At 37.0% G+C, this 57,028-nt stretch overlaps 3 protein-coding genes across 4 annotated transcripts; 1 reads left to right on the top strand and 2 right to left on the bottom strand.

The window, feature by feature from the left end:
* The first annotated feature begins 345 nt into the window (after positions 1–345).
* On the top strand, positions 346–26,512 carry LOC136824893 (transcription elongation factor SPT5-like). The gene is made up of 30 exons (XM_067080869.1): positions 346–478; positions 2,927–3,077; positions 3,801–3,866; positions 5,911–5,948; positions 6,301–6,329; positions 6,501–6,563; positions 9,832–9,909; positions 10,472–10,571; positions 11,032–11,118; positions 11,668–11,832; positions 12,096–12,125; positions 12,398–12,463; positions 12,660–12,727; positions 13,317–13,495; positions 14,095–14,249; positions 14,877–15,032; positions 15,673–15,770; positions 16,294–16,363; positions 16,854–16,925; positions 17,750–17,800; positions 18,893–19,018; positions 19,781–19,862; positions 20,188–20,328; positions 20,498–20,603; positions 21,651–21,793; positions 22,334–22,545; positions 23,064–23,286; positions 23,472–23,533; positions 24,772–24,906; positions 25,720–26,512. Exons 1-30 carry the CDS (start codon positions 425–427, stop codon positions 25,855–25,857), a joined length of 3,144 nt encoding a protein of 1,047 aa, XP_066936970.1. The 5' UTR covers positions 346–424; the 3' UTR covers positions 25,858–26,512.
* Positions 26,513–26,987: 475 nt separating this feature from the next.
* LOC136824894 (micronuclear linker histone polyprotein-like) lies at positions 26,988–36,298 on the bottom strand. Of its 2 annotated transcripts, XM_067080871.1 has the most exons (9): positions 36,048–36,298; positions 35,176–35,384; positions 34,401–34,519; positions 31,748–33,599; positions 31,076–31,264; positions 30,578–30,657; positions 29,903–30,059; positions 28,252–28,665; positions 26,988–27,288 (listed from the first exon to the last, which is right to left on the bottom strand). In XM_067080871.1, the coding sequence occupies exons 2-8, from the start codon at positions 35,381–35,383 to the stop codon at positions 28,265–28,267; spliced, it is 3,006 nt and encodes a 1,001-aa protein (XP_066936972.1). In that variant the 5' UTR covers position 35,384; positions 36,048–36,298; the 3' UTR covers positions 26,988–27,288; positions 28,252–28,264. The 2 variants fall into 2 exon arrangements, with proteins under 2 accessions (XP_066936972.1, XP_066936971.1); XM_067080870.1 differs by having other exon boundaries at positions 26,988–28,665.
* A 2,117-nt stretch (positions 36,299–38,415) lies between these two features.
* LOC136824948 (ecdysteroid-regulated 16 kDa protein-like) lies at positions 38,416–40,475 on the bottom strand. Its single transcript, XM_067080934.1, has 4 exons — positions 40,376–40,475; positions 39,727–39,888; positions 39,416–39,552; positions 38,416–38,502 (listed from the first exon to the last, which is right to left on the bottom strand). Exons 1-4 carry the CDS (start codon positions 40,473–40,475, stop codon positions 38,416–38,418), a joined length of 486 nt encoding a protein of 161 aa, XP_066937035.1.
* Between the last annotated feature and the right edge of the window lie 16,553 nt (positions 40,476–57,028).

Here is a 57,028-nt window from a genome sequence, read left to right as displayed (position 1 = left end):
ACCTATTGACCTAATTACTTAACTGAAAATTGCTAAAGCCAGACAGTTGAGCTAGAATATGTCAGTTGGTCTATCCCCTCAAAAATTTGGGCACTGGGGTCTTTAAAAAGGTTTGATTTGGCTGAAATTTTGCACACCTGATCTGTGGGTAAATCCCTGGGGGTGCTGCAGCCTTTCTAATTCAGATTAATCTGCGTGGGCAAAAAATTCTTGGTTCTATAGTACGGTAAGCACTTTTACGTGGGCAAAAGCCAAATTTACGTTGGCATTTGCGTCGACATTAGCCAAATGCCGACGCAAATTAGAATGACTGTGCTATTTTAATTTTTTTCAAAATTGGTCACCAGTTTTACCTTTTTTAATAGACTAGATTAACAGAGAAAAATATTTCTCAATTTAATCAAAAAAACAACAACAAATAAAAATGTCAAGCAGTGAAGATGAAGATTTTTCACCAGGTGAAGAAGAAGAGGGAAAGGTATGTGTTATTTTTTTTGTAATTTGAATCTGAAAATACACCTTTTAGTTTGTAGCTGCCAATTGCTGCGTGGTCATTTTTTGTCTGCTTTATCCCACTAAAACCATCTCTTTTTTCGCGCCTATAGACAATAGAAAATTTGTCAAAAAAGGATTGAATCAAGTTTAGGGGGATGATTGAATAATTAAGTGGCTCGCGCCTGACTGCGCGACTATCGTCGAAAAGGTGTATTATATAGACTCAATTGGAATAGGTCTTACATTTTTAACTGGTTATTAATGGCTTAGGGTCTTCTGTTATTCAGTCATTTATCATCTTCAGGTGTTAGTTAACTGTAAACAATCAGCTTAAAAGAATTTTTTAGTTGTCAGTTGCATCAGCATTATTAATAGCTGTTGGTGAACACCCTTTTTTATATTTTTCCCCTACTTTTTTACATAATTTTAATTCACTTTCTTTCCATAGGACAATGGTAGCAATGAAAAGTTTAGATATTATGATTCACCTTCTTTACATAGGAAAATGGTAGCATTGAAAAGTTTAGATATATAATTCACATAGGATTAGGACAATGGTAGCAGTGAAAAGTTTAGATTTTATGATTCACCATCTATAGGACAATGGTAGCAGTGAAAAGTTTAGATATATAATTCACTTTCTTCCCATAGGACAATGGTAGCGGTGAAAAGTTTAGATATTATAATTCACTTTCTTTCCATAGAACAACGGTATGAAAAGTTTAGCTCCATAGGACAATGGTAGCAGTGAAAGTTTAGATTTTATATTCACCAATTCATGGTACAAGTGAAAAGTTTAGATATACTTCTTCTTCCAAGGACAATGGTAGCGTGAAAAAGTTTTAGATTAAAATCACTTTCTTCCAATAGGACAATGGTAGCGTGAAAAGTTTAGATATTATAATTCACTTTCTTTCCATAGGACAATGGTAGCGGTGAAAAGTTTAGATATATAATTCACTTTCTTCCCATAGGACAATGGTAGCGTGAAAAGTTTAGATATTATAATTCACTTTCTTCCCATAGGACAATGGTAGCGTGAAAAAGTTTAGATATTATATTCACCTTCTTACATAGGACAATGGTAGCGGTGAAAAGTTTAGATATATACTTTCACTTTCTTTCCTTTACAAGGACAATGGTAGCAGTGAAAAGTTTAGATATTATAATTCACTTTCTTTCCCATATAGGACAATGGTAGCAGTGAAAAGTTTAGATCTAGATTCACTTTCTTCCCCAGGACAAATGGTAGCAGTGAAAGTTTTAGTTTAGCTAATGGTATAAATTCACTTTCTTCCCCAGGACAATGGTAGCGGTGAAAAGTTTAGATATTATAATTCACTTCTTCTTCCCATAGGACAATGTAGCTGAAAAGTTTAGATATTATCATTCCCTTTTTTCCCATAGGCAATGGTAGCGGTGAAAAGTTTAGATATTATATTCACTTTCTTCCCCTAGGACAATGGTAGCGGGAAAAGTTTAGATCTATATTCTTCTTCCCATAGGAAACCGTTTAGATATATAATGTAGAAGTTTAGATAATCACTTTTTCTTCCCATAGACAATGGTAGCGGTGAAAAGTTTAGATATATATTCACTTTCTTCCCATAGGACAATGGTAGCGGTGAAAGTTTAGATATATTCACTTTCTTCCCATAGGACAATGGTAGCGGTGAAAAGTTTAGATATATAATTCACTTTCTTCCCATAGGACAATGGTAGCGGTGAAAAGTTTAGATATATAATTCACTTTCTCCCATGGCAATGGTAGCAGTGAAAAGTTTAGATATTATAATTCACTTTCTTCCATAGGACAATGGTAGCGGTGAAAAGTTTAGATATATAATTCACTTTCACTTTCTTCCCATAGGACAATGGTAGCGGTGAAAAGTTTAGATATATAATTCACTTTCTTCCCATAGGACAATGGTAGCGGTGAAAAGTTTAGATATATAATTCACTTTCTTCCCATAGGACAATGGTAGCGGTGAAAAGTTTAGATATATAATTCACTTTCTTTCCCATAGACAATGGTAGTGAAAGTTTGATATATAATTCACTTTCTTCCCATAGGACAATGGTAGCGGTGAAAAGTTTAGATATATAATTCACTTTCTTCCCATAGAACAATGGTAGCGGTGAAAAGTTTAGATATTATAATTCACTTTCTTCCCATAGGACAATGGTAGCGGTGAAAAGTTTAGATATATAATTCACTTTCTTCCCATAGGACAATGGTAGCGGTGAAAAGTTTAGATATATTCACTTTCTTCCCCAATGGTAGCGGTGAAAAGTTTAGATATATAATTCACTTTCTTCCCATAGGACAATGGTAGCGGTGAAAAGTTTAGATATGATAGTTCACTTTCTTCCCATAGGACAATGGTAGCGGTGAAAAGTTTAGATATGATAGTTCACTTTCTTCCCATAGGACAATGGTAGCGGTGAAAGTAGCGAGGAGGTAGAAGATGAAGAAGATGATTTTGAAGAAGAGGAGGAATACGAACAAAGTGCTGGACGTAAAAACAAAAAGAAACGAAAACAAGCTCCTGCTCATGGTGGTTACATTATCGATGAGGCTGGTAAGTCAGTGTTTTGCAATTGCTCAACTGATAAACTTCGCCTTTGTATTGTTCAGTAATCACTGGAATTGAGCACAGCCCATAACTTTCTTTGATAAGACTTTTGACTATGGTTTTTTTATAGATAGAGTCCATATTTTACGTGGATAGCCCTGCAATCTAGGACTTTTAGACAATCTTTCAATTGTTTTCAAGTGGTCCTTGGCCAGCTGAATCGACTATCTCTGAACTGAACAGATCATTGAAAAGAACAAGAATTTGAACGGGGGAACCCCTGGTTTAAAGCACTAACACCGAAACCACTTTGTCATGGTTCCTGACGGAAAATACCAATGCATGTTAGATTTGGCTTTTTTATTATTCAGAAATCACTGAAATTAAGCCCAGCCCATTTCTTACTTTAATAAGACTCTTGGCTATGAATTTCTCTATCATTTTTCTTTACATCAACTTTAAAGAAAAGAAACATCATCTGCCACCAATGTTCCATTCAGATCATACTAGTAAGATAGTCGAGCCGCCTGACTGTGAACCCCTTAAAATTAATCTAAAGACCTCAAGACCTCAAAGTCCTGGGTTACTAGGCTATCTAAGTAAGATATTGACTCAATCTATCTAATTTGACCTCTGTACTGCTCACAAAATCACTTGAGTTTTAACCCATTCCATTTATTTCATTGATTAGAATTTTGGCTATGAATTTTTCTCTCTTCTTTCTTTCAGATGTTGATGATGATTACGAGGACGAAGAAGATGAAGGGGAATCAGGCTTTGTCGACAAATCACTTGGTAAGTAATATCTGCTTTTTGACCAAGCATCAGGCCTTTCATTCATCACTGTCCATGGTGTTGTAGGTCCATAGAATCAGGCTTTGTTGACAAATCACTTGGTAAGTAATATCTGCTTTTTGACCAAGCATCAGGCCTTTCATTCATCACTGTCCATGGTGTTATAGTCCATAGAATCAGGCGTGACAAATCACTTGGTAAGTAATATGCTTTTTGACCAGCATCAGCCTTTCATTCATCACTGTCCATGGTGTTTAGGTCCATAGAATCAGGCTTTGTTGACAAATCACTTGGTAAGTAATATCTGCTTTTTGACCAAGCATCAGGCTTTTCATTCATCACTGTCCATGGTGTTGTAGGTCCTTAGAATCAGGCTTTGTTGACAAATCACTTGGTAATAATATTTGCTTTTTGACCAAGCATCAGGCCTTTCATTCATCTCTGTCCATGGTGTTGTAGGTCCATAGAATCAGGCTTTGTTGACAAATCACTTGGTAAGTAATATCTGCTTTTTGACCAAGCATCGGGCCTTTCATTCATCACTGTCCATGGTGTTGTAGGTCCATAGAATCAGGCTTTGTTGACAAATCACTTGGTAAGTAATATCTGCTTTTTGACCAAGCATCAGGCTTTCATTCATCACTGTCCATTGTTAGGTCCTTAGAATCAGGCTTTGTTGACAAATCACTTGGTAATAATATTTGCTTTTTGACCAAGCATCAGGCCTTTCATTCATCACTGTCCATGGTGTTGTAGGTCCATAGAATCAGGCTTTGTTGACAAATCACTTGGTAAGTAATATCTGCTTTTTGACCAAGCATCAGGCCTTTCATTCATCACTGTCCATGGTGTTGTAGGTCCTTAGAATCAGGCTTTGTTGACAAATCACTTGGTAAGTATATCTGCTTTTTGACCAAGCATCGGGCCTTTCATTCATCACTGTCCATGGTGTTGTAGGTCCATAGAATCAGGCTTTGTTGACAAATCACTTGGTAAGTAATATCTGCTTTTTGACCAAGCATCAGGCCTTTCATTCATCACTGTCCATGGTGTTGTAGGTCCTTAGAATCAGGCTTTGTTGACAAATCACTTGGTAAGTAATATCTGCTTTTTGACCAAGCATCGGGCCTTTCATTCATCACTGTCCATGGTGTTGTAGGTCCATAGAATCAGGCTTTGTTGACAAATCACTTGGTAAGTAATATCTGCTTTTTGACCAAGCATGCCTTTCATTCATCATGTCCATGGTGTTGTAGTCCTTAGAATCAGGCTTTGTTGACAAATCACTTGGTAATAATATCTGCTTTTTGACCAAGCATCGGGCCTTTCATTCATCACTGTCCATGGTGTTGTAGGTCCATAGAATCAGGCTTTGTTGACAAATCACTTGGTAAATATCTGCTTTTTGACCAAGCATCGGGCCTTTCATTAGCATGTTGCTGTCCATGGTGATGTATGTACATGCCACTGTCTGCGGTACTGTATGTCCCCTTTTGAAGAATCAATGCTTTTTCAATTCAAGTTCGTTTCGGAAGAAACGCCCGTTGTACCTAATACAAACAAACAATCGACTATTGCTATGTTGCCAGTCCTTCATGCGATTCGGCTTCTTGTTATATTGTTAAGTTGTATAAACTTTCAACTTATCTGTTCGTACATCCTGCTGCTACTTAATCTGCCATTTAAAATGCTGTTTTCAAAATTCCACTCCGTTAATGGTAAAATTTTAAAGGTACAGGGCGTTTGTGTGTGTCCTCATATATTTTTTTGATTTTACTTGTGACCCTGCCCCCCCCCCTGAGATGTAATCATTGTACTAGTCATAACACTGTGCGTTTTAAAATGGCTTGATAATAAAAAAGAAGTATGCTATGCACAAGTAAAATGCAATGTTGCAACTCTTCCAGAAATCTGTCTCGTTGAGATTCTTCACTATGAGTTTGTCTTTGGAAGAAAAAATGTCTGATTTTATGGAAATTCTTTCTAGATTAACCAGAAATTGCTGCAACACTGAAAATAAACTTATTCTAATATTTTGTTTTAGTTAACGATGAAGCTAGCAACCATGCAGAAGACATGTCTGTAAGTCGATAATTTTTGATAATATGGTAGCAGAGCTATGGGACGAAAGAATTTATCTCTAAAAACTGGAATAGACAAATATTATGCATTTTTGAATTGTGCAGTAGGCTTCCCTCCCAGAGCTGTGACTACCACATTGAAACAGTTTTTCTAACAAAATGACTACCGTCAATGGCTACTAATCTACCCTTTTTTATCGAGATACTTAAGGGACTCCTGCATAAAAAATTAAACTTGATCCATGAATAGCTATGATGAAAAACATTTGAAAAATTCAAGCCAATGTTTGTTGTCAACAGTGATTCTATCTTGACCCTTTTGGATAATTCAAAGAAATTTTCTTCTTTTTTAGCGTGCAAGAAGCCTACATAATCTTTTTGGGTGAGTGGTAATTATTTTTAAAAAAATGAAGTAAAATCTTTTTTTCTTTTCAAGCGACAAAATGGTTATTTACTTTGAATACTTTCCATCTTTTACTGTTTTCAAAAGAAAGCAATAATCTGTAATAATTATATACGCTTTATAATTTTCGTTTCTTTTCTTTTTTCTCAGGAATGATACTTCAGCAGAAGAAATTGCGGATTATTACAAAAGGAAATATGCTGACTCTGAAAGGTATTTTCTACAAAACTTAATAACTGAAGGCCGGTCTCTTCAACTTCCTTCAACTTTTTTTTTGTTTGCGCGAAACTTTTTTATGACATAATCTTTTCTTCAGGCAAAAAAGGTTAAGAAAAAAACTGTCACCCATTTCGCGTGAAAGTTGAGACCGGCCTTGAAGTGGAACATATAGGAGAAGCGTGGATTTTTAATGAACTCGTTTGGTTTCTGATGGGGTCTCTTCAGACCACTAGGTTGTCTCTCCTCAAAATACTAGATAGTTTTGTACTAAGTAACCCTTGACTTTCTATAATTTGTATCTTTAAAAGCATAATGGGTATGGAGAATATTAGGGAGAATACAATTGAGTATCTATAACCCCGAACCTCTTCAAGTCGAATATCTCAAATAAGTTATGTGGCTTCTTTTGCTACCAAACCCTTGTAAAGAGACCCAATTGTATTATCACAGAATATTTGCGACTGCAGTCAAGTTTTCTTTTGCCCAGGGTAGAGTAAGGGACCACCCTTTTCCCTGGATTTCTCCACTTATCCTTGACCCATCTCTATAGTCGCTAAGCATTAAGCAGAGAGTCATCAACTATTAATTTGGGTTGAGGTTCTTGATACTCGCAACCTTGCGCATGGTAGCCGGATGCTCTAAGTAGTAAGTCTGCGACCCGAAGGCTTCTCTTTCGATAGCTATCTACCCAAAGGTAGGGGAGGGCGCCTCTCTTTTTTCCTGGATTTCTCCACTTACACCCATGATCCTTCTCTTAATTGCTGAGCATCAAGCAGCGAGGTATCAAGTACCATTTAGGAAATCTTTGGTATGACACGGCTGGGAGTTGAACCTACAACCTTGCGCACCGTAGCCGGGTGCTCTACCACTGCACTACGGTCGCTCTACCTTCCTGCCGCCCTTACGACGTATTGTTATACTTTTCTAACATGCAAATTTTTGGACCTACCTCCGGGTGCCCCGGTGGAGGTCCTATGAATTAACCTCTGTCTGTTCGTTCGTTCGTTCGTTCGTTCGTCTGTTACCAGCTTTTCTCGAGATTGGCTCATTAGTTTTTTCTGATTTTTTGCACAAAGATGCAAAATGGCAATGGCCAAAATGTGACGGAGCCCGATTTTCGAAAAAAAATCATTTCCGGCCGAAAATGCCGGAAATATGCCGGAAAAACCGGTTTTTTGGCATTTTGTCAAGATTTCATCATTAGTTTTTTCTGATTTTTTGCACAAAGATGCGTATTAGCAATGCCCAAAACTTGGCCGAGTCCGATTTTTGAGAAAAAATTTTTTCCGGCCGGAAATGCCGGAAATATGCCGGAAATCGCCGTTTTTCTGGATTTTCATTGGACTTTTTCCATACAATTGGTTGTTTTTTTCATTCAAAAACATTATTAATAGCAATGCCCACCATCAAGCATGTTTCAATTTTCAATAAAATAGATTTTTGAAGCCGGAACTTTCTAAAAATCGCCGGAACAGCCGATTTTCGCCGGAAAAACGGTATTTCTTGAATTTCTTGAGCTGTACTTTATATTCTTTCATGAAATTTTGCACAATGATGCAAAATGTCAATACCTAAATTGTGACGGAGCCCGATTTTCGAAAAACATCTTTATCCGGCCGAAAATGCCGGAAATATGCCGGAAAAACTGTCTCCAGAGGATTAAGGCGGGGTCAAAATGCTTGCAACGTTACAAATCATTTTCAGAAGCTCATTTTGGGCTCAAACAAAGCGTATGACTAAGTAGAATAGGATTCAGTCTAGGCAGATGTTTTTTCATTTTGAAATTTTGCGTAATTCGCAAAAATCCTCAATTTTGCGCTATTTTGATGACGTCATAAAAATTGAAATCCCAATAACTTTTGATACAATTATCAAAATAATTTCAAATTTTGACCAAAGATGCATATTATTAATGTTTTCAGAATTAAATAAAAAAAATTATAAAATTTGATGACGTCATCACTTTTAAGGCAAAAAACTAAAATCCTTAAAAAATGCTGACGTCATCAAGATTTTGAAAATTTTTGAAAGTTTTTTGAAAATTTGCATTGAAATGCATCTTTGGTGAAAGTTTGAAATTATTTTGATGATTCTATCAAAAGTTATTTGAATTTCAATTTTTATGACGTCATCAAAAAAGCGCAAAATTGAGGATTTTTGCGAATTACGCAAAATTTCAAAATGAAAAAACATCTGCCTAGACTGAATTTTATTCTAATCAGTTATTCGCTTCGTTTGAGCCCAAAACGAGCTTCTGAAAATGATTTGTAACGTTGCAAGAATTTTGACCTCCACGAACCCGCCTTATTCCCGTGGAGGTTTTTTTGGCATTTTCTCGAGATTTTATCATTAGTTTTTTCTGATTTTTTGCTCAAAGATGCGTATTAACAATGCTCAAAACATGGCCGAGTCCGATTTTTAAGAAAAAAATTTTTCCGGCGGAAAATGCCTGAAATATGCCGGAAATCGCCGTTTTTCTAGATTTTCATTGGACTTTTCCATATAATTGGTTGTTTTTTCATTCAAAAACATTATCAATAGTAATGCCCACCATCAAGCATGTTTCAATTTTCAATAAAATTGAGTTTTGAAGCCGGAACTATTGTAAATGTCGCCGGAACAACCTATTTTCGCCGGAAAGACAGTATTTCTTGAATTTCTCGAGCTGTACTTTATATATTTCTATGAAATTTTGCACACTGATGCAATATGACATTACCTAAAATGTGAAGGAGCCCGATTTTCGAAAAACATTTTTTTCCGGCCGAAAATGCCGGAAATATGCCGGAAAAACCGGTTTTTTGACTTTTTCTCGAACTTTCATTTTTAGTTTTTTCTGATTTTTTGCAGAAAGATGCGTATTCGCAATGCTCAAAAAATGGCCGAGTTTGATTTTGGAGAAACTAATTTTTCCGGTTGCCGGAAATCGCCGTTTTTGCAGATTTTCATTGGATTTTTTCCTTGTATTTCTATGTCTTTCACACAAAAACATTATTGATAACAATGCTCACCATCAAGCATGATTCAATTGTCAATAAAACTGATTTTGCGACCAGAACTTCCTATTTATTTTTTCCCTACAACCCTTCTCTCTCCCCCCATCAACTATCAATGATGAATTTATTGTGTTGTGTATTTTCGCTAAATGCTATATTTTCTGACTGATTTTTTTCATTTTTCTTTTTGCATTGCTATCAATGCTAACTAACTTTCATCATCAGGTAGGTCCATTCAGCATGTTGCTTGTTTATATTTTGTTTAGAGAATATGAAGGAGATTACTCTGGCGATTATGAAGCCCCTGCAGAAATCGAACAACAAAGTTTACTACCAGATGTCAAGTAAGTTTGTTGAGATAATAGATTTATAAAGCCCGAAGGGCTTGAAGTCGTGCTTTGGCTGAAAAGTGTGCCAAGGTTAGATAGGAAATCCTACCAAGGTCACGTGACATTACAATAGAATTTGAGCGCTTGACCAATCAGGCGATCTTGGGTTTTCGAAAACAATAGCAACAATATCTTTTCCGATATTAAATTTTTTTGTCTGCAATGGCTTAAAGCACGACATCGGAAGTCGGAATAACAGAGTTTTTTGCCAGATTCATGTCAAGTAAGTTTGCATTGCCTGCTGTAAGTTTTTAAAATGTAATGCTTGGTAAATCTGCAGTATATCAAGTTTGGGGTATAATGTGCTATAAGTTTGGAACGACAATTTTTTTATCAGATATCAAAAGCTCCCATTCTTGAGATGCCATTGTTCTAAGCTTCACCATTGGAACAAAGGATGTCAGCGATTTCTGTGCTCACTTCGTTTCTGATTTTCTGAAGTCTCGATACTGAAAGGTTGCTTTAGTAAGCTCTATCAATTCCTATAAAAATGATTTCATTTTTATTTTTGCCACAGAGACCCCAACTTGTGGATGGTCAGATGTCGTATGGGGGAAGAAAAACAAGTAGTGTTTATGTTGATGAGGAAATACATCTCCCTTTCATCAGGAGAAACTGTGAGTGATTACCATTTGACGCCACTCTGCCACCGCCAACGCCCCCAAAAAAACCTCTTCTTTTCATCCAGTATCCGATCACTATAATAAAGACTGGAATTCATGATATGCACCACTGGAATGACTTCACGAAATTATGCAACTTTTCTGTTTTTGTTCCACCCAATACGTCACTTTTTCTATTGTTTAAGTGAGGTATTGGGTGGAAAATTTTCAAAGTTCTCAGAAGACTCTCCAGTGGTGCATATATCATGAATTCTCATATTTTTAGTCAAGTCACGAGTAATTTACGGTTAATGCATCAGCACTTGTGCCCTGGGAACAAAGGGAATATTTTATCGACCACACCCTGTCTCGACTCGAGGAAAATTCTTTCCAATAAAAAATATCTACATTTTTCGATTTTGCCCCTTCATATAGGGATCACTATACTGATTTGATTCTTGCTCTAACCTTCTAGCCTTTACAAATCAAATCAGCGATTGCAGTTGAGGGGCTAAAAGGATACATTTATGTCGAAGCATTCAAACAGAGTCACGTCAAGCAGGTTTGGGAAATTTACTTGGCACTTACATTATTGGAACTAATTTTCGCGGAATTAATTTTAGCGTTTTTTAAACCGGCGAAAAACAATTTTTTTTCAATTTTATCGAAAAAATTGAAAAATCCCTTGAAAAATGAAAGAAACTTGTCCAAAAGAGGGCAAAACCGCGAAAATTAAAACCCGCAAAAATTAGTTCCAATAAGGTATTTTCATGCTTGAAAATGATTCTCTGGAATTTTTTTAGCCTTTGCTATTATCCCTACTATCCAACAGGAAATAGAATTGCTAAACAAACTCTTATTGATTAAAATGACCTAACATATTCATGATATGCACCATTGCAATGTCTTCTGACATTACATCATGGACCTAGCAGCAGATTGGTTGTAAGTGACGTAAAATTAATCAATACGTCACTTTCAACCAATCAGCTGTTGGGTCCGTGATGCATTTCATGAATTATCAGTAATTAGAGAATGATAATGATTTTAGAAGTTAATCAGTATGTGTTAATGTGGTGCTTATCACCCTCCGTTCTTTACTCTTCACCAGGCTATTGAAGGTTTCGGAGCACTTCGTATTGGTATTTGGACACAACAGATGGTACCCATCAACGAAATGCCAGATGTGTTGAAGGTCGTCAAAGATTTGGTGCAAATCAAAGCTAAAAGTTGGGTTCGCATCAAACGTGGTATTTATAAGGACGATATTGCTCAGGTATGAGAAAATGTTCTGTATAGGTATCACGGATATCTTATATAAAGATATATCCTATATTGTATATCTATATAAGACGATGTAGCTCCATCTAGTGTTTTCTTTATTATGTGCGATATTGTGCAGGGTCTAAAATTCTTAAGAGGCTTCCACCGAAAATATCTCAAACGTGGCCTGTAACTGCTATGAAAGACTACGCAATGGCTCTGTTAATAACTTTTCTTCTGAACTGTAATTAGAACATTTATTACATCTAATTCTAGGTTGACTATGTGAATACAGCAAGGAATCAGGTGAGAAACAGTCTTAGTAAAAATAAGCTCTCTAGCGTAAATCGAACGTTTGCTTCCATAATGGCGGAAGTTACGTAACTACTTAATAAAACCTGAAAACCTACATACGTCATATATCGGAAGCTTTTGTCTGTGCTTTTCTTTGTCTTGTCTGACTATGCACAATGATTTGATATGTATGATAGGACCTACTTGGAATCGGAAGACTCAGTATCATACTTGTCTATCCTTTATCAATTACCAAATATAACTATATTATTTCATGGTTTTAGGTGACGTTGAAAATCATCCCGAGGATAGACTACAGCATGATGCGTGGTGACATGCGCTCGCTCAGCGTAAGTATGGATTCCCACCTTCACCCCGCCCAAAAAAAAAAATCCAAAATAAAAAGCTTATGGTTGGTTGATTCATTTTTTCTAATTTTTTGTAAGCTCTTGAATGTGACAGACACCGATTTTCTTAAAAAGATTAGTCCCATTAAAACAAATTTCACTAGTTTCAAAATTAAGAAATTTTTCATTTTCTCTATAGGACGAAGCAGAAAAACGTAAACGAAAAAGAAGACCTCCACAAAAACTCTTCGACAGAGATGCTATCAAGTAATGAAATTTATTTTGGTGTAGTAATGTCATATATAAAGTCCATTCTCTTTAAGTATGTACCCTGCTAGCATGTGGAAACCACTCCGATGGAGAAAGTCTAATTACACTGCTATAGTTTCTACATTATGGCGGCGATAAAGCGAATGTAATAAAAGCGAAAAAATACCTTTACTTGTCCACGAAAAAGAAAAAAAACTTGTATGTATAGTATAGTCAAGTATTGTTCCCTATTAATCCCAGCTTCCTAAAAATGACTTAGCCTCAGGAAAAATTTTCACCCTGCGACAAGATTTTCGAAATGTAAAAGAAAGGACTGTGGTTTTGGATGGTAGCCTTGGGGGACACTCAAGGTAAATGACCTACCGTACGTGCAGTCCTTATGAGCTGCAGCTTCTCAAAGTGCACTGTAAGGGTCTAATTCAGCAAAGATGAGAAAGAGTGCACTCTAAGGGTGTGAAATTTCGAAAATCTGACCAAATAAGTGTTAAAAAATAGGTGGTTTCAAATCGTACATTGGAGATTCGACTCTAACTTCTGGCCAAACCTATTGTTCCAGACAATTGTATGTTTCATATTTTTTTAACAGGAATATCGGTGGAGATTTATCAATGGATGGTGACTTTTACCTCTTCGAATACAATCGATATCGCCAAGGATTTTTGTACAAAACCATGGTAATGTCAGCCATCATGTCGGAAGGTGTTAAACCAAGTCTCAGCGAATTGGAAAAATTTGAGACATCCATTGATGATGCTGAGCTTGAATGTGAGTTTATAGACCTTATCGGAGTTTTTGATTTTTCTAAAAAAGCGATGCATTGTGGGATTGTCTCGAGTGTATCACAATAGAATTCCCTCGAGGAACTCCTAAGAGATTTCTATTGTAATACACTCGAAACAATCCCACAATGCATCGCTTTTTTAGAAAAATCCAAAACTCTGATAAGATCTATTTTCGCTTATCTCCCCCCTTTATTTTAAACAGTGATCGAGGTCTTTCCGTCTAAATGAAATACTCTGGAGAACCTAATAAGCGCCCCCTCCTTCCTTCGTTAAAATTAATTTTTCGAAAATTTTCCACCCAGGACATTCTTATTCCAAGCCCCGCTTTTTTATCTCCCTAATATTTAATTATCTCCTTCACTGAAAATTGCCATCCTGAATGGCATGGAACTTTGAGTATGAAATTAAATTAAAACGTTTTCTTTACTCAAACTAGTAATTATCTCATTAATATTTTTTCCAGTGGAACGTGAACGAGGTCGCGAGGAGGCATCTTACTCATTTACGTCAGGAGGACAAATGACTACGAATTACATTTTTTATCTCCCTAATATCTAATTATCTCTTTAATATTTCTTCCAGTGGGACGTGAACGAGGTCGCGAGGAGGCCTCTCACTCCTTTGCAGCAGGAGACATGGTGAGAGTGTCCGAAGGTGAATTGATCAACCTCAAAGGGAAAGTCATGACCATTGATGGCAATACAATCCTCATCCTTCCAAAGCATGAAGACTTAAAGGTATGATGGTTTGGTGGAAGAGTTTTACTGGGCTACAGTATTCTATGAATTAACTCTTATTATTCACAATGTACAAAGTTCTTCTCAGACGGACTTCCGTCTCAATGAAGTATATATTTAAAGACTTTTCCGTCTCATATTCTGCATAATGCACCAAAATTTCAAGAATACGCGCCACTTTGTTGTTTAAAATCCATTGTTCGTCTTTGAGTACCTTGCTTTGAGTACTGTTGGAAAGTTTTTTCGTATTTTTCATTGTCTGAATTAACTCTATTTTTGATGACTGACTTTCTGTCCTACCTATTAAAGTTGTTAGAGTAGGCAAAAAACATGCAGAAGGTTGTCTGTTGAATTCTTTGCTTGGCAAAGAGATTGAATCAGTCATTCTTATAGGCTATTTCACAGTCGCAAAGCGTAATGGGTAATCAGGACCACTGCACGCTAAGACGACTTACTATTGTTATTGGTCCAAAGTTTTGAAAGATTTTGAAGATTTTTACGTCTAGCCAACAGAAAGCCGTTTTGGAGGTGCATTCAGTCCTAATTACCCATGACCCATTTCGACTGTAAAATGGCCTATTGGCATCAAAAGAGGGCAACGTATTGACTTATAATTCTCTTTTTTAGGATCCATTAGAGTTTCCAGCGCACGAGTTGGAGAAGTACTTCAAAGAAGGAGACCACGTTAAAGTCATCAAAGGAAAGTACGAAGGAGATACCGGATTGATCGTTCGAGTGGAAGAAAATGTCATCGTACTTTTTTCCGATCTCACCTTCCATGAGGTAGGGTATTTGGTTTTTTCATGCCCCCCCTCCTCAAATTTTCTCTAATTATGCGTGTTCGATAAGCGTATATTACTTAAGGATAATGACTTCATGGCGCTTACTAATTCAATGTGGTGGTAGAATCAACAATTACACTATGTTTTACCTGGATCGTAGTTTTCTTAAAGATCACTTTTCATATGTATGGAGGCATCCGGTTGTTTTCTTATAATCCTCTTCATAGGGTGCACCCCTCCCCCTCTGCATTGGGGATTGGGGATTCTTTTTTTGGGCATAAGTTCACAAGGTGGGGCCTTGAAATTCTTTGCTTTGAGGTAGGGTAGCAGGCATGGGTAGGACTAGAAAAGTTAAGGTTGGACATTAAGCCCCTCTGCGCACTATAATAGAATAATAAGAATCAGATACCGGCACTTAATCAACAACTTACATTCATAGTTTTTTGTTTCATAGTTTGAAAATGCTTTGCTAACGTTACCTGAGAGCAAGTTGAAATGAGAAAAGAAAAGACTATGGACAGAAATCTTTTTTTTAATAAAAATTTCATATCTAATCCCCCTATTGGGGATTGTGGTGGGACATGAAAGTTTGGGTGGAACCTTAAACGTCTCTACACACTATATTTCTCTCTTTCTTTCAGTTAAAAGTGAAGCCAGATGATTTGCAACTGTGCAGCGAGATGTCAACCGGTGTTGATTCGTTGGGTCAGCATCAATGGGGTGATCTCGTTTCTTTAGAGTAAGTCATAGACAAAACATTATGTTTTAATATTCGTGCCTTAGGATCATGGCGTTTATTTAGAACGCCATGCTTAGGACATTTTCTGGTGTTACATCTATATAAGACCTTTGAATTCCCGAAGGTGCTATAAGTATAAGATAACTATACGAAATCAATTTGAGATTTTTCATGTTGTGTTAAGTTACGTAATTTCAGCCATTATGGAAGCAAACGTTCGAATTTGTAGAGGCGATCCCTCACGCAAATCAAACGTTTGCTTCCATAATGGCGGAAGTAACAAAAAAAACTATGCTAGAGTGATGCAAAACCGTAACGTATAAACTTGGATTAAGTACCTTATCGGGGAAAACTTCGTCGTGGAAAAGTGACGAAACTTTGGCCAAGTGACGAATATTTTTCCCCGACGAAAATTTTTGCCCACGAATAATTTTCCCCGACGAAGTTTTCCCCGATTAATCTTGATATTCCGTCCACAATTCAACAACACTGATTAATGATCGCATTTGATGTTTTCTTTCAGTCCGCAGACGGTTGGTGTGATTGTGCGATTGGAACGCGAAACATTTTCTGTGCTCAACCAACATGGAAAGGTTTGGCACGTCCCTCTTGGCACACAACGTTAATCTAACGTTATTTGGACGTTGTGAACATTAGATAAACGTTGAAAAAACGTTGTGTGCCAGCTGGGGTTGTATTTCACTGGTGTTTTTTTTTAAGTTTTCCGTCTCAACGAAGTATATAAAATTAAAGGCTTTTATGTCTCAAAATTATGCATGACTTACCAAAAGCTCGTCAATTTGTGCTTAATTGCAGTTGAAATCTTTGTCTCAGGCAAAACACCTTGTAATATTCTCGAAATGCATATAATAATTGCGAACCTCGTTTTCAAAGCCTTGTTGCAGTTTTGTTTCAAAATTGAAAACGGCCTCTTGGGAAACATATTACAAGTGTAAATGTCGTTTGAAGTAATTATTTCATTTGAAGACGAGGCCCGCGATGCTGTTGATTTATCTCGACTTCACTGGCAGCGTCTGTTTTCAAAAAAAATGTCATTTTTCATATATTTTCTTCTCTAAACAGGTTGTACAAGTGAAGCCACAAGCTGTCAGCAAACGTAAAGGACGGACTGCAATTGCCCTCGACTCCGAACAGGTATGTTTAATGTCTACTTGCCATTAATAACCTTATTCATGATTTATTCATGACGTAATTTTTCATACGGAAACACCCGAAAAATATCGGGCGTTTGCCACCAATTTTGAATTCAAACAATGAAACATGATGGCAAACGCTCCGGTGTTTTTCGTGTTTTTCCCGTATAAAAGATAACGTCATGAATATCAAGAATTGAACGGAGGAGGCCTTTGTTGCTACCACGGACCAGCCAGTTTGGACGGGGAGACTTTTTGATAAAGCGAGAGACGTATGTGAGAAATATTGGGTTGGAACGCAATCAATGCAAAGGTAATGAAAACAAAAGAACTGATGGAACTTTCAAAGGTCCATCTACAATCAGTGCCGAAATATATTAACAATTCTGGATATTTTACCATCTTTCAGAATTTAAAGCTCGGGCGAGAATTGCTATTACAGTACTTCCACTTTGTTTCATTGAATTTTTCTATTTGGGAGGGGGTTCGATGGCTTCCAGACTATATTCTCAGCAATATTTTTGAGCTTTTACACCACTGAAATCCTAAGGTTCCAAATCTAAAGTTAAAACTCTACTTTCTAACCGTACTTTAAAGCACTTAATAATCACTTGCGGTTTTAAAGTTTTTAGGGAATTCCCCTTCTGTGCAAAATATTTTGGCGCCGATTGTAGATGGTACTTGGATTGGCAAGTGTTGGTTTTGCTCAGAAAGTGGAAAATTTAATCATTATTTTTAGGGAATGTTTTTGGCCATTTAAGGTTCGTCTTTATGTAGCTAATTTAATTTTCAGCCATACTAATGAACCATGGTTTTCTTTTGTAGAATCAAATTCAAGTTCGAGACATCGTCAAAGTCATTGACGGCCAATTTGAGGTATCTTTTCGTAGAAAACTGTCATTCAATTATGAATACACGCTTCTTCTTTTTTTTAAGAATACACTTTATAAGAATGTCCATGATGAAAATGGCCAAAAAATTAAGAATATGCTAAGAATATCACCATGGGAATTTAGCAACTGAACCTAAGAATGCCATTTTTAATGCATTTTAACCTGTAGATTGCCAATTTCGATCTTAACCTAAGAATAACTTAAGAATATTTTTGGATGATTTTCGCCAAAAAGTTAAGAATATCCATGATAAAATGAAAAAACACCATTCTTATAAAAAAAAGCGTGTATACTTTTTTATAAGCATAGGGTAAATTTCAATGAGCCTCTTAGCAAAATTTTTCTTTTGAGTCTAATGGTCATTTTTAGGTTAATTTTAACATTCAACATTCAGTTCCCTTGTCTACGTAGGCTAGAGTCTACTTCTGGCTGAACTTTGCTTTTCTTTGCTCTTTGATAGTTTTTTAAGACGCTGAGTCCTGTTAAGTAGACTAGGTTGGTTCGCTTGACGAGGTCGCCATTTTGAAAGAAAAACCAAAAGATACCGGTTGTCGCACAAAAAAAGTTCCCCCATTTCGAGTAAATTTATTCAAGTCCCAAAAGGCGTAACTGAGCCACTCATTTTCCATTTCAAGAAGGAAAGACGAACTTAAATTTAGATTTGTCATTGATTAAGTTTTTTTCATTAGATCTAAAGTTATACTCGATTGAATAAAAAAGTTACTTTCAGAAAATGTTCAAAAAAGCTTCAAACTACCAGCCCAAAGAAAGCATAATATTTTCATTCTATTTTTCTATCTTTGCTTTGGTAGTGCAGTGGTAGAGCATCCGGCTACGGTTCGCAAGGTTGTGGGTTCAACCCCTAGCCGGGTCATATCAAAGATTCCCAAAATGGTACTTAATGCCTCTCTGCTTAATGCTCAGCAATTAAGAAAAGGATCAAGGGTAAGTGGAGCAATCCAGGGAGAAAGAGTGGCACCCTCCCCTACCTTCGGGTAGATAGCTATCGAAAGAGGAACCTTCGGGTCGCCTCCGATTGCTGTCGCAGACTTATTTACTTTGGTTTCCTTCGTAGGGTAAACAAGGGGAAATCAAGCATCTTTACCGTGGCAATGCCTTCATCCAATCAAAAACCGTTTTGGAAAACGGTGGTATTTTTGTGGTTAAAAGCCGTTCGCTTCAATTAGCAGGTGGTGGAAAGGTAATGTTTTTGTTTATTTGCTCAAGAACCTTTGGTTTGATTATTACTAACTTTTGTATTTAAAAAAAGAAAGAAACTTGTTTCTATTAAAAATAAAGATTTTTGAATTAAAAAGTCGCGAAAGTTTCTTTTTTTCCGTGAATTATGTTCTTAAAGTAAAATTCACGAAACTTAAATCCGCGAAATTACGCGATTTTAAGGTCTCACGAAATTTTCTATTCGCGAATCCCCGCTTCTTCCATTGTTCTTATTCTGTTCCAACAAAATTTTCATTAGAATAGTTTTGGTACAAGACCTCAAGCTAAGCTTTGTTGATATTTTCGACACTTCTCGTCTAGATTATACAATTCCTGAATGATTAGTATTCATGAGTAGCCAGCAACTCATGAGAAAAGAGAAAAGCTGCCCAAAAACTTGCGCTCCAAACATTCGAAAAAGTCCCAAAGTGGAATAGACGTTAATTCCTTTGAAAAAAACGCGGGTCAAGTGTAGGCTCTATTCATGATATGCATGATGTAATATTTTCTACGGACACAACCTGTTTTGTTTTTGTTTTTTTACAGTAGTGGCAAATTTAAGCTAGAGAAAAGTTGTTTAAAAGTTGCCAATTCTGACAAAAACCGAGCTGTTTCCATAGAAAAAATTATGCCGTGGATGTTAGGAGTTTGTCAACACTTGGCATATCGTAGCAGTTATATCCAGCAAAGTGAATATTATGGTCACTGCTATTCTCATATTTTTTCCATCCTTGAAATATTCTAGAATGCATCAAATGTGATGTCAGGAGTCGGAGGTACAGGCTATATGTCACCAAGAATTAGCAGTCCTGCCAGAGACGGGCCAGGTGAGTTTTCCGGATCAATGTTGAAAGTTCTTTCGTATCAGACGAATTTCCATTGAAGTATATAAAGAGATGTCTCCGTCTCCGAATTCAACAAAATTTGAAGAATTTGTGCTAATTTGCTAAGCAGAATTATTTTTCCAACTCAGTAAATGAGTAGCTTAGATTTGGTAATCTGATCTAGGCGGTAAGTTACTGGGAGCTGAGAGTAGGTGTGGTGTTCCACCTCAGTATTCGATCTCCCAAGTCAAGCGTAAATAGAAAATGGTATCCCCAAATGAATATACTTACGTTACTTTACTACATCATTTTTTTGTTTTTAATGTAGGAGGTGGCGGTGGCGGTGGAACACCTAATCGAAGCCCGCGTGGTGGTGGTGGCGGTGGTGGAAGAGGGCGTGGCAGAGGCGGAGGTCGTGATCAAACGATCATTGGACAAACTGTTCGTATCGCTCAAGGACCCTTCAAAGGTACATTTGACTCTGTCTAATTTGATCTTAAGAATTTTCTTCGAATTAGCTTTTCAAGGCTATGTGGACTTAAAAAGTTTAAGATTAAGATGAAATAATGAAACGGATAAACACCATTCTTATAAAACACCATTCTTATAAAAAAGTTTTAAAAATTTTTCTCACCTAGGCTACATTGGCATCATCAAGGATGCAACGGACAGTCTTGCTCGTGTTGAACTGCACACCAATTGTAAAACCATTTCAGTGGATCGCTCACGATTGGCTCTTGTCTCGTAAGTTTCTACTTTTATCATAAGATTCCACTTCAGATTGGGCTCTTCCAGAAAATGTCCGCACATGGGGGGTGGAGAATATATTGTCCGGGGGGTCAACTGATGCTTGTCCCGGGGGTAAAACCCGTTGTCCGGAGGGCCAAAAGTCACTTTTTCCGGGGGTGAATCACTGAAAAAAATTTTATATCCACCACCCCCTCCATATTCAATTTTTTTCTGGAAAAGTCCATTCTACTCCCTATCTTTTCTATCGGAAAAAGACCAGGGATCTGTGTAGTTGTAAAAATGAGCTTCGGACAGTAAGGTATTTTTCTAAGTAGACACAAGATTTTCAATATATTTAGAGAAAACACTGTCCAGAAATCTCAAGAAAATTAGCGGAAATTTTCCGGAAAGGTCAGCGGATTCTTAGTCTGGAAGTGGAATTATATGCCAAACGATGGTTCCACTTTTAAGTTCTTTAATTTTTTTAAATAACTTCATTTCCTTTTCAAAGACAAAAGTTTGGTTCTTTACAATTTGACGATAAACCAGTTATCACACTATTACTCGTACAATAGTTTAGTCAATATACAGAATAAAAATATATAGGATATAATTTTCTCGTTCAGATTTTTCTATATTTTTGTCCCCTAAAGATTCGAAGTATGACAAAACTTGAGAACTCGAAAAATATATCCCATATATACCATGCTCGGTACTATACCGTGTGCTATAACTTTTACATATTGCTGCATGGTATTTGTAAAGAAAGCCATGGTAATGACGTAAATTTATGATATGCACCACTGCAATGACTTCACGAAATTATGTAACTTTTCTGTTTTTGTTCCACTCAATACGTCACTTTTTCTATTGTTTTTAAGTGGCGTATTGGGTGGAAAATTTTTAAAGTTCTCAGAAGACTCTCCAGTGGTGCATATCATTAATTGATGTTCGATCGCAATTGCATCCATGTTATTCTGAAAAAAACGTGTAGTTTCAAACAGGACTGTAGTTTCTCATGCTTAGTTTAAATTTTCATCGTTTATTTTTTTCCTTCTTCAGCGGGCAAAACAAGGGAGGCGGCGTCACAGCTTACGGACACACCCCAATGTACGGGAATGCGCAAACCCCTATGTACGGAAATCAAACACCGATGTATGGTTCACGAACCCCCATGTATGGAAATCAAACCCCTATGCACGATGGTAAGAGGTTTTATCGTTTCCCTATGGTAAAATTAATTCATCCCAGGTTGTACAGAAATCTCAAATGCCTATTTATAGAAACTCAACCTCCTTTTTCCTGACCAACCCATCCAACCCCCTAAATCTGACCTTGTTGCGCATATAGATATCTTTTATTAAAATTTAGTGTAGCCTTCAAGTCCATTTTAAACATGATAAAAGAGGAAATTTCTAACCAACTACTGTAATGTCCTCCTAGATTCACCAAAGGTATATATGACGTAATGTTTATACGGAAGCATTCAAAATAGTCCGGGCATTTGCCACTACAGTCGAGTTCTTTAAATCGAACCTCCATAACTCGAACAAGTTTTGTTGTTCCTTCAGTTAACAATGCCTTGAAACCTTACTTCATGATGACTCGCAATTTACTTAACTCGAACAAACGTGTGTTCCCCATGCGGGTTCAAGTTATGAAGACTCAACTGTATTTTGTTGTTTAAATTTAAAATTAATTGCAAACATCCGATTTTTTACCTTTAACTTTGTTTCATTTAACAGGAAATCGTACACCAAGCTACGGTGGAAACCGTACGCCGTCACACGATCCGTCGCGTACACCATCGCACGATGCATCACGTACGCCCTCTCATGATCCGTCGCGTACGCCTTCACATTCAGGACACGGTGGCGCTTGGGATCCCACCCAGCCGAACACGCCCGCTAGACCGTCGGATGAGTTTGAGAATTACTTCGATCCGGGGCCCTCTCCTGTAAGTAAAGCCCCTTTTTACCTTTTATAGTAGGGGGGAATTTGTAAAATCGCTCAATTTTTTAGTCAAAGCACTTGTTATACATTGTTGGAAAACTGAGGGGTAGGGGAATCAAAATAACTTGGGTGCCTTTTTTTCGGACACTTTGGTGTGATTTTCGGACAAATATGACGGTCTCAGGCAAAAATTATAGGGTCAAAAATTAATGAAAATTTTTCCAAAAATGTATAACAAGTGCTTTGACTAAAAAAATCGAGCGACCTCAAAAAAATGAGCAAATTCCCCCCTACTATTACTTTGAAGCAAACTTGTGAGCTTTAAACTTTGTAGGATAAATTCGCCTTATTGTCAAAATATTTTTCTACAAGCACACGTGCACGTCTGGTAATACCAAAGACAAAAAACTTTTAGAAATGTTATTTCTCTCAATAGCGCATTCAGCGAAGTTAATTTTCCAGGAGAACTAATACTTTTAAAGTAATTAGTTTCGATAAAGTCTCTTCATTTTCTGTTTCCAGGGATTCGGCACTACACCTAGCCCTGCCACGCCCTCACATGGCGGCTACAACGCCCCATTTACACCTGGTACGCCCATGTCGAATGTTTTTGGTGGAGATTCGGGATATTCTCCTATCCACACTCCCTCACCCATGCATGGTAACCCGCTCACACCGGGAGCGGGCTTGGGTCCGCTTTCGCCTGCTTACACACCACAAACTCCAATGGGACATTATGAGGATGGTAAGAAATACATTCTTCTTTTTTCTAAGCACAATTATTAAAGTTTGGCTGAGAAACGTTCATTCGTGATTTTCAGGCCCTTTAAATCAGTATTTTCTCAGTTATTTCTGAAATTTAAGGTTGAAATTTTCCTTAATTTGTCTTAATTAGTTTGTTTATCAATCTTTGAAATCTATTCAATTTAGACAACGAACCAGCACAACAGTTGACGATTGATATTGAAGTCAAGGTTCAGAATGATTACACTGTAAGTTTCCACATTGGAGTCTCTTTTTTTGGTTTCTAATATAATGTTATATCTTGACTTGTATTTCCTCGTTCCGTATAGTATTTCTCATTTAGTATTAAAATTGCTGAGCAAACCATTTCATAGGTTGCGCGTATACCCTCTGATATGTTTTGATATAGGGGATGCTAATCGTTTATAAAATTCCTGTCCTGTTTTAATTTTATAAAAAAGGTGTGGAAATCCCATTCAAATTTCTAATTCAATTTTAATGAAATTTAAAGATCTTTCATGTAAAACTTACTAATCAAGCTAATCGGGTTTCTAAAACTCCAATACACAAAGACAGGGGTAACTCTCCCCTTTATTAAAACATATCAGAAGGGATGCGTGCAGCCTAAGCATTTCAGAAAAAGCTTTAAAAGAGACATACGTCCAAGAGTTTTCGATTCAAAATATGGATAACATTTCTACTTCTCTCCGAGGAAGGAGAAAGCTTGCGTTTTTCAGATAGACTTATTCTGATTATCCTATCAGAAAGTTCCTTAAAACAGTGTACAAATTTCTTCCGTCACTGATGGATACCTTATCGGGGAAAAGTGACGAAATTTTGGACAAGTGACGAATATTTTCCCCGACGAAAATTTTCCCCGGCCTTAATGCGTTTACTAACTACCAGCAAGTGACGAATTTTTCCCCGACGAAAGGTACCCGTCTCGAATAAGAAGAGGCTTCTCTGTCTCTGAAATTCTGCGGAATTTGAAGAATCTTGCCTCGTTTGATGTTTATGTCTAAAGGCCGGTTTACACTTGCGCGCGCTACGATCGCACTTTTGGGCTTCAATCCTTTTTGCTTGGAAAAAAGATTACGTCATAAAAATGTAGCGCGCGCTTGAAAAAAAAGTTGAACACATTTCAACTTTTTTCAACCGTTACGTCAGTTCGCGCCAATGGAGTTGCTTTATTTTTCTTTTGACCAATAGCGTGGAAGCTTTGCTCGAAAAGACGCGATCGAAGCGCGCGCAAGTGGAGACCGGCCTTTAGTCAATTTCTGTTTTGTGAGGTCTGTTAGCACACAAAAACGTAAAAGCATGAAGTTTGGCACAGATGATCCTTAGAGGGTCTAAAAAAATTATAAAAACTTAATTTCTTCACCATCTGAAGTATTTTTGTGACAAAAGACCTCACTATCTGAGACAAAAGACTGCGAAAATAAAGACAGAGGACTAACTCTAAACACTTTTTTAATGATTTTTCCAGGAGCAAAGATACGCGAACAAAATGTGCGTCATTCGTTCTTTGAGCGGTGACTCGGCTACCGTGCAATTGGACGGTGAAAATGTGACCATCCGGACGTCCGCTCTTGAAGTGATGCCACCTGTTAAACACGATAAGGTAATATATCTTCTTTGTTCATTTTTTTGATGCAATGCTTTTATCCATCAATAGAGTGCTTGACCAACCAAAGTCAGAAGTGTGATATCATAGTTGAAGCAGTGAGAATTATTGAAACAATCTTCTTTATTACACAAAGTATATCTAGGCTCGGATATGGCAAAAATTTAAGCATGAGCTAAGCACTACGTTGAGCCTACGAAAAATGTATGTTACTGATTTGGGCTGATTTTGGATGAGATTTTACGGATTTTCGGTATTTCTTTAAAATTTTCCTTGCGATGTAAGCATCCTTATAAGCAGCATTTTTTAGCTTTGTCAAGCCCTAGAACTCAACATTTCCGATCCTGTTTTCAAAATTTTGTAAATTCTAAGGGCTTATAAATTTACTACTACTCGATACCAATTCTCTATAAAAGAAAAACCAGTCGTTATGCCCTAAGAGAAGATTGTATTATGTTTTTGGGTGAAGGGCACTAGAAGTGCTGTGGTGGTACTCTTAGGTCCCAAATAAACGGGGGGTTGGAAAATTTTCGAAATTTTAATAAACGGGGGGAGGGCTAATTGCCGGGGGGTTGGAAATTGTACTTCTGAAAACCCAAAAATAAGGTAAATATAGGCTAAAATCAAGCTTTTTTGGGCGAAATTTTGGGACTTCTTTTTGCCAACTGAAAATATTCTTAAAATTTAATAGACGGGGGGTCCTGATAAGGTCCGGGGGGTTGGAAAATTTTCGAAAAATTAACAAGCGGGGGGGGGGGGGCGTTTATTTGGCAAAATTTCTCAAAATCTGGAATTCTCCTCTTTCCCTAGATCAAATTCCTTGGAGGAAATCGTGTGGGCGAGATTGGAACGTTGGTCAATATTGATGGTCCTGATGGTGTCATTAAAGTCTCCGATGGAATCGATATGTTACAGATGTCATTATTGGCTAAACATGTTCCGGCGTAAAGAAAGTGTCAAAAATTATTCCTAATTTTCCGACTGCTACTAACCCTATAGGTAGTTTAAATTTGAGAAAATGTAGAGGTTTTTTTATGTTTTATTAAGTCACGTACTACCGCTTTTATGAAAGCAAACTTTCGAATTGCGTAAGGGATCTCCCTCTACAGATTCGAATGTTTACTTTCATAATGGCGGAAATTACGTAACTTAACACAACATGAAAACCTAAATACTTTCTCGAAATTCAAAGTACCTGTCATTGCAGATGACCCTACTTCTGGCTTGGTATCTTCTGCTCATAAATTGGAACCATCAAACAATGTTTTTACTTGGGAACCTTCAAACAGTTCAAATAAACTTCTTCAACATACAAAGGAAAACTCTCCTTTTTAAGTAAACGAAATTCTTGGTACAATTCTGAGACATTGAATATAGTATTCATGATTTTTGGATGAAGCTACTATCTCACTTTTGAACAGACATTTCAATAGCCAAGCAATGAAGGGACGTGTTTTAAACGGATCTGTTTTAGCATTTTAGGTAATTTTTCTTTATTAATTTTTGTTGGATTTTCAAACACATGTAACCAACTACCTTAAAGTCATTGTTAACAGTGTAGGAAGTAGGAGATCTATAAAAAAGACAAAATCTTGATTTAAAAGGTCACTACTATTTCTTGTAGCCTAAGCTCCAAACTTCTTTTTGTTATTTTGATGTTTTCATCTTGGTCCACCTAGAGGCTTGTAAATCAAGGCTCGGAAAAATTCTTAGCTTGTCACAATGGTCTCCTCCAGAAAAAATTATTTGTATGTGGGGGGTGGAGGATATAACAATTTTCAGTGATTTACCCCCCGGACAAACTGACTTTTGGCCTCCCCCGGACAAACCAAATTTCCCCCGGACAAACCAAATTACCCCCGAACAAGGCAAGTTTTGATGATTTTTCGCTACCCCCGGACAATATATCCTCCACCCCCCATGTACGGACATTTTCTGGAAGAGCCCAATATAAGAGTCTCTAGAAAAAAAATAAGTTAGCAAAGTACGCATACGCTGCTTTCTGATAATCGAATACAGATCACTATAGGAAGATTCAGCGGTACACCAATTCATCAAAAATTAAAAAAAGCTGTATATCCAGGCTAATATTGTTTATTCATGTTGGAATCGAGGCTATTATTGTTAATTAGTGTGGCTTGATGACAGTCTGGTATAAAAGAATATAATTAGTTTCGAAAAAATTTTCTAAAAAATGACAATGAACTATAAATATGAACTAAACAAACTAAATACACATGCAATGTTGTGGTAAAACCTACAGATTTTCAGTTTACCTTGAAGGGAACTCATAAATTACTTCAAATGCATCGACTTGCCTTTACTGTCTTCAATCTTTAGAATAGATTCAGTAAACTTCTTTTGAATACGTCTTGGAATCTGTTGATATAGCAATATTTTAAAAACAAGGTAAGCTTTGCTCGGAAATATTGGCGCATTCCAGAAATAGTCTGTATCCCCTATGTTGAAGAGATGTGACGTCTAGGGTGGTCTGGTGGTCAGTAAAATGAGGTTCAAAATTCAAGGTGGTCAGTAAAATGGGGTCGAAAGTCCAGGGTGGTCCAAAACAGTCCAAAAAAAATGAGAAAAAATACAAGAGGGTCCTGAAAATTTGGAAACATAATCAAGGTGAGCCAAAAAAGATCATCAACACAGGGGGGGACAAAACTTTTGGGAATAGCCCAATACATGGTTTTCCGATTAGCAGATTCATGTAACAAAGTCACGAATAAACGTTGAGTAAAGCTCTGATTGCCTAAGACATGCAAAGATTACTTTAGGCGTACAAACTTTCGCGAGCAGAAACTTTCGCGAGTTTTGGTCCTTTTTGCAAAAGTAAATGTCTTTAAAAATTCTAGGAAGGGCCATTCGCGAAAGTTTATGCTCGCGAAAAATTCTTGAAAAAATATAAAATCTGTAAAACTTCAAACTTTGAATAAAATGTAACTTTAATGGCACTTTATAGCCTGCTAAAAGACTAATAAGTCAAAGGACAAATGTTTCAAGCCAATACCAGAAGTATTCGTCCCTCTAAGCCATTTTTTCATGTGAAAATACCAGAAAAAACTCAATTTTACGTCTTGATTCGCGAAAGTTAATGCTCGCGAAAAATATTTTTCCGTTAAATTCGCGAAAGTAAATGTCGTGAATTTCGCAATTTTTCGTCCGCGCGAAAGTTTCTGCTCGCGAAAGTTTGTACGCCTAAAGTACCTCATACTTTGTATATTTAGATAAAAAAAATATGTTTATCTAAGCATCTTTCAGCCAATCAGAGCTTTACTCGACGTTTTTTCGTGACTTTTTTACAGGAATCTGCCAATAGGAAATAGGTGAATTTTTTACGGATTTATCTAGATTAATATAATTGATAGCTTCGCATCATCTTATTTTGTCTTTCCAAAAGGGCTTGCGTTTTCTCCCTTATTCTCGTGATGACGTCATCCGATCCTAAATACTCCCCTTCCTCTTCACGCGTTCGGCGAATCCGTCGGCGCCGACATTGACGACCGTGAAACGATCGTGCTTCGTTTATATACGCTCGTTCGGTTTCGGTCAACACGAGCGGTTTCAACGAGACGTCCGACGTCGTCATATCCGCCATTCCAGCACCGTATCTGATAGAGCTACTTTTTGCTGAATTGGAGTATCTCGAACCATAAGTTTCGGCTTCGGTGATATTGTAATCTTTCCCATATTTCGATTGACTTTCGTCCTGAACATAAATTTCTTCATTGGTGCTTCCTGTTTTAGGGATTCCTTGAACGAATAAGAAGAACAAAATCTAGATATTCAATTCAATTTTCATTGTGAAATTACTCTTAGGTGACGAATAAACGCCCCCCCCCCCCGCTTGTTATATTTTCTATTTTTTCTGGTAATTAGTAAATTAACCTGAGAGTAGATATTCATCGAGTAAGGGAGCTTATTGCATAGTAGAGCGTCAATTATGTGAGTTTCTTGTTGAAGGTGATTTTCCATATTATCGAATAATGGAGCATATCGATTAAAAGAGCGTCGAATTAGAGAGAGTCAGTCTTTAAGTTTTACGATTTTTAAAAATCAGATTCCGAGTGTGCCACAAAAACTTTTTCTCTCTTTGGATTTGAAATGAATTTTTGTGAGTTTTTTGCAATTTATTCTAAGGTTGAACGTGAGCGCATGAGCTAGGTAAGCATAGGAAGAAATTTTGTCGGCGGCAAGGGCTGAAAGCACTCTCTCACCAACTTTTGCTTGTAGTCTGGCCGAAATACAATAAAACAGGGGTGAACGTAGAAAGAAATTCCGGGTGAACTTTCTTGGTACTGTTGGAAGCGGAATTTTATGTAGATTGTCATACTCAGAGCCTCATGATGAGTGAGGCCCTTGGGGAAAACTTTTGGTAAAATCAAGTCTGAAGTGTACTTCTTTGCCCCAAAATAGATACGTTTTTGAGCAGTACACTGGTCATCAGCTATACTAAAAACCTATCAAAGCTATTCAAAGTCTTTGAAAGTCAGCGCTATCGCTATCGCTTTGCACTTGACCCATTTCATATGATGGATGACACTGTTTAATTGATTGTGGTTTCCAGAAATGTTTGTTGGGAAATCCCCCCCCAGATTTTTGAGACAGGGGTATACATTGAGTGTTTTAAAAGGCAGATACCATTGCAAGGATAGCACTTTTCAAGGTATTTTATATTCAAAATGGGTCTTTAATGTTTTCTTTCACCAATTTCTTTCCCCAAGGGCCTCGACGTGAGGCTCTGAGAATGTTTAACCTCATAAAATTCCGTTTCCAACGGTACCAAGAAAGTTTACGCGGAATTTTTTTCAAGGTCAACTTTTAATTCTGCCAGACTATTGTTCTCGTGAGCAGCTCCTATTTTAGCAAACGCCCGCCGCCTTTATGTTCCCGCCCTCTGACATGATTAATTAACAGACTAGTTTGCTAGTCAAACAAATGTTGAGCCTTTTGTTCTTCATAAAGATTGCGTTTATAAAATAATTTGTACCATTTTTTGATGAGACAAACTCCTCATCATCAGGTGTAGTGAAACCGCTGTCTTGTCGATGTAAATCCGAATCGGGTTTACTTTCTTCGTCGTCAAATGAAACCGATTTTTCCCGTTTTCGTTTCGGAACGATATCTTCTTTGAGGTTTTGTGTGTTCTGAAAGTTGAATGAGATGAGATATGTGAAAAATGGCAAATTTTGGAAACTTGTTTTTTATCATCTTTCCAACCCGCTGGTGTGGTGACTTCTGACCCATTTGTGAGCCGGTCATGAAGGTACGGTGTATCCAGCTACGGTGCGCAAGGTTGTGGGTTCGATTCCCAGCCGGGTTATACTAAATATTCCCAAAATGGTGCTTGATGCTCAGCAACTAACGAAACCGATCAAGGTTAGATGGAGAAATCCAGGGAAAGGGGTGAAGAAAAGGGAGCCTCCAGGTCACCATTACAAACTTACTCACTTGAAGAAACATTCAAAGTTTTCCCTTTCAAAAATGAGTAATTGCAGGATGAACGATTTTTTGCTCAGAAGAGGATTTACTTAATAAATTAGTCAGCGAATCAAAAATCATAACAGTGGTAAAAGTCTTTTCGATTAAATTCATTAAACTACCTGCGAGGCTAGCAAAGAAATGAGTTGTTTCCAAGTCCATAACATAACTTTAGAAAACCAACCTTTTGTTCAACTAAATCAACTGCAACATCATTCTTGATGTCTCCAACTTTTTGTTCGCTTCTTGAAGAGTATTCTGTTTCTAAAGTTTCAAAGAAATAAAAAACTTTGAGGTAGCTTTGACTTATCCATCTACTTTGAAAATCTTTTAACTAATATTCTTACGATATACGTACTCAAGAAAGTTTCGAGCAAGATAAATTTCGAAAACTTGTATACACTCTTTTTTCTTTTATAAGAAACAATGAGGCTCCAAATTCTCGAAAAATAAGGAAAAAATTTATGAAAAACGATGTACCTAGAATTACTCAATTTCAAGCAATTTAGGGGTCAAAGTAGTAAAAATTGGGTACAATTTAATTTCAGCCTATGAATAATAAGAACACCCAGCTGGCACACAACGTCGTTTCAACGTACATCTAACGTTATATGGACGTTGTGAACGTTAGATGAACGTTGAAACGACGTTGTGTGCCAGTTGGACAGAACTTTTAACTTACCTTCTTTCTGCGTTTCTCCTTCAGTTTTTATTGAAGCTTCCTTTGTCCCATCAAGCTTGTCGTTAAGTAGGTTTTCAGGTTTTACACTTTTCACCGTTTCAGTGGATTGAGTTTCAAACTTCTCTATGTTTGCATCTGTGTTTAGATTGTGTTCGTTGACTACGATTGTCTCGGTATCTTTTTTCGGCTCTGTAGCGGAATACAAAACAAATTAGTATAACTCTCAAAACCTAATGATAAATTCGGAATTTAAGCTGCACAGGGTTCGTGTAAACTCGGATAAAACTACTTTGGTTGTTCGAGCCCTAAAATATTCCAATTTGGATAAAAATCCCCGGTCAAAACCTTCAGAAACGTCTTATCTACTCAAAATTTGATTTGTATATGAATATTCGAGTTGCGTGACAGACTTTCTTTTTGATATTACATGCTTTTTTTATAAGAACAATTTTATAAAAGCTTAGCCAAAAGCTAAGAACAAATTAAGAACAATCTGAATCTCAGATTTCAGAGAGGGCCAAGACAGTGCTGATTTTAACAGATTCTATAACCATTTTAAGAGCATTTAAGTCTGAAAATTGCGAAAAATTAAGAACGACCCAACCTAAACCAAATTTTTTCGTTTCTTATAAAAAAAACGCGTATCCAAGTAAATAATCTAATTACTAGTACCTTCTTTATCTAAACTGATTTGCTTCTCAAACGACCATTGCTTGAAGGCCCCTTTCTTCGTCTGCCAATCTGGACTTGGACTTGGCGACTTCTGCAAATCAATACTGGTGTGTTTCTCAAAAGACCATTGTTTAAAGCCCTTTCGTTTTGTTTGCCAGTCTGGTGAAGTTGTAGGACTCTTTGATTTCCTTCCCTCAAAACTATTTTGTTTTTCGAAAGACCATTGTTTAAAACCATTGATCTTTTGGCTTTTGGCTGGAGGTTTCGAAGTAGCACTTTCAAGCGATTCTCGAGAATCTTTGCTAGGTCTGGAAGACATTTGAGAATTCCGGTTCAGGCTGGTAACATTTTCTGTATTCTCGGATACACTTGATTCTTGAATGTCTTCATCACCATTAATGTTGGTCTCGATATTGGATTGATTTATTTCTTCTGCTTTTTCGGATTCTTCTGGAGTTAATGGACTATCAGTATTGTCCTTATTGCCATCAACCGGGATTGAAGAGATTCCCAGTCCATCCAAACTTCCTTGTTTCTCTATTGAACCAAAATAGAACATTTGCTTTTCTGGAGATTGTAAGGTTTGGTTTGGTGATTTCAATTCATCAGTGCTCCTCTGCTTCTCAAAAGACGATTTCTTTTGTTTGAAATTATCATTCCTCTTGGTCGAGTCAGCCCTGGTTTCGTCGAAGCTTGCCTGTTTTTCAAAAGACGATTTCTTTTGCTTGAAACTATCATTCCTCTTGGTCGAGTCAGCCCTGGTTTCGTCGAAGCTTGCCTGTTTTTCAAAAGATGATTGCTTAAGTTTAAAGGCTTTTCTTTTCTGATTTGAAGCTAGCATCTCCTTATTTGAAAGCTTAGAGGGGCTTTTCAGAGAAGCTTCTTCAAAGCTACTCTGTTTCTCAAACGATGACTGCCTCAATTTGAACGTTTTGTTTTTGTTGTCCTCGCTTGGAGATTTTTCTCCTCTGCTTTGAGATGGACTGGTTGATTCATCGATACTTTTCTCGAAAGATGATAATTTTAATTTGAAGGCGTTTTTCTTATGGTTTTTGCTTTTGAGCTTTTCCTCTGAATCTTGAATGAAGCTTGAAGGCATTTTCTCTGAATCTTGAGTTGGACTAGAAGGCATTTTCTCTGAATCTTGGGTTGGACTAGAAGGCGTTTTCTCTGAATCTTGGGTTAGACTAGAAGGTGTTTTCTCTGTGTCTTCGATTGGAATAGAAGGAATTTTCTCTGTGTCTTGAGCGGGACTGGACGGTGCTTTCTCTGAGTCTTCCGTTGGACTAGAAGGCGTTTTCTCTGAATCTTGGGCTGGGCTAGAAGGCGTTTTCTCTGAGTCTTGGGTTGGACTAGAAGGCATTTTCTCTGTGTCTTGGGCTGGACTAAAAGATGTTTTCTCTGAATCTTGGGTTGGGGTCAAAAGTGTTTCCTCTTCGATTTCATTGGAACTGAAGAGCTTTTCTTCTAGATCTCTATTCAGGCTAAGCGACTTCTCTTTTGACTTTTGATTTTGGTTTGGGGTCAAGCTTGAAGATTTTTCTTCGAACTTTTGCACTGGACTTGAAGACTTTTCCTGGTCTTTTGTCGGACTCGGAAAGTTTTCATATGTACTCTGAGTTGTTGAACCTTGACTTGCTTCCTCTCGTTTCTGTTTCCTTGGATTTGAATTTATTTCCTTTTGATTGTCTTCGTCAAACGATTTTCCTTCTGTTTTGTTGTCTTCAATGTTTGAAATATTTGATTTCAAATCTTGAGAAATCACTGACTGCAGCTGATCAACGCAAGAACCATTTGTCTCAAGTGGTTGTTCATTCTCTGGGGACCCTCCTACCACGGTGCTTGGTGCTTCCTATAGATGGATAGAATCGATATTTTACCACAAATCTAAGACTTTCAGATAATCTTTTCATTCATTGTTTGCGCAGGTCCACGCTCAGACATCTCGGTTATCCAACTAAGAAATTCACGAAATCAGAAGGAATAGGGCTTGGAATAGTGAACTGCTCCTGGACTATCGTGCAGATGCCTTAAACCACTTGACTACTCTCTAGGTTCCGAATAAACGTCTCCCCCGCTGATTAATTTTCAAAAAATTGTCGTTCTTATTAGGTTGCCCACTCCTGTTTTATTAAATATCCTTACCAGCTGTCACAAGTTAAATTGCTCTAAATAGCCTAGCTTTAGCTTATAATTACCTTAAAGGAAGAAATTTTGGCGGGAATTTAATTTGGCGGATGGCCAAAAAAGTTTTTTCAGAGGGAATTTAATTTGGCGGATGGACGAAAAAACTAAATTTGGCGGGAATTTATTTTGGCGGTCGCTTAAAAATTTAACCTTAAGATGGCGTCAAAACAGCGAAAAAATAGCAACAACACCTTAAAAGAGATCATATTATTTTCAAAATGTTTAATTTGACGGGAATTTAATTTGGCGGATGGCGGAAAAAAGAAATTTTGGCGGGAACTTAATTTGCCGGATTTCAGTCAAATCCGCCAAATCCGCCAAAATTTTCTTTCCGCCAAAATTTCTTCCTTTAAGGTACCTTATTTTGAGGTTTTCTAGAGGTACAAATTCCAACCCCTTTTTATTTAAAACTTCCTACTATTAGAAACCTTAGAGTACTTAAGTAGAGTATTTAAATCTCTTTTACCTCTTCTCCATTAAAAGGCTGTTTTTCTGAAAATTCTGCTTCTTTGATCTGCTCTTGTAAATCTAGCGCTCGACTCAATGTTGATCTTCTCCTCTGGTCCGCAGCTGTACTCAGATATCCTGAAACGTGGTATTGCAAAAGGGTATTTTAGATTTTAAAAAACATTATGTAAAATTTTCCTATACCGTAAAAGTTGATAAAACCCAGCTGGCACACAACGCTGTTTCGACGTTGATAAAATGCAACTTAAAACTGAATTCTGTCGACTTTGGGTAATGCAGAGAAGGTCTGAGCCCAGCTGGCACACAACGTTCTTTCAACGTTTATCTAACGTTCACAACGTCCATATAACGTTAGATGAACGTTGAAACAACGTTGTGTGCCGGCTGGGAGAGGTTTGGGTTCGCTGGAAAGCTGTTTCAGAATCTTTTTTTCAGCGTGCCAGATTTTTAAATAAACTCTACAGTCAAATTCTATGCAATCAAAAAATATCCGCGAAATTTTATTGAACAAAACTCAAAAATGTCAGATAATTACTTTTAAAATAGTTTGGTATCAAAGAAGCGCTTTAATGCATATTTCAACAACCAGTACGCATAATTTGGCAGTAAAAAGACGAAAAATCATGAAAATATTGTCTCCTGATAATGCCATCCGCGAAATTAAGTCCGCACAAAATCTTAAAATTTCGCGGATGAGCTAAACCGCGAAATTTAATCCCGCAAAAATTTATCCCAATCAAGTAAGTAAATCTTGGTAGTGAACTAATATTTACCGGATATATCTTTTGAGACCTTCTTGCTGCATTGAAAAACCAAGACCAGCGTATCCTCTCTATCGCTTTTGTTCTGCTCAACGAATTCAAGGGGGAACATGGTCAGTAAATTACGTCCATTATGAAATGAGAGTTCTTTGAGAACCTTTTCTGATTTTCGTTTGTTGAGTTTTTGTTGTGAAGTGATGGATTCGATGTCGAAAGTCATTCTGAATTGAAAACATGAAGAAAGCAATACAGAGCTGTTAAAATGAAGGCCAAAAACCACCTTTATAAAAGAAAAAGTTTAACAACTGAACCCAAAACTAGCAAATCAATCCAAAAAATATATATATACGACAAAATCAATAGTAAAGATCATCGATGGAAATAGTTCAAAACAAATGCTCGAATACTACCACTATCCAAGCCTAGTGTAAAAGCTGCCACTTAGTACACATCCATCGCGACCCAATGCGGCACACCTGAATAACCATTTCCATCTGACATACACATGAAAAGACAAATCAAGCATACAGTAATCAATTTTTAATCACTTGTATCTATATAAAAATCTCAAGAATCTAGACCCATTTGCCACTTTTCCTACCAAAGGGGTATTTGTCTTTGCGGAACGTGCTGCTGGAGTTTGAAATATGAATCATGTCACCAGTAGTGTTTTCAGGGATAATTTGTGTAGGAGAGCACAATTTTGTTACGAAGTAATTACCTTTTAATGTTATAAATAAATAATTGCTTTGTCATAAAAATCATAAATTTTCCGACACCTCTGAGAGCGCTACTGCAGTTACTTGCCAATTTTTAGCAAAAATATAGAATCTAAAATTTCAACTCTTTAGTTTCAGCTGTATGCTCACTAAATCAAATCTTACCTTGAGTTTTTTTTTGAACAATATGCTAATGAATGTTCTAATTCCAAAAAAACTTCCGATTAGAAAAATCCAAACTCCTAATTCCACCAATAACAGTAATGGTGAACTGATCTCACGCTTTATTTGGTATTCAATATTTTAACAAATTCTTATCTCACACAACCTACCAAAATGGTCGCAAATTTATTTGCCTTTACAAGCGGTGAAAATATGATTTTTGACACACCGGCTGTTTCAAAGGTCAGCATGAAACGTTATAAAACAGGAAAAATAAATCGTTCCTTCCGTTTGATTTCCGTTTTAAACCCTGAACCCCTGTGAAGAAGTGTCCTCGATATCCTTATAAAGCATATTTTCTTAATAATTCACTCTTCATCACACTGCTCTTGTACAGAGATCAAAAATACAACAGCCTCTACTAGGGAGTGTTCGAGTTAACTTTATAAGGAATTTAAGGCTGAATTTTACTCTCCCTCTGAGGTGTTTTTTACCTTACTTTCCTTCTTAAGAACGGAAATCTCAACAGGTCACGCAAATGTTAGCTTTAAGAAGGAAGAGAGGACACGACAAGAGATTATCAAATTTTCCAAAGCGCACGCTATACTTTATGAGACACATAACCTAAAGTTCTCACTCTTTGTCCTAGTCTCATTAACTCATACATTTTATTTTATATATATAAGAACTAAGTATGTAAGAATAACGCTTCCAGGCCTAGCCTGGAATTCAGTCATATCATTATTATGGCATTTTATATTGCGCTATTAAGTGTAAATGGACGCCTTATCAAAATTAAAAAAAGCAAGTTTAATCAGTAGTTGTGAAATGCGGAGCCCGAAGATATTACCCATGCTTATCGACAGAGGAGTGTACTGCTAAAATTTCGAGAATTGGACCGTGGACCTGGAACTCGTTCTCGAAAATTTTGTGCAAAATTAATAAATGAGGGTATAATGTGTCCTTTCCCATAAGCTATATTCAGCCCAAAGTTCCAAAATACTTTTTCTTTATTTCCAAGTTATACAAGTTATTTTCGAACCTCCTATAAAGTGTTTCTTAGTATGTCCGTTTTCATCCGATTAAATAAATGTGTTAGTTTTGCGATGTTGTCTGAGATGTTGGCAAGTCACGCCTTCTTGAAGGTTAAACTTTTCAAAGTCTTGTCTGGAAAAAGACCGATATCGAAATTCATATCCGTAGATATAAAATAGAGATAAATGAAAGCAACAACATGTTGATTTTTTCTCAATCAATTTTTTTCAGACGTTTCGTCAGCCTTTCCAGTTAACACCCTCAGTGAAATAAAAAAGTTTTTCAATTTGCGAACTAAAAGAAAAATTCAAAAATGTTTTATACAATGGACAATTAAAAGACAGTAAAACTCAAATCCGTAGATATACAACACTACGTTACGTAAGTTAAGTTATACGTAAGGTATTCCAGTCCGAGTGACGTGACATGGTGACCACGTGTCCCAAAAAACTTTACGTCTTCAAATGCTAATATTATGACGTATTTTTGTTAAACACTTCGAAATTTTAAGGGTTTCTCAAAAATTCATATTTATATCTTTGTGCGAAATTTCAGGTAAATTTGATTTGTTGGTCGAGAAATAGGCTTAAAAGAGTAACAGGAGGTCTACAAGCAAATCTATGTTTGAAATTAGCGGCAATATACCAATATCCAAACTAAAGGCTTTCACTCCTGATCACTTGAGTTTATTAAAAGGGCATAAACCGAGAAGGTTTTGAATGAGTATCAAAATACCTTAGTGTAAAACCATCTTTTTAAGCTGCAAACAACCCTTTATGCCAGTTTGGAGTTTTTTGATTTCAAAAGAAAAAATTGAATATTTCCACATTTTTGTTGTTCATTTGTCAAAAAGGATAGACCGACTAGACGTCATTTATGCACACCCCCGGAGGGGGCACCTAGGTAAAATGTGCCGAGGGTATGTGTGAGCTACGAGGGTTCCTTTTTCACGCCATCGAGAGTCCATCAAAAGGACAAAGAGGTACAAAAATCATTGGAAAGCAAAAGTGAGTCTCTGTAAGGGCTACAAAATTACAAAAATAAAAAATTGACTCCCTCCAATTTTAGCTGAATTTTAGTGGAAATAGTCTCTGCTTTTAAGGGTGGTGAAAACGTCAAATAATGGACACAATTTTCGAGATTCAGATTCTTTAAGGCTTAATTTTCGAACTGTGGCTAGGAAATACCCGTCATCTCGCAAACCTAGTACCCCCCCTCCCGAGTACTAAATAAAGGCTTGGTCTAGGGCAGCGTACAGCGTCAAACGAAGAAAAACTCAATCGAACGGTTGTTTCATTAAATAAATCATATCTTTCGTTGGTTCTTGTGAGTAATTTTAAGAAAGTTTTACATTGAACGACAGACAAACGAGTGCTTCATTAGTCTTCGAATCTTTGAGTTGAATACCAACTCGCCCTTCGATCTGTAAAAAAAGGGGAAAAATAAATTATTGACCTAATAGTTAATCACATGCAGAGATGGCCTGAAACTCGTTATAGGAGTGAAGAAGAACCCCCTTCTCACAGACCCACTGGGACCCCTTCCCACTGGAAAAATTGGCCAAAATATCGTCCCCAGTTGAAAATTATACTCCAATTTTTGTCCACATTGAACATGAACAAGTAGACCAATCCACACTGCAAAATGTTTACTATTTTCCCATCCCCATTGAATTTTCTGATTTGAAAACAATGGGATTTATATCCCCAGCCCAATGAAAATATGAGAATAACAATCCCCATCGAGTTTCAGTTCGTAATTCTTACCCCCACTGGCTGAAAAAATCTATGAGAAGGGGGTGTAGAAGAAAGACCTGGGACCTATTATATGCTTAAATCCGGCCATCTTTTCTCCACACTGCAAGGGTCGATTTTCAAAACCCATTTTTTCACACATATGTTGTTTTCAAATCGACTGCTTTTAGAAAGTGTTTCGATTGTTTTAGACCATGTTCAGACGTTACGGTTCCGTTTCGCTCCGGTGTGATTTTCGTTACGGATCGAGAGTGTTCATATTAGTTTTGGAACGTTTCGGAGCAAGAAAAAGGAGCAGTTCCGTTCCAATGAAAATAGTGGAGCGAAACCGTTTTAATCTGTTTTGCTGTGTAACGTCTTCTTTTTTGACGTTTCGAATTTTGACGTTCGCACTTGTTTCGGAACCGTTTTGTTTCGGAGCGGAACAGAACAGTAACGTCTCAACATGGTCTTACGGGTTCCAGGATCAACTTGCTTCAGATATGTAAGCGCATGGAATATACGTAGAAGTGAAATTTGGACCTGGAATCATCGGTTTGTGGCGCTATCGCTTTAGACTCGCTCGGTCATCACTCAACTCACCTGAGGCCAATGCTTTTCTACATCGAACAGTAGCGTTAAATGTTGTTGTTTATTCGGAAGAAGTGGGCATGATACACCACACCCTTTTTGACATGCATCTCGACATCCAACTGAAGGTGCTGGCACTGTGATTTCACCTAAAGAAAAATTTTTTTAAGGAAAAATGCCTTGAAAAATAAAAATTTGTCGGCACAATAGCTTTCAAAATGAATCCAGTTTAGCCAAAAATCTGAAAAATTCAAACGCACGTTCCGCAAAAATTAGAAAATTTAGCAAAAAATATATCTATGCTAAAACATTTCAAAGCTTACCTAATATCGGACTTTGTACCATCCCATAAACTTCGGTGGTGATTTTTTCGTGTCTGGATGTAGGTGTAAAAGAAAGTTTAACAGAAACTTTTTGACCACCATTGAAAACACATTGTTTGGGATCTTCGCAAGGGTCGATGGAGATTTCATCGACTTTGGCAGCTGAAAGTGGGGAATATGTAACACTTAGTAAAGTAAGTTTGCGACCGTAGTCGAGGACGACCCGAAGGCTCCCATTACTTTAGCTGTCTAATCGAAGATTCTCCACCACTCCTTTCCCTACATTTCCCCACTTACTGTTAATTCATATTAATAGTTGCTGAGCATCAAGCAGAGAGGCATCAAGTGCCATTTTTGAAATTTAGTCGAGGAGGGCGCCACTCCTTTCCCTGCATTTCTCCACTTACCCTTGATCCGTAATTTTGTCGCTGAACATTGAGCAGAGAACCATCAAGTAAAATTTTTGAAATCTTTGGTATGACCTGATGGCTGGTGGTTAAACCTGCAGCATTGTGCACCGTTGCTGGGTGCTGTAACATCACCCAGGGGAGAAATAGAGAAATATGAAATAACGCAAATATCTGCTATCAACCAATCAAAACGCTGGTATTTTTTGGGTTGACAATACGAACCTAAATTTTCTACTTACTTCCTGCATTCTTATCTTTACACAACTCATACACTGGACTGACAGCATGGGAGGTTCCAGCTATCGTCAATACGACAAGAGTACACATCAAACAGTACATTTTGATACCAAAATATCAAATTTCTACCAAATATAATTCAATAATCCAAGCTATTCCAATTATAACGGAATTATCTACTATCTGTGGAATTCAAATACTTCAAAAACCAAATGCTGTTTCAACTATGAAGGAATTGTCGCTCTTATTCACTTTAAGCTTTGGTTAATTCTCCGCAAAATAAGATATGATTGATCAGACTATGTACATTCAACCTTTTATACGAAATCTGACTTGGAACAGAAACCACTGGTAATTAGCAGTAACCAAAGTTGGTACGCAACATTGTTTCAACGCTTATGTCATACTCAAAACGCCCATGTAACGCTAGATGAACTTTGCAACAAAGTTGAACACACTGGAAACTAGCAATAACCACAGCAGACAGCGCAACGTTTTTTCAACATTTATGTAATGTTCACCACCTCCATATAACCTTAGATAAACGATGATACAATGTTGAAATCTCTGGCAATTAGCGTAACCACAGCAAACACACAACGTTGTTTCAACGTTTATCTAATGTTCACAACGTCCATAGATGAACTTTGAGACTACGTTGAATTTGCTGGCAATTAGCAGCAAAAACCACAGTATTACATTAAGTGTGGTTTACAAAGGTCGTTTAAGAGCACTAATGGTGGTTGATGGAGGTGTATCAGAAAGGTGAAGACATGAACAAGTTGAAAAGACCAAAAGTTTAGAGTTTGATTGTCAAAATAACGTCATTCTTGTGTCAATTGTTTGCCAATTTTAAAATTTTTTAATCACAATAAATTTTCATGCACTCTTCAAGAAAGGTTCTCATGCACTCCAAGTTGTTAATGCGAATAATTTGAGGATGAGTTTGGTCGGATTAGGACAAAGTCCCACTGAGACCCTTCCAACTGGAAAAATTGGCCAAAATATCACCCCCGGTGGAAAATTATCCTCTAATTTTTGTCCCCATTGAAAATGATAAAATAAAACCAATCCTCACTGCAAAATATTTATTATTTTCCTATCCCTAATGAATTTTCTGACTTGAAAACAAAAGAATTGAAGTCCCCACTTTTTAAGAAAAATTGGAATATCAATTCCCATTGAGTTTCAATTCGTCATTTTTATCCCCACTCGCTGAAAAAAATCCTACAGGGTCTGTGAGAAAGGAATGTAGTGGGGGGGGGGGACTTCGAAACTTGCCTGAAAATGTCGTCCCACGACTACATAAGTTCGCTATCTTTACAATGTTCCGTTCAATTAAAAGATACGCCAAGCCGGGCGACATGGACCACTGTAAAACATTCAAAAGACTGTGTTAAACAGTCTTAGATTACTGGGTTATCAACGTAAAATTCATTAAGTTTAAAGCCCGAATGGTTAGAGTTGAATCTCCAACCTTTCCCAGGCAAGAAAAGTGAAGCCACTTATTCACATTCAGAACACGCCTAGAATACGCCGAAATCATGACGACGGATTGTATCTAGTGATTTTCACTTTCAATCCAGCGGTTGTGTAAAAACCACGCGCGGGTCTTCTGGATGGGACTCGGACTTGCAAGTCAATGGTAAAATTATTCGTGAAAATTGCTCATAAATTAGTGATATTAAGAACAATCTTAGACTTAGAACTCAAAGGGCTCATTCGAAGGTTTCAAATGTTTAAAGGATGTTCTTATAAAAAACGTGTTCCATTGATTAATCCATTTGGGAATAAATCAAATTATCTGATCATTATCAAGTAATATAAACTTTCTCTCCTCAGTTTTTCTTATAAGAAAGGTTAAAAACCCGAAATGATGCTTGCCAATAATATTAGGAGCCATGCATGTAAGATTATCTTTTTTAGAAATATATTTTTGAACTTTTTTATCGGTTTCAAAGTTAGGTCTTTCCATACAACAATAAACATAAAGTTTAGAAAACCCTGTCTTTTAGCTTAGTTGATACCAAGGCAGCCAAAACAGGGCAATACATTTAATCTGTTATTCTTATGAGATATAATTGATTTCGATGTTTTAATGTGTGTTTGATCGCTTGCTTTTGATTGCCGTGATTTCTAATATGTTTATTTCTGCGTTTTTAAACACTGTATGAATGTGTTTGATATACAAGAGGTAGAGAATTTGCTGAGATGGTGGTTCAGATGTTGGATGCTATGCCTTTTGTGGTTGTATTAACGTCTGATAAAGGATGGCCACAATTATTCTTACGTGCACGGTAAACTTTTTGAAAATTATGGCCTCTAAGGAAAATACCCAATCTACATACAGTTGACGCTCTCTAATTCGACCTTCAAGGTGATGGATTTTCATTGAATAAGGGAGCGTTGTTTATGAAAGTTTTTGTTGACGGGGACTTTAAATTTCACTGAACAAGGGGCCTATCAAATAGTAGAACGTCGTTTATGAGAGTTTCTTATTGACAGAGACTTTAAATTTCATCGAATAATGGAGCGCATCGGATAGTAGAAGATCGAATTAGAGCAGACCGCCATCTGTATAACAAAAATTTTCATTCGCATCCTTTTTATCTGTATAACAAAAATTTTCATTCGCATCCTTACAAAGGACGCCAAGCTTTGCATTTAGTGGCCAAGGAGCCATCTCGTTAGAACCGTCGTACACTGTAGTTTATACTGCCTGCTAGTTTGCGAGACACTGACACACAGTTTTTTTGGATCGAGTTTGTTAATTTGGCTTTAACAGCCAGGGAACAAGGCTAGCATATTCTTACTCATGTGGAGTCGATACTTAGCACAGGCAACCGACTACTTGAATTTCTGATTACCCCATTCTCCTCATATGACATTGGTTGGCCTGGGCGAAGGAAAATTTACTTGCTAAGTGAATCACAGCACCGACTGGAAAACAAACTCCAACCACCTGGACGGCAGACAATATTTTGACACTACACTAATACGCTGATATGTTTGACCCTATAAGTTTACTGACTCTCGCTCACTCAAATTCTATTTTTCGAATCTTTTTATAAATAGAACTTGCTTCCAGTCTCCGTCAGGGAGAAATCCTCTTAAAATACTTCCCAGCTGGCACACAACGTTGTTCCAACGTTCCTCTAACGTTATATGGACGTCGTGAACGTTAAATAAACATTGAAACAACGTTGTGTGCCAGCTGAGTTAGAATTAGTGACAGTCAACTCTATTAAAGCTTTTGAGCGTGGGGATTGGCTTTAAAGCAAAACAATCGCCTCAAAGCGATTGATGTAAACATTAGAATCCAGTTGTTTTCGCTCTAAGCTGCTGACATCCACTAACAGATTCGTGCTCTCTATACTACCTGCGCTTGTTTCAACGTTTATTTAACGTTCCCAACGTCCATATAACGTTAGATAAACGTTGAAATAACGTTGTGTGCCAGCTGGTATACTACCTGCACTTTTGTAAAGGTCAGCAATTTAGACTACTTTCGCTTTCGTTTTGGTTTTCAAGCCAAAGGTAACGCGGTTTCGGATATTTTAGGTCAGAGTAATACATTTTCAACATCCCTCTAGAGCAGAGCGTGGTATGCGCAGACGCCTCAAAATGTTCTTAACTTGTTCTTGATATTTCGTCCATCGAAGGCTTAGGTTTTTATATAGTTTGCTTACTATTTTATATTTTGTATTGTTCTTACAAAAAAAACGTGTATTTGCTCGATTGATCAACTTCTTCAGTATATCGAATTTCTTCGAATTTTTTTTCCTTTCAATGAAAATTTACAATACTTAAATTTTTGAAAATGTGTAATATTTAAATTTGGTACTTCATTATTATGTGGACAAGTCTGATTTTTAAAGCTTTTGAAATACAAATAATCTCTCTTTACTTCGAATTCATAAGAACATTGAAACATTTTTTTACAATAAGGAGCCAACTGAAGGGACTAAAGTACAGTAGATTTTTGTACAATAGACCTTATCGGAGTTTTTGATTTTTCTAAAAAAGCGATACATTGTAGGATTGTTTCGAGTGTATTACAATAGAAATCTCTTAGGAATTCCTCGAGGGAATTCTATTGTAATACACTCGAAACAATCCCACAATGCATCGTTTTTTTAGAAAAATCAAAAACTCCGATAAGGTCTATTTCTCTTAGAAATCGGGCACTTTAGAGTCTCAAAATGTTCTTAAAATGTTCTTAACTTATAAGGCACGTGTTTTCTCATCCCATTTGGCACACAACGTTGTTCCAACGTTCATCTAACGTTTAAAGGACGTTATGAACGTTAGATAAACGTTGAAACAATGTTGTGTGTCAGCTGGGACAGAGCTCCTCTCATATTTCCAATAGGTATAGAAATTCTTATAAAAAATGTTTTATATTTGGAAGTTGAACCATTTCTCCAATTTTCGTACATTCATCTGATCGTCGATAGGGAAAAGTTATCCCAATTAATAAAAGGGAAATTGATTTTGATAAGGATATATGAAAACTTATTTATTTGTTCATGTTTGTTTTTGTTTCAACCTAAACTATCAAAAGTCTGAAAAAAATTATTTGTTATATCACAAAATTGGAGCATAAGAGTAGACTTGCAATAAAGGTTTGAGATTGCTAAGAAGAGTTTCTATGATAAATTGTGTTTGACTTTTTTGCTTTCGTTTCAAGTTTTTGAATCTTGCACTGGGTAAGGTTCAACATATAAGAACATCCGTAACATTTGAAGCCTTCAGATGTTCTTAATTTTCTCAAAATGCTCTTATTTTCACCGTTTTTTTAGTATTCTTGTCCAATTTCCTAAAAAATTCCACAAAGCCTTGAAATGTTCTTAACTTGTTCTTAATATTTTTGCCATCAAAGCCTTATGTTCTTATATAGTTTGCTTTTTTAAAAATATTGATTGATTTATATACAGTCAACTCTCTCTAATTCGAAACTTTATGCGAATCTTTCTGTAATTTTATATATTAGTCCCCTTGTCTGGAGAGTGGTCTAAATTACTCTCTGTAATTCGAGTCTTTTCCTTAATTCAAGGAATATCTTTGGTCCCTTTAGGATCGAATTAGAGAGAGTCGTCTGTATAACTTTTTGTTCTTGTTTTATTAGACAGTGTTGTTGCCAAAATCGGATCAATTTTCACAAGATTTAAATTTTCCACTTTTTATTCTTTTTTGGTTAAAAATCAGCTTTGTCGCAAAATTTACTTTTCCTCGACTGATTTCATTCTCTTTTTACGAAACTCCCTCGAAACGCTAACTTGTGAAATCATTTTTCGGGTTGATCAAATTTAAATCCGATTGATACAGTTGCTTCTGTCCAATCCAATCTTCAAACTAAAACTATTCTTCGAATTAGAGAAGAATTCAAATTATATGCCATTTTGGTGTTTTAAAAGTAGAGAGACCAAATAAGAAGGTAAAAACGAAGCGTATTGTGGTTTCTTGTTCCATACGGGAAAATTTAACTATCAAAATCTGTGAACAATGAAAAATTGACGTAAGTCAGCCAAAATCGTCATAAAGATATATAATATTAGATATATATATAATATTCTTGTCCAATTTCCTAAAAAAATCCACAAAGCCTTGAAATGTTCTTAACTTGTTCTTAATTTTTTTTGCCATCAAAGCCTTATGTTCTTATGTAGTTTGCTTTTTTAAAAATATTGATTGATTTACATACAGTCAACTCTCTCTAATTCGAAACTTTATTTGAATCTTTCTGTAATTTTATATATTAGTCCCCTTGTCTGGAGAGTGGTCTAAATTACTCTCTGTAATTCGAGTCTTTTCCTTAATTCAAGGAATATCTTTGGTCCCTTTAGGATCGAATTAGAGAGAGTCGTCTGTATAACTTTTTGTCTTTGTTTTATTAGACAGTGTTGTTGCCAAAATCGGATCAATTTTCCACTTTTTATTCTTAAAAATCAGCTTTGTCGCAAAATTTACTTTTCCTCGACTGATTTCATTCTCTTTTTACGAAACTCCCTCGAAACGCTAACTTGTGAAATCATTTTTCGGGTTGATCAAATTTAAATCCGATTGATACAGTTGCTTCTGTCCAATCCAATCTTCAAACTAAAACTATTCTTCGAATTAGACAAGAATTCGAATTATATGCCATTTTGGTGTTTTAAAAGTAGTGAGACCAAATAAGAAGGTAAAAACGAAGCGTATTGTGGTTTCTTGTTCCATACGGGAAAATTTAACTATCAAAATCTGTGAACAATGAAAAATTGACGTAAGTCAGCCAAATCGTCATAAAGTCATTTTAAATGAACATACAAATGTATAATTCTCACCAAGGGGTAAAAAATTAAATTTCAAATCCTCCCTAAAAATTTCACTTGCCTATGTTAGATAGAAATTTGTACGTCAAAAATCGAAAAATGGGGGCGTTTTTTCTGACACACCCGGTATAGGGTACCAATGTTCTAATTGGAATTAGAACCCTTTTCTCTAGCTCATCTGTCGGTGACGGAAAATTGGGCAATTTTAGTACGAATGGAAAATTTAGCGAAAAGTTTCATGGGATTTTGGAATGAGCAATAGACAAAAAATATTCAAAATCCCAGGAATTTTCGACAAAAAACTTTGTTGGTTCTTTTTCAGACGGTTCAGCGGAATTACGGAGTCGTGTGCCCCCTGAAACCAACCCCCTTTGAAAAAAAAAATGTTTTTGGCTTTTTGATCATTTTTATTTAGTCTTTATGTTTTCATTTCAAATACCAATTCAGGCTACTCTAAAAAAAGCCTTGAGAAAGTCAGTTATTTTGCCTTCCCTTGACTAGGTAGGGTGCCACTTAGGCCAATTAATTAAGCTTCATTCAATTTTCAAAACTAATTCCATTCTGAAAAATTGTGTATTGTGTCTTCCAAATAAATTGAATTAGTTTAAGAGTTGGAAATAGAACCTTTACACCTTGATGGATTGTTTTGCTCCTATAGTTTTTCATCATTTTATTCGACTCCCACCTGACATGCAACGTTGTTTTAACGTTCAAATAACGTTATTTGGACGTTATGAATGTCACATGGACGTTGTTTTGACGTTGTGTGCCGGCTGGGATCCCTTTATTGTTTTAAAGAGGGCCTGAAAAATTAGGCTTAGTTTAACCCCTGTCGCGTATGTCATTCGAGAAAATAAATCACTCTATCCCTATGGTTATAAAACGGAAAAAAAAAATTATGGCTGTTTTAAGCACGATGGTAAGGATGGAAATGGATTTTTTGTAAATTTCTGTCCATCGTTGGTGTCCGGGGGGGGGGGGTGTTTGGGCAAAAAGGAGGTACAGGGATGTGCCGCTGGTCAGGGTACCTTTTTTCACCTCCATGAGTTCAGGGAAGGGTCGCAAAAAACACCAAAATAGAAAAATCAGCCCCTCGTAAGGTACGTTTTAGGAGAACTTGTGAATGGGAGCTATTGAGAAAATTTTTGAATTTCAGTTCGGGTTCAGTTCCATTCAGAGTCGCTTTTTTGGCAAATGTGGCACAATTTTCCAAAAAACGAGTCCCACGTAGGCTCAATTTTTTAACCTTAGCGGAACACCATTGTCGATCGGCAAGGGTAGCACAGTCTCTAACTCGAACATTTATAACGCGAATGTCTCCTTAACACGCTCCGTTCAGTTAACAATCCCAGCTGGCACACAACGTTGTTTCAACGTTTATCTAATGTACACAATGTCCATATAGCGTTAAATGAACGTTGAAACAACGTTGTGTGCCAGCTGGGATGCCTTTTGAACATTACCTCATATCTTTAAACTTCCTTAGCTCGAGTAAATTTGTGTTTGTTAAAAGAGGACTCAAAGTAAATAGAATGAATGATGTTAGACACAATAGTATATTGATTTAAACATTATATTGTCATCACTTAAGTGCCATCGAAAACGCCCTTCTTCTCTTGGAGTCGCAGGTGATTTGCATCAATCTCCCTGGGGTCTGGTCCAGTAACCAGGGATCTGGGATCAAGTGATCCACTGAATTTTACCCTCTCTTACTTTAGGCTGACTACATTGGCGGCAATAGCAAGTTTGGATAAATTGCATGCTGCAATCATGGACTTAAATGTTTAAGAAAAACAAAGGAAAATGCTGGGAAAACAATGGAATGTCCCCTTCCCCAGTGGCAATCTTCTCTCAATTTTCGTCCAAGCTTGTGTACAAAGACAAATAACTTCGCTTGCCTTGGTCTCAAGCAAATGATGTTTTTTATATTAAAGTTAACCGGTCAATTTCGTATCCTAATGTGACTTGAGATGACAATGATCTTGTATTTTTCATTTTTTAATACAGAGGTTAATGAGTAAAATCAATGTCAAGTCTTTGGGTCTAAAGCAAAAGAGGAATATTTTCTTTCGTTTGTTTTAATGTGAATTAGCCAATTCCTGATATTCATTGAAAGTGTTTCTTGTTTTCGAGGGTTTAATATGTGGTACACATTTTTTTATAAGTAGTGAGATTGCTAAGGCTCTAGGGCTTGAATTTGCCAATTTTTTCGGTGGAGCCGGAGTAAGGGAGACTATCCTCTTTTCTGTTTGCACTAGACCAGCTTAATGCTAAGGTGTAACACCACATCTGCTCTCAGCTCCCAGTCACTTACCACTTAGATCAGATTACCCAATCCAAGCTACTCATTCACTGAGCTGGCGGTGACGGGCAGGCCCGGCGGAACAACCATAAAGGTGGCTGAAGGCTCAGAATGAGATAAAACTCGCTAGGAATTTGAGAAAATATCTCATTTGCTCAAAGTTGGGGAGAATCTCCCCATCTGAGCCTGACGGGGGATCGAACACACAACCCTTGAATTGTAAGGCGATTGGTCAACTAACTGAGCTACCCGGTCAAGTTCTCTCTAGTCAAGTCACACTTAAGATCCTTCCATTACACTTTATAGGATAGACATAAGACTTTAATCAAGTGTGCATCGATTTTTTATAAGAGCATTCAAAAATGTTTCTAACTGTTTAGTTTTAAGCATAAAAGAGTTTTCAATATGTTTTTATTTTCACCATTTTGTGAATATTTTTGTTGATTTTCTTTTAAAAAATTGGGTACTTTAGAATCCACAAAGTCTTAAAATGTTCTTAACTTGCTCTTATAAAAATTGTTTACATCAATTTTCTAAATTATGTTCTGTCTATGTCCTCTTTCAAACATTATAAATGCCTCTATACGTTAAAATAGTGCCAAAGTGTTATTTTAACATGACATTATTAATTATTCTAATACATCTTAATTTTGTTAATACCTCAAAAAGAAGGGCTTATCCTGTGATACTTTATTACAGCGTCTTGTAATGATATTTCCATGACTTTCGATTGATACTGTGGTCTTAATTTGGATCTTTCTGTGGTATTGGGTCCTCTCTATACAGTCATTTGCGATTCGCTGAGCTTTGTATTATGTCCGGGGAGAGGTGGGTATTTGATCAAAAACCTACCCTATGTGCAGACAAAATACTACCTTATATAATAACTTTTAATGAGTGACCTAGCGATTATTCACAGCTAACTATTCTTCACTCAGATAGCTTTTCCTCAATGACAGGCAAGGGCACCCACCATTCTCCCCCTAAATTTCTCAACTAACTTTTTGATTCTTTCCTTAAAAGGGAAGTTGCTTAGCTGTAAAAACTGAGAGGCCCAAAAAACAATTTTCCACGTGCTGACCATGGTTTATAGCTATAATCTTACAAACTTTGTTGTGTGCTGCTATCTACCATTATGCTATGACCTTTTTTAGACTTGAATCAGGTCAAAACTATTTGATTATTAGTTTATCTTATGTCTTGGAATTCTGACTTTGAACAAATTCCTAAACTTTTGGTACACCCCTTCTCACAGACCCACTGGGACCCCTTCCCACTGGAAAAATTAGCCAAAATATCGTTCCCAGCTGAGAATTATACTCAATTTTTTGTCCCCAATGAAAATAATCAAATAAACCAATCCTAACTGCAAAATATTATGCTATTTTTCCAATCCCACTGAATTTGAATTCAAAAGAATTTAAATCCGCAGCCATTAAGAATATGGGAATTTCAATCCCTATCGAGTTTCAGCCCGTTATTTTTACCCCCACTGACTGAAAAAAAATCATACCGAGAAGGGGGTGTTCTTGTAAGTTGTATACCCTTTTCTTTTGATTTTTAGATCTGCCAGTTCTAGTTTTAAGTACTTATTAAAATTTTTATAAGTATATAAGATGATTGTTTAAGATATGATAACCTTGTTGCCACGTCCATCAAGGTGGTTCTTAAACTTTTTTCACGTTATAAAAGAAACACTTTTAGGTTTCAATCAACTTTTACATAAATTAGTGAAGTTTCTGTCAGCAATTGGGCTCTAATAATCTGCTAAAAAATTATCAGTAGAACTGCCACCATTTCAAAAAATGAAGGGTTTTAAATTTTCCTTTCTAAAATTGTGATATTGATGGACGATACATACCACAGTTGACGCTATCTAATTCGATATTTCGAAGGGGAATTGAATTTCCATCGAATAAGGGAGTGTATTGCATAGTAGAGAGTTGTTTATGAGAGTTTCTTGTTGATGTTGATGGTTAATATTATCGAATAATGAAGTGTATCGAATAGTAGAACGTCGTATTAGAGAGTATAAACTGTATATGAAAAATAGAGATCCTCTTTTATAAAAAAAGGTTTATTTCTTGATGATCAACTTGCGTTATATAGTTTGAATTCAAAGTTATTCAATAGTTCACTTAGCCCGGTAGCTTTGAAAATGGTGGGGTTGAGTTGGGGGCGGGGTTGAGTTGGGGGCGGGGTTGAGGGGGGGGGGGGGGGGGGGGGGGTAAATGACCTTAAATTGACCTCACGAATTGTAGAGTTTGTAATATATACAAAGAGAAGGTATCTATTCATGTGGACACCCCTGTCTCACAAAACCCCGGTGGTCTTGCCACAGCGGGAGAAATCTAAATCGAATATAGATATTTCTATCGTTCCAAGCTATTTGTATTTCTTTCACTGACCTTTATACATCCCTAGACCAAGTTACTCAATCCCGGCAAACCAAAAAATATACATCGAGAGCGCCAGATCTACTTTTCCTTGAATAATCTTGATGAACGCCGTTAGACGTTAACTTTTAACATTGCGATGGCTTCCTCTCGGGTACCAATTCCAAAAAAAACTCAAATCAAAGATGGCGGATATAGCTTGGTCCAGGGATATATAAAGGTCAGTTATTTCTCTGTACGAGGGGGAGGGGTACGAACTTGCATTGACCTCACAAATCGTAAAGTTCGAAATAAGGATATACAGGTTAGGAAGTTATTCAGTTTAACTTCTAATTTGCATAATATATGGAGAAGGGTTTAGACAAGATGGATCGGAGACGTATTGTGTATTGATGTACTCGATGTACTCCGAAAACTAATTCAAATTCCCTTACTTAAAAATAAAGTTAGAGAGCATCAACAATACCATCATCATATGATCATCCTAAGGACTTTTGATGTGCAAGCTAAACTGGCCCAGCTGGCACACAACGTTTTTTCGACGTTTATCTAACGTTCACAACGTCCATATAACGTTAGATGAACGTTGAAACAACGTTGTGTGCCAGCTGGGGGTGTTTGCGACGACGGGAACCATCTAGTGTTTTCTATTTGTAATGGGGTGCCTGCAACCATAACTGTAGGGCGGGAGGGTGGTAAAAAAGTATCTCATTCAGTTTCAAATCTCTCGCCGACGGATCAAAGGAGAAAAAACCATTGGAAAGCTTGGAAAGTGCTTGAAATGGTGGTTTCAAAAAATATCTCAGAAAACTGAGAAAACTTGATGAGAAATTAAATATAGAAGAACGAAATTGATAAAAACTTTCTTTTCCAATCAAATGACTAGAAAGGAGGGACTTTGGTTAACAAGTAACTTTTTCATAAGTATCCTTATCAAAACTACTTTTTTTCTTTATACAATTTTTAGATATTTTTTAATATAAAATGAGTGTTATATTTTTCTATCATTTTTTTTCAACAAGCTTTCTCTGCTTCTTTTTCATTCCAAAACCCTTTCTTTGTCACTTTTTATAAGAACAAACTAAATAAGAATATGATAGCTTCGATGGCGAAAATATTGAGAACAAGTTAAGAACATTTTAAGGCTTCGCGGACTCGAAAACACCCGATTTCTTAGGATAATGGACAAAAATACTCAAAAAATTGCTTAGAACATTTTTAGGCCTAAAATCCAAAATTTCTTAGGAAAATGGACAGAAATATTCACAAAATGGTGAAAACCGATGAAAATAAGTATTTGTTTAGAACATTTCCAGGCTTTAAACCCGGGGGGGGGGACACTCAAGGTAAACGACCCACCATACGTGCGGTTTTAAGGGTATATTTTCCAAGCTTCCTAAAGTGTAAGGGTCGAAATCAGCAAAAATGAGAGAAATTGCACTCTAAATAAACATCTAAGGGTGTAAAATTTCGAAATCTGACCATATTTTGCCTGAAAATGGTCAAATTTTTTAAAAATTTTCTCTGCACTGTAAGGGTGTTATTTCAAAGGCCCAATTTTGGGCAACATGTATGGTCGTTTTTGAATCGAGTGCCCCCCGGGCTTTAAACTCAAAAGTTAAAAACATCCAAAGGTTTCAAAAATTCTTCTTTTAAAAATTGTTCTTCTTATAAAAAATTGTTACAAGGATGACGTTTGTATTTCATTTTTATTTAAAAAGGATTTCTTTGGTCAAAAGGGGGACAAGATTATAAAACACTTTTTCTATTTGGCTTGTTTTAAATCTTTTAAAGAACTTCAGTTGATTTTGTGGTCTTAAATTTTGTTGGTTTAATGTATTTTGGGGCTTTGACTTAATTCAGAATTTGCTTTTACAAATATCAACTTTCAAACTTTTAACTTAAAGATAATATAATTTAAGCTGATCTCAAGGTTTTGATAAAATTGTGACATGGCTTTTACATTCACACTTATCACTCTTTGGGAATCCTTTTGTTTTGTAAAGAGGAGGCGTGTAAACTTAAATAGACACAAAACCCACTCAAAAGTAGTGACCAAATTTGTAAACAAACTGTATGCAGCGGGATATGAAATCAAAACAAATGTCACATGTTAAAATAAAGAATCAAAACAAATATGGATGAATTTGATTGCTTTAATTGTTTTACAAGTTTTTTTTAGACCCGTGATTTTAATTGTTCTCTTTAATGACACGTGGTTTGCGTTTTACTTCTTTCATGTTCCTTTAATTTAGCAGTGTACAGGCCTGGCTCTTATAGAGGCCCCCTAAGTGGTTTGCGTGATGACGTCATACGCACGTGTCGTTATGGGGACTTTTTTCAAGCGTGATTACGTGGTTTGGAAATTTTTTTTTGTGATTGCGTGATCAGAGGTCAAAACGTGATCGTGATTTGAAATATTTTTAAGCCGTGATGCATGAAACGTACAGCGTAACAGAATGTAAAGTAGCCGTTTCTACCGTCAAAGTTAAAAGGGAAAGCTTCTCCCTTCAGACTTGAAGATAGAAAAACAAAGACGGAATATTTCAGTCGGGCTCTTCTCCTTCACAAGAAAATGCTGAATAAAAGCTATTAAAACGGGAACTTCACATTCTGTTACATCTCAATGATTATTGTCAGCCAATATGATCCATTTAATTTTCCCTTTTCATATAATATTTTAATATCGGCCACTATCACAGGCCCGGCAGAAGCGGGGAGACTGGTGAAACTTCAGCCTCCCCATTTTTGAACAAATCAGTTTTTTTTCTCGAATTCTTAGTGAGTTTCATCACATTTTAGGCCTTCAGCCTCTCCACTTTAACTGTTGTTCCGCTGGACGTGGGTTATAAATGATCCATTTATCTTTCCCTTTTCCTATAGTATTTCAATATGGGCAACTATCATAACAACCCTGTCTCGGTGAAAATCTTTCCCACGGTTGCGAATTGAAAATTTCTTTCGAAATCTGAATAGGGATAGAAATTCTATTGTTTCTACGTAGAAAAATCTAGTGAAGATAATTTTGGAGTGTATTTTTTATCCTTGATGGTCAAGTGGGAAATTGTAGAGGATATTTTTCCCTCCGAGGATGAAATTTAATGTGGGGTGGGGGTCCAACCGTGTCTGGGACACGGGTTTATCATACGTCTCCACATTACAATTATATAATAGTTCTAGTTTTAAAGACTCAATCGTTAAAGTTTTTAGACCAAAAACTTTTCACATATTTATAAGAACAAACTATATAAGAACATAAGGTTTTTATGACCAAAATATTAAACACAAGTTAAGAAAAGATGGCGGACGGTCGTTAAGTTCAGCGCTCCGGTAATATTGAAGAAAACCGAGCAAAAAAGAAGATAAACAGATACAAAAAGCAGACCAAATTTGCAACAAAAGGTGATTGTCTTCTGCAAAGATTCTTTCGCAGCCGGTTTTAATGTATCAAAATGCCAAACGAAGCTGATCCGACCGAAAATGCTGAAAACCGAATCAATCGAACAAACGTGAACAATTTAGTGGCGTGCGAAAGGTGTGGACAGCAAAGATTTCGTTCACAACGCGGCGTCTTACAACATCTTCCATTTTGCAATGGACCCGTTCAACCACTTCCAGTTCCACCACCACCCAGACCACCGGATCCTCCACCTCAAGAACCCATGGTACAACATCATTTCATGTGGGGCCAACTCAACGGCGATCAAGCAACTCACGAACTGAAACAATGCTATGAAAAGATAGTGTACTGGAGGAAGAACATCTTTATGCTGCCGAAAGGTTCGACCGGGAAAGACTACATCAAAGAAACTACCCGATTGATCAACGAATGGTTAGCCGACAGCCCGATTAAAGAATGTGCGATGTACGCAGTACATATCATGCCAGCGCTTCTATTGCAAAAACCGGCCAAGAACTCCAAGAGTAAGCATCATGTCGATGCACTAAATCGAAGGCTCAAACTCTGGCAGCAAGGAGAATTTGACCAGTTGTTTCGAGTAGCAGACACCCTTCAAAAGAGACTACCAAAAGTTGATAGAAAGAAAAACATCAACGTCATTTCTCGAAAATTTCGCGAGCACGTATCAAAAGGAAACTTGAACTCAGCTATCAAGCTTCTGTCGAACAATATGGAAGGGGGAATCCTACCACTGAATGATCAAACGAAAGATCTACTAAAAGTCAAACATCCAGAAGGACGTAAAGCTGAAGAAGACGTCAAATTGCAAGGTCCACTTCAAACCGTCGAAAATGTAATATTTGACGTCATTGACGACAAGATGGTGTACGAAGCTGCAAAGATCACTCGTGGTGGTTCCGGACCCTCGGGCTTGGATGCGGATGGATGGAGACGAATCCTCGTATCAAGAGACTACGGAGACACGGGTACAGACCTCCGAAAATCAGTTGCAGCGCTCATCAGAAAGATATGCTCCATCGATGTGAAGGATTCAACGTTAGCACCACTTTTTGCTTCACGTCTTGTACCTCTCAACAAGAACCCTGGACTTAGACCGATAGGTGTTGGAGAAGTCCTCCGACGAATCATGGGGAAAGTTGTGATGGCCGCATTCTCTGAAGACGTTGTACATGGTTCATCTGACGCGCAAATGTGCGGACGAAGTTCTGGGAGCGAGGGTGCAATCCACGCCATGAGACGGATGTATACCAACGAAAGAACAGACGCTGTCATCCTTGTCGACGCAGCCAACGCCTTCAACAACATCAATCGAGAAGCCCTGATCCACAATATCAAGTATATCTGTCCCGAAATCGCAACATATGTTACGAACTGCTACTCCAGCCCAGCTAGACTTTTCGTCGTTGGAGGTCTAGAAATCAAATCCCAAGAAGGAACCACTCAAGGAGATCCACTCGGTATGGCTATCTACGCTCTGGGTGTTACACCGATGCTTAACATCCTCCTCATTGGTATAGGCAACAACCACAACCGAATGGTCGCCTTCGCCGACGATATCACAGCAGCTGGGTCCTTGGACGCATTGAAGAAATGGTGGGATCATCTCCTCGAGATCGGTCCATCCTACGGTTATTATCCACAACCAACAAAATCTTGGCTGATTGTTAAACCCGACCAACTCGAACAAGCACAGGAAAAGTTTGCTGGTACCGATATCAAAATAACATCCGATGGCGAACGGCACCTCGGGGCGGTGATTGGTACGGATGAAAACAAAAGTCAGTACATCAACCAAAAGATCGACGATTGGACCCAGGAGATTAATCTTCTTGCTGAAATCGCAGCAACTTATCCACAAGCAGCCTACTCAGCCTACGTCAGCAGCTACCAACATAAGCTGACGTACTTCCTACGCACCATCCCAACGATCAATGACGAGCTGAAAAGAGTCGACGAAGCTGTGCGGCACCGACTGATTCCATCACTAACTGGTGGACGCATCATCAACGACCAGGAAAGAATAATGCTTTCCTTACCTCCACGTCTCGGCGGAATGGGACTGAAAATCTACGCCGAAGAATCGAGCCACGATCACAGAGACTCGATGAGTGCAACCGTGGCACTGCAGAATCAAATCCTTCAAACAAATGACGGTGCAACCCGAAGCGAAATCCAAGTCTCGTCTTCACAACGAACGGCAGCAACGTCACCAGGAAAAGCTACGA

Source organism: Clytia hemisphaerica, unplaced genomic scaffold (assembly GCF_902728285.1).
Source record: "Clytia hemisphaerica strain Z4C2 unplaced genomic scaffold, Clytia hemisphaerica genome assembly, whole genome shotgun sequence".
Classification (NCBI taxonomy): domain Eukaryota; kingdom Metazoa; phylum Cnidaria; class Hydrozoa; order Leptothecata; family Clytiidae; genus Clytia; species Clytia hemisphaerica.
Note: the sequence above shows the minus strand (reverse complement) of the source record. Positions and strands in the feature narration are given on the sequence as shown.

What these genes read in the sequence shown, in the direction of transcription:
- LOC136824893 (XM_067080869.1), top strand. Translation starts at nt 425, where the DNA reads ATGTCAAGCAGTGAAGATGAAGATTTTTCACCAGGTGAAGAAGAAGAG. An exon ending in GGTGATCTCGTTTCTTTAGA is followed by an intron (nt 15,771 to 16,293) that starts GTAAGTCATAGA and finishes GTTTTCTTTCAG; the next exon opens with TCCGCAGACGGTTGGTGTGA. An exon ending in TCACGATTGGCTCTTGTCTC is followed by an intron (nt 20,604 to 21,650) that starts GTAAGTTTCTAC and finishes TTCCTTCTTCAG; the next exon opens with CGGGCAAAACAAGGGAGGCG.
- LOC136824948 (XM_067080934.1), bottom strand. Translation starts at nt 40,475, where the DNA reads ATGTACTGTTTGATGTGTACTCTTGTCGTATTGACGATAGCTGGAACC. An exon ending in TAAAGATAAGAATGCAGGAA is followed by an intron (nt 39,889 to 40,375) that starts GTAAGTAGAAAA and finishes CCCCACTTTCAG; the next exon opens with CTGCCAAAGTCGATGAAATC. An exon ending in TAGAAAAGCATTGGCCTCAG is followed by an intron (nt 38,503 to 39,415) that starts GTGAGTTGAGTG and finishes CTTTTTTTACAG; the next exon opens with ATCGAAGGGCGAGTTGGTAT.
- LOC136824894 (XM_067080870.1), bottom strand. Translation starts at nt 35,383, where the DNA reads ATGACTTTCGACATCGAATCCATCACTTCACAACAAAAACTCAACAAA. An exon ending in AGCCTTTTAATGGAGAAGAG is followed by an intron (nt 33,600 to 34,400) that starts GTAAAAGAGATT and finishes ATCCATCTATAG; the next exon opens with GAAGCACCAAGCACCGTGGT. An exon ending in GTTTGTCTCATCAAAAAATG is followed by an intron (nt 28,666 to 29,902) that starts GTACAAATTATT and finishes TATTCGTTCAAG; the next exon opens with GAATCCCTAAAACAGGAAGC.